Source organism: Coturnix japonica, chromosome 6, assembly GCF_001577835.2.
Source record: "Coturnix japonica isolate 7356 chromosome 6, Coturnix japonica 2.1, whole genome shotgun sequence".
Taxonomy (NCBI): domain Eukaryota; kingdom Metazoa; phylum Chordata; class Aves; order Galliformes; family Phasianidae; genus Coturnix; species Coturnix japonica.
The window spans coordinates 27,070,180-27,142,268 of NC_029521.1; the positions used below are offsets into that span (position 1 = coordinate 27,070,180).

Genomic DNA, 72,089 nt, shown 5'->3' on the forward strand with positions numbered 1-72,089 from the left:
CAGGGACATCATTCAGCGACGGGACCTGTAACAGAAAGCTCTTCCTCACCAGCTGCCATACAAGCATTAAGTACCACCATGAAGTCAGCAAAAAAAAGAAACCAACAAACCACATTGCAAACAGCTGCCACCGCCCTTCTCTTATCATCCTGTATATCCTACTGCTAACTCGCTTGGCTCCAACCCTGCAGCACTGTTGTTTTTAATCCAAATAACAGTGCTCCACGATGCCATTGTTGCCAGCCTTTTAGGCTAAGGCATCATTTGAACTCAGGTGTGGATGTTTTATTTTTAAATCTAAAGCATGGTTTTTCCTTGCTGGACTTCCAGAAGTTTTAGCAGAGGCTATTTTTCCCTCAAATACAAACATCCAAGCAGCTATTTCTACAATCCAGCTGAATTTCGCAGCATTACGATAGAAGGATGTGAAAGAAGAACAGTCTGAACACTTGCTGTGTGTATTTATTGCAGACAGACAGGGCTGGCCTCCAGATATGACAGTGTTTGTCAGCTCCTGCCACCTACTGGATCCCAGCACCAGCAGGCAGCGCTCAGCAGGTGGGGCCCAAAGCAAACCAGCACATTGAATCCAAGGACAGGAGCTGCTGCAGTATCAGTGAGGAATTTGCATCTTGGTTTTACATACAGATTAGAGCAACTGAAATGTAAATGTACACCACAAAGGCCTAACGTTCAGAAGCGCATATCAACAAATGGGAAGAGCTTCTTAAAAGGGAATCGCTGCAATGATTAGGAGGTACAAGAATGTAACCTAAGAATTGCGAAACTCTAAGAGAATAACAGCCTTACCCAATTAGTAGCGTTGTTTTCCTTTAATTTCTCTCTGAAGTAGTCAGTTACCTTCTTCTCCCAGTCGGAATTTGGAGTATTTTGGGCTACAAAACAAGGCAGGTTTCCATGAACATTTGCATCACATAACAGCCTCCCATTCAGCACCACGCTAACACAGTAAGCAATTCAAACGTTTATCCCTATTCTGGGCAAACAGCGGAGTCCTGGACGACTTTATGAATGTCACATTGTGCCGGGTTCCCATCCCACGCCCCACAGGCGAAATGAGACAACAACAGACCAGCTGGGCAGCGCAGAAGGGCTCTGAAACACAGCAGCACCCTCGGGTAGGAGGCACCGCTTTCTGCTTCCCTGAGGAAGTGTTCTTTATTTCGGTGAGCTTTTAGCTCACATCAAGCCTAGCACTGAGCCTCAGCTATAGCACCGGCAGCGTCCATAGGGTACAGCGAGCAGCAAGGCTATAAGAAGAGCCCTAGTTCTACGGGCTGCCTCCAGCTCCAAACACATGTGCTCGCGGCTCGGCTGCCACCTCCTGTACTTACTGCCAGCGGACCGACGGCAGCAGCACCGGCACCCCGACAAATATACGTGGGTTCACAGAATCACAGAATGACCTGGGATGGAAGGGACCTCAAGGATCATGTAGTTCCAACCCCCCTGCCTGGCAGGGCCACCAAACATACACCTTTACTAGATCAGGTTGCCCAGGGCCCCGTCCAACCTGGCCTTGAACACCTCCAAGGACGGGGCATCCACAACCTCCCTGTGCAGCCTGTTCCAGGGCCTCACCACTCTCCTAGTGAAGAACTTCCCCCTAACATCCAACCTAAATCTTCCCTCTTTTAACTTAAAACCATTTCCCCATGTCCTGCTAACTTCCCCTAGCCCTGCTAAAGGGTTCGTCCTATATAAGTTCACAAGCGGATCGCCCAGCACAGCCCCGCAGCACACGGCAGCGCCCCGCAGCCCGGCAAGGGCAGGAGCCATCGCCCCGCATGGCCCCGCATCGCCCCTCGGCCCTCCCGCCGCCCGCTGCCGGCCCCGCCCGGCCCCACGCTCACCGAAGATGCCCTGCACGATGCTGAAGGGGCTGTTGAGCCAGTCGGCCACACACGGCATGGCGAAGGCGGCTAATGCTGCTCTACCACCGCCACCGCAGCCACCCCAGCGCCCTACAGCCGCCAACTCCCGCTCTCCAGCCCAGCACTGGGGCCGCGGACTTCCGCCCTCCACCTTCTCCTCCTCCTCCTCTTCCTCTCAGCAATGGCGGCTCGATCCGGACCCGCCTTTTCCTCCCGCCCCTCCCTTCTCCTCCCCTCATCGCTCCCGACCGCGGGGCCGCCATGTTAAAGGCGGGCGGGATGAGGGCGGAAGGGGCTGGGCCATCGCGGGGAAGGGACGTGGACGGGCCGCAGCCATGGCGGCGGGGAAGCCGGGTGGGGGCACCAACCTTCTGTTCGCTTCCTCCGCCACCGAATTCAACTTCACCGTGCCCTTCATCCCGGTCAGCCAGGAGCCGGCTGCTACACCGAGCCCTGCTCTGCTCACTGCGGGTACGGGGTGCCGTGAGGGGCTCTGATGGGGGCTATGGCGTGTGGGAGCCATATGGGGGCTTAACTCAGTGCTCAGTTCAAAATGAAAGCTTGATTTCAGTGCTGACATGTTTTAGCTAGGGAAATAAACGCAGTGTATCTCTGAGGGCTTAAAAGCGTGCTTGCATAGTGCGACTTCAGGATGTTATTTAGGTGTTATGTGTTTTCAGGGGGAGAGAGGGAATAAGAGCATTACAGTATCATCCTTACTTATCTAAGATACGTAACTGAAGTATTTACTGACTTGAGTTTGTGTAATCCTTACAGTTTTTAAGTGCAGGTCTGGAAAGTAGCCTTGTGTATTTGGCTCTCATGTGGCAGCTTCCTGGCTAGGGGGGAAATCTGTTGATGGGATTTCAGTGATGAGATGTGATTAGTTGTGTGCTCTTCTTTTCACTTAATTTTAGATAGGATGAAGGTTCATAGTTTTGCAGCTGGAGTGAAATTAATTGCTTTGAAGAGTAAGAGTTTTGTGCCTTGTGGTTTGAAGATGATGTGTTCTCTGGTTCAGATGAAATAAATAACACTGTTACTGTAAGTAGAGTGTTCCCAATGAGGACTCTTGTCACTTGGGATTGTCAGGTGTCCTTCTGTAAGTGACCTGGTATTATCTGTGAGGGATGAACAAAAGGCTGTCACACAGTCATTGTGTGTGAGAGGAATACTGTACAAAGTGCTTCATTTCCTGCCAGTCTGTGCAAGTGTTTCAATGGAGTTTGTTCAAATTAGAAAAGAGATAACGTAGGAATTGTGTCTGCAAACTACATGCACGTATGGATAGATAAAAGTCTGTACGTCTGTTCTTTTAGGAGACACACAGATAGACTGAGCTTCCCAAATATACTTGAAGTAGTTTGATTAATTAATTAGAACAGCAGCTTCCTGGGGGGATCTCTCTATGGATTCCCCATTGCTCCCTTGTTATGCTGTATTCCTGTGATATTGCCTACAGATAAAGATGTAAAGATGTTTGTTATCAGCCACTTAGACCAAACACCCCTGCAGCTCCCTCTTTCCCTGGGGACTGAGGAGCAGAGAAGCAGTAGTGGTGGTTTCATCCTTACACTTTCAGTTTCTGTTGCTTCATCTATGTACACTGAATGAGTTTTGTGGTCTGTTTTAGATGTTCTTGAAGGCTTGGTGTCCTTTGTTTATGGCATGTTTAATCTTCAAGGATATGTAAGGTTTATAATGCTTTCGTCCTATAGAGTGAGTCCAATGGAGTTTTGGAAATAGCTCATAACATTACAGAAAGTTTTGTCTACATATGCTGATTTGTTTGAACCTCTGAGGACATCCCTTTGTTTGTCTTTGCAGATGATTCTGCAGATGTTGGAGAAGAGGACAGCTTCTTGGGTCAGACTTCTGCCAGCCCTAATCCTCCACAGACTTTCAACTATTTCTCTCAAGTGCCCAGTAGCAGCGATCCATTTGGAAGCATTGGGCAGCCGCCCTTAACATCTTCTGCACCACCTGTTGGAGCAGCAGCCTTCTCCAGGCCTCCAAATTCACTTCCACTTGTGGCTGGGTCACAGGATGGGCAGAATGCCTTTTCTCCACAGCTTCCCAAGTCACAGTCCACTTCTGGTCCTCCACCTACTTCACAGATGGGTATCGCAGGTTATCAGACTCCTCAGCAGAGCTGTCCCCCACCTGCAAATGCTTCTGCTCTTCCATCTCAGCAGGGCTATAACCCTTATCGCCACACCACCCTGAGCAGCAGAGCCAACCCCTACCTTACTCCACCACAACTGCAGCAGAGTCAGGCACCAACCCCACCTGTTCACCCACCATCCTCTGTCCCACCTGTCCAGATGTATCAGACACCTCCAGGGCCATTGACACAGGTAATTAAGTTGTTCCTGATGCGATGCTATCAGAATTTAACAATTTAAGACTCTCTTCCTTTTTGAATTGTATATTTTACCTTGAAGATCTATCTTGTAATTGGAAACGTGCAAGTTTTCAAAAACATAAGCAATGGGCAACTTGTCTATACTATTTTATGATTGAAAGAGAATGTCCATGGAAAACTGAAATAAAAGCTCAGAATTATCTTTATTTTCAGTTTCCTCCGTCTCAGTCACAGCTCCGAGCTCCCAGGCCTGCAGGTCCACTGGTCCAAGCACCTCCTGTTCTGCTGCAGAACCAATATGAGCCAGTTCAGCCGCACTGGTTCTATTGTAAGGAGGTGGAGGACAAGCAAATATGGATGCCGTTCAGCATTCTGGATTCTGCAAAACTAGAGGAAGTCTATAATTCTGGTAAGTTATAAAGATTTTAATCATATCTTCTTCAGAGATGAGCAGAAGAAACTAGATGGAAGGTATTAAACTTCCATGATACAAATATTATCTGTCTTAATTGGCTTAGTGTCAATCACAGTAGTGACTGGGGCCTTGGAATGAGACAGGAAAAAAGAATGCATATGTTTGTATTGTAATTGAGGGTAACTTTTATGTCACAGTCCAGCCTGATCCTGAGAGTGTGGTTCTGAGCACTGATGGTGGTCGCTATGATGTGTACCTGTATGACAGAATGAGGAAAGCTGTTTACTGGGAAGAAGAGCCTTCAGAAGTGAGACGATGTATGTGGTTCTATAAAGGAGAGAAGGATAGCCGCTTTATTCCTTACACTGAGGATTTTAGTGATAAGCTAGAGGTAGGTATTTCTTCTTACATAAGTTTCATGAATAACTTGTACTTTTTATTTATGATTGTAGAATTACTTTAGTTTCATTTAAAATGATTCTCAGTAGTAATTTCTGGAACAATAAGTAAGCAAGTTCTGGAAAGTTGAATGGCCAGAATAGTTAATTGCTCATGCAGTGGGCCTACACTGCTGTGGTCTTAAATCAACTTGTGTAGTACTTCATCTGTGTTGCTTTTAGAATCATAGAATCACTAAGGTTGGAAGAGACCACTAATATCATCTAGTCCGACCTTCAAACCATCCCCACTGTGTGTACTGAGCCATGTCATTCATAGCATAGGTAAAACTATATAACTTCTAACCTTAACATTACAGATAATCTACATAGCCAAAAAAGGCTTGAAATAAGAATACCTCCTCAATTTAACTTGTTTGCTGTTTCAGGCAGAATATAAAAGAGCTGTAACTACAAATCAATGGCATCGTCGACTTGAATTCCCAAATGGGGAGACAATTGTTATGCATAATCCAAAGGTAACAGATTTTGGCAACCGGTTCTTGCAGAACTCAATGGGGTGAAAGAGTATAAAAATAATGCAGGGTTAGTTTTGCTTGAAATTGACTTATTGTTTTGTGTGTGTGTGCATTTAGGATGATAATGCTTATAGAAACTAAACTCATCTCAATGTGCTGTCACCTAAAATACAGGGCATCCTGGTACTTAGAAAGAATAAGGGTTTAGATGGCTGAAATATTTGCCAAGTGTAACTGGCAGCAAACAGGAGGCAATTTTAATTAACCTCAGTCAGTCTCTACCAGCTGGAAGGTAATTTAAACTAAGCTTTCATGTGAAGAAGAGCATTAATCAAACTGTAAGGAAATTAGTTTGACTATTTAAGCCATATTTAAGTCTTCCACTGCAACTATTTCTAGGCCAGAAGAAGTAGAATAGCCACATCTTTTTTTGTACTGTAAATGCTTTGCTAGCAGTGTCTTGTGACTTAACTGTGGACTTCAGACTTACTGATCGGTGTTGTTAACTGTTCTCTTATCGCAGATGCAGTAATGCATAAAATTTATATATATTTGTGTGTGTGTATATGTGCATATATATATGTATGTATGTGTCAGAATCGCAATTACTCCTCCTTTAACCACGTGATAATGTAGGTTAAGAACTTTTATCCAGGAGAAACCCTAGAGAAGAGGCACTTAAAACTCTTAGTGTCCTAAATATGACATAACAGTATTGTACTAGTAACTATGAACAGCCATGCTAGTGAATAAATTGTTTTTTAAGGTTTTTATGCTCCTTCAAATGTTTTCCTTCTCTGAGCACTGATCAATTTTTTTTTGCCTTAAATTAGAATAATTGTAAGTAGGGGAAACAGTCATTTTATTCACAAAAAAATAGCTGGCTGATAAGAGAGAGTGGGCGCTGGGGTCGAGGAGAAAGGCACTTGAATAATGCTTATCTGAGGGATTAATCAGAGTCTAATTTAAGGAAAACTGTGGAGAAGCTTATAGGGTTTTAAAAGGTTTTTTGTTTGTGTTTGCAATTGGTAAATGTATTCTTTTTCAGGTTATAGTTCAGTTCCAGCCTTCTGCCCCATCAGACGAATGGGGCACCTCTCAAGATGGTCAAGCAAGACCAAGGGTAGTAAAACGTGGAATTGATGATGACCATGATGAAATACCTGATGGTATGTGATTAGTGTATGTGGGCCTGCATCTTGAGCGGTAGGTTTGGTTTGGTGCAAAAGTTGGATGATAGTGAGTGGAGCTGCAAAATGTTGTTTGTGTTTAGAGTCTAAAGATTAAAGTTGCTCCGTAATCTAAGCTGCAGTTCTTTGGTGTTGCTTTCTAATCAAAAGCAGTCATGTGGCTGTGTGATATCTTGAACCATGGTACGTAATAGGCTATATGAAGCAGTTAAGATTGCATAACAGTGTATTTCACTAGTGTAGTAAATATTGGTACTCTGAATTTTTCCTTTTCTTTTTTTACAGGAGAAATGTCCCAAATTGACCATTTGGTGTTTATGGTTCATGGCATCGGTCCTGTATGTGACTTGAGATTTAGAAGCATTGTTGAATGTGGTAAGTTTTTCCTTGTTTAATTGCAGTTTTATTTTTAACTGTTAAGTGTGGATAGCTTATCTTTTAGGTAAGTGTGTTGTTAAAAACCTTTTTTTTTTTGTGGGTTTTGGGGTGTGTGATTTTCTTTGGGTTTATTTATTTAAGACAGTTGAGTGAGTTAAGAAGGCTGTGTGTGGTCTGCTCTTAGAGTAAAAATGCACTGTTGGGAGATAAAGAGGAAGGGTACAAAAAGGTGCTTAAAAAACAAAAAAAAACCAAACCATTTGATTAATTCTTGAAAAGGTTTTTTTCACTTTGCAATTTCCTTAGTTTGTATTTGTTTATGCCTGTTGTAACTGAGGGGAAAAAAGAATGTTTGTAACTGTGTGCTACTTGAATACCTTTACTATCAGATTTTCATTACTCTGCTTTTCTGCAGTTGATGATTTTAGATCCGTTTCTCTGAAGCTGCTGCAGACTCACTTTAAGAAACCTTTAGAGGAAGGTAAAGTGAGCAGGGTGGAGTTCCTTCCAGTTCACTGGCATAGTTCTCTGCATGGAGATGCAACAGGTGTAGACAGGTGAGTATAGTGTTCATCTTATTCTGTAGAAACAACTAGAGAAATTAATATGCTTCTTAGGCTATATGAATGACTCAGTGTGCAACAAAAACTCTGCTATTTTTTTTTATAGTTGTCACTTTGTTGTACAGTGTAAGGAAAGTTGGAAAGATGTGGGATGTTTTCTGTTATTTTTCATGACTGAGTAACAGGATTTGTATCTATACGTACATGCTGTACATTTAGTACAGCATTTTTATGGAAGTGGCTAATGCAATTGATACATGAAACACTTAGGAGAGTGGGAGTGCAGTACAGCAACAGGTGTGTTTCATTCACAGTGGATAGTCGTCTCTCTTGTGCCTTCCTGCAGTCTTAAGTCTTACTCTAGGAGATATCAATGTCCTCTTTGAGGAAGGCATTAAGCCCTTTGTCCATTCCTTGAGTGCTAATTGTATGAATATACAACAAGACCAGAAAACTGTGCTTTTCAATGTCTCTAAAGACCCTATCCATAGTATCCCTATCCCACTGCAGTTCTGCCACCTGTTGTTTCACAAGTTCACAAACTTGTCTACTACTACTAACGATTCTCTGTTCTGACCAGGAACATAAAAAAAATCACTTTGCCATCGATTGGACGCCTGCGCCACTTCACCAATGAAACCCTCCTTGACATCCTGTTTTACAACAGCCCCACCTACTGTCAGACGATTGTGGATAAAGTGGGGATGGAAATGAACCGTTTGTATGCACTTTTCATGAGTCGCAATCCAGACTTCAAAGGAGGAGTCTCTGTGGCTGGACACAGTTTAGGTAATTATTTAGGGCACTGATTTAAAGTAAAACCAGCATTTGTACATGAAGGAAAGTTTAACCTTTATGAAGCAGAAGGCTGAGCTTAGATGATAGGCTCTGCTCTATCATAAAGCCCTTCTCAGTGGCTGCATTCATAAAGCCTTGCAAGAAAGTTTGTAAGTCTGGGATACATGCATGTGTGACCTGTCTTAATTTTCTTCATGAAGACTTAATGTCTAACTTGAGTTTAAAAGTTAGTTTGTTATTAGTGTCATCTTAGGCAGGTAATTCATTTAGTGAAACTGATATCATTTTTTGAAACACAACATACAACTTTATAGAACTTATATTGGTTTGGGCTGGGCTTTTTCCTACTTTGGGAAGCAGTCTAAGATGGTTAAAATGTAGTTTAATATTGGCAACTGCATTCCCCTTGAATAGAAAAAGACTAAAAAGATACTGTTTTGCTTTTTACTGAGATTGAATGTGTTGATACGTGTGTTTAAGTTCATTGTTTTGTTTTTTAATCAATTTATATGTTGCAATAACCACTGTATCTAATTCTTGCTTATCACTTTGGGACAGGAATATCTAAAACTTTTCTTAAAGCAACTTTAAATTCTGTTTCCAGGTTCTTTAATTCTGTTTGACATATTATCTAACCAGAAAGACTTGGCTTCATCAGTAAGTACTGAACCTTTCTCTGGCGTTAATGGGACTGAAAAGGATATGTCTGTTCAAGATAAACAGGTAACTTGCATACTAATCTTCCCAAACAAGTAGATTGATAATTTCAACGACTTCTCTAGTAGACAGAGTTTACTGACTGAAACAGTGTTGCATGTTCTCATAGCATGTTTGACGTGTTAATGGTAATGTGTCATTTTGTAAACATTATCAAATCTCTGTACAAACTATATCCCTTTCTCTGAAGATCCAAGTAGAGCAGTCCTGGTATTTAGTCATGTGCATTATTTTTGGCCTTGTGGACACATAACTTGCCTTTGCGGAATCTGAGTGATAGGGAGATTTTTAAGAGGGAAAGAATGAATTTGTTGTCAAGCTTGATGCAGTGTCCAGCTGTTTGATTGTTAATGGAAATACATTTTTAAGTGTTTGAAAGCTATTTGCTACATATGCACTTCTTACTGACTGATGTGACTCTCTGTGCTGTCCTTTTAAGATGACTGAAGATACCAGTTCCTTGGGCTCCTCAATTACTACTTCTGGTGATGACCTTTGTGAGCCTGAAGTAGATGATGATGTTCCTACTTTGCAGAAGACTCTGGAGATGCTGAGTTTATCAGAGTATGCAAACACATTTGAAAAGGAGCGAATTGACATGGAATCTCTGGTAATAATACTAATAATAATGTTCAGTTGGCTCATGGGGGTTATACCAGGGTATAGGTGTTGGATTTTTGTTGTTGTCTGTTTTCTTCTGTTGCTTCAGTATACTGTCAGGCATGAAAGTAGTCATAAAAGTAACATAATTAGTGCTTGACATGAAGGCTATGACATGAAGTTATATGACTTGTTTTGTTTTTTTCAGTTATCTCACTATGTGTTATGTATTCTTATTTCTTTGTAATTTCTGTAACTTTGTAAAATGTCTTTCAACTATTTCATTTCCCAAAAGAAATGATATATGCTCCTTGAGAAGTTATTAAGCGTACTTTGTGTATATTTGTGGTTTTGTTTTAAAGCTGATGTGTACAATTGATGACCTGAAGGAAATGGGGATACCCCTTGGACCAAGAAAGAAAATAGCCAATTTTGTAAAAGACAGAGCAGCCAAGCAGGTAAATACATTTTTCAGGAGTGAGAAAGAGTTGTTAAGCAAGTGACTTCCTTGCTGTTGAGTAACTTCTGTTCTTAAACACACTTGTTAACAACGTGAATGTATTAGAAGAATTCTGATAGATGTGGAAAAAATATTTATTTTATTTCTGGTCTTGAAACCTGTCTCAAAAGGAACAAAAGAAAGCAGCAGCAGAGAAGAAAGCAGCACTGGCTGCCATGCTCCAAACACAAGAAGTTTCCCAGAAAGCCAAAGAAACGGTTACTTCTGTCTCACCTTCAGAGTCTGGTCAGCAGCACGCAAAGAGGAAGCTTCCAGTTGGTGCATCTGTTTCTTCTGTGAATGTTGACTATGAGTATTTTGAAGTTGGAACTGGTCAGGTGAGACCACATAAATTTAATCAAACCATCTGGAACTACTCTATCCTTTTGCTTGTTTCTGTGTGTGATTTCATTCATTCGACATTGACTTTGAGCTACATCCCATGAGTGCTGTGCAGATGTTTATGGAAAGCTTCACCTTTTGGTTTGAGAGTGCTGGGAGAATGGGATCAGATTACTGAAAAACAGTATTATTATGAGGATACCAGGACAATTAGCTTTTTTTTACTTTCACTAACGAGTGAGTTATAAAAAGTGTTCTGTTCCAAAATCAGAATGGTAAGAACACGGTGGTACTGAATGGCCTAAATTGGCCCGTATGTGCTGTTACATTTAAGTTGTACCTCAGCCTTAACTTGAACCACACCTTGAGTGCTTCCTGTTCAAATAAATGAATATTAACTTCTAATTTTTCTGAATCTATCTGTAGAGTGAAGTTTTAAAAATAATATTACGTTGTAATAGTGTGTGTATATAATATACAGTACTATAGAATTAGTATGGAATGGAACGAAGTAGCTGAGATGTCTTGGAGGTACTTGTGTTTAATACATACTGACGTGTCTTGTTTTTTCTTCTTAGTTAAGCATTATATTAATTAGCTGGCAGTGCTGAGAGTTTTTGTCTGACTTTTGTCTGATAGGTTTCAGTAGTTTACAGTGCATTGGACTTTGAACCGGATACGTTCTTTGCTCTTGGTTCTCCTATTGGTGTGTTCTTAACTGTACGAGGACTGGAAAAGATTGATGAGAACTACAGACTTCCTACTTGCAAGGGTTTCTTCAACATCTATCATCCAGTGAGTAACCAGTACTTCTGGGTTTTGATTTTAGCTGATGCAAACCTCTATGCAGAACACTAAGTTACTAAGTTTTAATCTCAGAGCATTGCACCTCCTTTCCCTTTAAGTATACTTTCATAAAACAAAATAACCCATCTAGGATATATATTCCAGATACCTGTGATATTTACTCCAAAAAAAAAAAAAGAGTTGGCCTTACAGGTTCTATGCCTGTATATTGCTTGATAATATTTGTCATGTTCATTTTTAGAGCTTAACCAAAGTGTTTGGCTTTTTTTTTTCTTAACAGCTTGATCCAGTAGCTTACAGGATAGAGCCAATGATCATTGAAGACTTGAATTTAAAACCAGTTCTTATTCCACACCACAAAGGCAGAAAAAGACTTCATCTAGGTAAAAAGAAAACTTATGTAAATTATGGATCTAACTCTGAACTTACTTGTTTGATGCAGTAGAATATCACACAGTTTGAGGAGACCATGTGTCCAAATACCAGTCTTGTGTTGTTAGATAGTTTTTATTATATTTTTTACCTTGTCCCAGATGACCTCCATTAGATTTTTTTTTTAATCAGTCTTTTCAGTATGGAAAATGTTCAGGAAAAAATTGCAAATATTTTTTTCCCCAATGCATGGGTTGGAATTTTATTGCTTAGGAGTACAAATTGGACTAAGGTGGCTTAAATTTTGTGTACATCAATAAAGATTGTCAGTTTTCCTGTTTAGTTGTCAGTGCGACAGTTCAGGGCCCTTTTGAAAGTCCGTCTTCATTCAGAGTCTTGGATAAAGAAATTCAGTAGCATCTGTGCTTTCCAATGGTATGTTAGAATCAGTCTGTTTTCCTGGGCTAGACAAGGTACTTGCTTAGGAATGTTTTAGGTTGCAACTCTTAAAGTGTATGTAATAAAATAAGAAAATGGTCTGTATCTCTTTACAAGCAAAGCTGATTTTTCTTAGATCTAGATGAATGTTTCATGGGAAGCTCTGATTTTTTTTTTTATGTAACGGCAATGTGAATCTAACCATTAAGCCATCAAACAACTGAGCACTACAGAAGCTTTTGGGGAGAGCCCTCTTTTGTCCACTCTTTGCCCCCAGTACTGAATAGCAGCTTAGTTGCTTTTAACACATTTGCTGTTAGCTCATTGCAGTGAGAAATATTGTGCATTAATTATTTTTCATTTAATCTTTTTAAATAGAGATGCAGGAAATGCATGTTTATGACATTACAGACCTGTTCCTCCTAACAGTTGGGACATTTGTTGAATAGTGCTTAACTCTGGTTTTAGCTCCATTTTAACTATGTTTGCTGTGGTCTGGTTTTAGCTACATTTTAAACTATGTTTGCTGTGGTGTTCTTTCTAGAGTTGAAAGACTCTCTGTCTCGAATGGGATCTGATCTGAAACAGGGTTTTATCAGCTCTTTGAAGAGTGCATGGCAGACGCTTAACGAATTTGCACGAGCTCATACATCTTCAACTCAGCTACAAGCAGAACTGGAGAAAGTTGCTAACCAAATTAAAGAGGAAGAGGAAAAGCAAGTGGTAGAAGGTACGTGGACACATTTTTTTTGTTGTTTTATTATTTATTGATCTCAAGTTCATAGAAACTTGAGTATCTGAGCACTTGCTATTGATTTTCTGGTTTATGCAATGCCATCCTAGTCAGTTGAGACTGCTATAATTGTCTAACTGCAAGTACTTTGTAATTGTAGCAGGGAAATTGAGTAATAATACTTAATTATAGTATATAGCTTGAAATTATATAAAATCTTAAAATCTTTAATTGTAGCTGAAAAGATCACTGAAACTCCAGAGCTTCCAAAAGATGAGGATTTTACAGTGAAGGTTGGAATGCTGAATGGAGGACGACGTATTGATTATGTTCTACAAGAAAAACCAATAGAAAGCTTCAACGAATACCTTTTTGCTTTACAGAGTCATTTGTGCTACTGGTAAGAGTTTGTCATGGCTAAATTCTGAAATGGTCTCCCATTTGGAAAGGTGTTTTCTTCCCACTCAGGCTACACTGCAAAGTTAAATCTATTATATTCTAGATGGTGAAGTAGTTGAGACAAGTCAAATGTGAAGGCAGACAGTATATATGATTACTCAGGAATTTCATTCTTAGGATGCCTGACTTAGATTTCCCTGTTAGGTAGTTTCATTTCAAAGCAGTGTGCGTTTGCACAGTGTAAACAAATCTATAGTCCTGTTTGCCCTCAAGATGTTGCGTATTGGTCTATTGAACTCAGAAAGTCAAAGCACATACCTTTAGTACCATCTATTTTTAAAAGGAGAGCTTAATGAGCATTTTGCCATCTGTAGCTTTTCAAACAGAACTATTTGTGGAGAGACTGTATTAGACTTCAATATATGGTTAAACTTAATTACCTCTTTGTGTCGAAGTGAAAGATATTGATGCTGTGCTGCTAAAGCTCAACAAAGGAAAGGAAGAAAAAGGCATGGCAGACTTTTCCTGTACACTTGGATGTTTGTGATTTACCACATGTAGACAGTGGTTGCTCATATGCAGAACAGCTACTAGAAAAGATTTTGGCATCATATAGACCTGCCTATGCTGTTGCCGTGTCAGCATTCTTTAAGTAATAGTGTTTCAAAAGGGGGACACAATAATTAAGCACATGTGAGAATTCACAGATTGTGGAATGCTAGAACAGAGGGTATGTAAGCTGCATCTGGTGGTGCTACAACAACTTCATAGGTAACAAACAAGCTGGGTTATCAGTTGCTGACTTATACAAAATGCTGTTGGGTGAGGGGTGTGACTTTTCTCTTTGAGTAACCAAAATACTTGTCTCTCTTTCTGAGTTCAGCAGGAATGGAGCAAGCACTTCTCTATGTTCTTGTGTTTTCATCTTTAAAGATTTTATTATTGATGTCTAATAAGTTTTAGAAGTAGGCATTTTTTCAGAGGGTGAAGTACAGAATGTGGAAGCATTACTTGCAGGATCTTAGGAAAGCTGATGTCACTTGCATAAGGAGAGATCAGTAACTGCCTGTGGAAAGGTTTATCAAAGCTGCAGTGCAGCCAAGCTCTGGTTTGCTCCGACAGAGCTCCCAGGCAGTCAGTGACCCAGCGGTGGCACTGCTGTTTTGCAGGTAGAGCTGAAGGAAAGGAGCTTTATTCCACAAGGTGGCAGCCAGTCATTGCCGAATTTTAAAAACATATCTCCCCCTGTCTGGGTTTTTTGGTCATTAATGACCCAAATTTGTGAGGTTTTTTGTTTCTTCCTTGGGAGGTGGTGAGGAAATGCCTTAAAAAACAGTTTGTGTTGCAGGGAGGAGAGCTTCCATGCTGATCCCTCTGCTTGCTTGCTTGCTTGTTCAATAGCAGAGAACACGGAGAAATATGGTTGCCATCTCCATACTAGACTGCTGAAAATGTCTGTAGATCAGACAGATCCTTGTGCGTGTTTAGCACTGCACAGGTATTATGTAAAGGAGTTCTCATTTAGATGGTTGCCGTTCTGACAGTCTAAGTCATCTTTGCTACCTCCATGTATAACTTCTTTTAAAGCACGGAGTGTTGTCATTATTTAACTATTCCTGCAGCTTTAGAACTTCATTTAAGTTTGTTTAAATTTAAGTTTAACACCTGGTGAACAGTGTTGTTTTTTATTTTACAGTGGATCTTACTCTCTTACATTGGTATCAGGATTTTGTGCTTATATAACACTTTACAGATGTAACTTAAACACTTCTTTTTCCTTAATTTAACTTAAGATGGCCTGAAGCTTTCATTATAAGAAGAGCTGATAAAACAACTTTGAAACACAACACTTGAATTCTATTAGTCTTGAAAGTATTTTTCACATTATTTAATTTCTATGGAGGTAAGGTGCAACAGATGTCCATGGATTGTTGTTACAACCTATCTACAAGAAAGCATGAACCAATTAGCAAGCAAGATAAAATATTGTTGATGGAACTAGGAAGGCTTTGTTCTGATGCTTGGCTAATAGATGCGGTGGACTAAGTACAGTAGGAAAGCTGGTGGAATATATTCAGGAGCCCACATCAGACAGAAAGTGATAGGCTATTTGAGAAGATTTAAGCCAAATGAATAACATCAAAGAAGTGGATGGAGAAGGGGATTTCAAACTGCAGAATAGTAAGAGTTAGGGAGAACACAGAAAGGAAAATGTCATAGTAAAAGGTTAGCACGTTGGCCAGGGCTTATTGCAAAGGGAATGAAAAGCCGATGCAGAGTTGTGACTCAAGGAGGTTGATAGAAGAAAGACCACATTCCCGAAAGATAGAGATTAGGGTGATAACTCTCTGAACAGTCTGCATAAACTGAGATGGGTTAGAATGTGATCCATGCCTAATTAATTTTTTTCTCCAATACTTCATAGGGAATCGGAAGACACTGCCTTGCTGTTTCTCAAAGAAATATACAGGACTATGAATATCAACCCTGAGCAGCCACAACATTGATGCATAGATACATGATTTGTAAGTTTACTCAAGCATAACACATTCATAACAAACTCAGCTGCAGTTTAGATCTCTTTACTTTCTCTTTTCCTTCTGAAGTTTAAATTATGAAGGAGGTAGCTGCAAAGTGTCATTTTTGATCTGAAAAAACAATTTCTAGATGTTTAAATGCAGAGGAAATATTTAAGTGCTCTCTTTTCCCTTCTGAAAAGATATTTTATGTCAGAGTTCTTGATATGAGGTGGTAATTGCCAGCAACTCTGAAATGTGGTCTCTATTATTTCTTCATAGTGTAGCTGTTCAGTGAATGGTTTAGTAAAGCATTGGAAAACTTGGTGATATTGGATATGATGTTCCATCTACAGTGCAGTGCTGTACAGTATGTTTTGTGTAGTGTTCTGATGATGTTTTTGTTGGTAACATACTATTTACCATATCAGTAGTGATAACTGTCTGAGCTAAAATCACATACAAGAAGAATCAATTGCACTAGCAATTAGTGAGTAGCTACTAGGATTTGTTTGCTTCTACTCACTGATGAAATAATACTAATAGTATTAAAAAAATCTGTTCTTTTGTATGAGTGACTTGATTTACTTCTAGGTCATCTTTAAGCTGTTCTTCATGTAACAGTAATAAAAGGCTTCATATAAGAATTGTAAATAAATGCTTGATATAACTCTAATGTGTGACCTGAAGGCATTTTCTGTGGAAGTGTTTTCATTTCCTATATCTGTTTTGGTTACTTGGTTGAAAATGCTGAGATGCTTTTAAAGTTCTCTTGCAATTGAGAACGCTGTCCTTTAGTAAAGTATAGATACAACTAGAAGTTTATTCTTCTGTTCAGGGGAGTATCTTTCACTGTGTAATTTGGAAGATTCAAGTCACCGTGCTCTTTTCCTTTTTAGTAAGTAATAACTCCTTCTGGAGATCCCACTTTTGGGGGAATGCATTAACATACTAAAAGCTCAGATACAAACGAAGTGTCTTCTAGTATCTCTGAATACAGTAGGTAACTTATAAGCATAAGGATCTAGTAGCTAATTAGGATGTCATATATTATACATGTTATGAGCAGTTGCAAGCTTTTTCTTTGTAATTGCCTGTATGCCTTCAAAACAACTACCTTTCAAGAGGTTGTGATTAGAAACTGGTCAGATAGGAGGATGGATTTTTATAGATCTTTTTGAGTCCTCTTGGAATTGGATGTTGGCATATCTCATTTTCTTTGTACTGCTGCAGGAATGCCAAACTTGATCTATTTCACATTTCCCTTATATACATGTTCTGCTTTCTCTGCACAGCCATCCCTGTTCTGACAGACCTGGTGAAAGCTGCTTCAAAGAACACCTGTTATTTGCATAGTTAGAGCTGACAGGATAAGTATCAGACTTTTCCTGCAGTCTGGAGCTCTCTCGGATTCTGCCTTCCTGTGTCGCTTCAAGCAAACTTAGTTCTGAAAAGATCAGCCCCATCATTCAAGAGATGAATGGAATGACACAATTTTGGTCTTTATAAATCAGTTAAATTGCACAGTTGCCAAATATAAAGTGATCGCTGAGGAGTTCTCTGGCGTGCAAGTCATTACTTCTCCCTCTCCTAACTCAGCTGACTGTCCAACATGCTTTGTCTACTAAGGCAGCACATCCTTGTTTAAGAAGGACTTGTTGAGAAACAGCAATAACCCGCATTTCTTGATGTGTTCATTGGTCCCCCTTTTAGTAATAAAGTATAAACTGCAGCTATAACCACCTTTAATACAGATTACATGAAGCTGTTCCTATTTACAAAAAAAAACTAGCAACAAAAATAATTTTCCTTACTATTGTAAGTGTGATGGAGATTTTATAAAGATCTTTTTAAGTTTCTGCTATGAGTTTGGGTTATTTTGTTGTGGGTTTTTTTATTAATAGAAATGTGACTTTGATTTCACAGAAGTTAGAAGTTGGTTACAGGTTGTTCAGTGTTCGCATCTCTTGAAAAGAGCAGTTTAAAACCTTTTGGTTGAAGGATTGATGCAGTTTAGTGAAACTAGGCTGTATGTGTGAGAACTGAAATACTTACCTTGACATTGCAGTTTAATCTCTCAAAATGCTTAATGGAAATATAGGAATCTGAAGCACGTGGGCATTAGATAATAATCTTGGTCCAGGTCAGCAGCCCAGTCTGTGTATCTCTTAATGAGGTTGAGATAAGAAGGGTTGCATGAAATCATAAATTTGGGTCTGTGAATACTGAGCTTCTGTAGCTTTTTCCTAGCTTCAACTTACATGCAAGTTGTGGCTTAAGAACTTTACTACTGATTGTTTGCTTCAGCTATTGCAGTAAATGCATTTTGAAATGCAGTACTTTTTTTTTTTTCTAAGTAGATGTAAAATACACATTCTTGTGTATATACTTTAATTATTATAAATACTTCCTATGGGTCTTTACAGCAAAAATCTGTATTTCATCACAGAGTAGGTTGGAGAGGTTTAGTGCAACTCCCCTGCTCCAAGCAGGGTCAGCTTAAATTATGTGGCTTAGGGTCTTATTGAAGGATGATGATGATGATCCATCACCTGTCTGGGCTCTATTCTTAAGGTTTGACTACTATTACTAAGATTTTTTTGTAATATATTATTGTCATTTCCCAGGCAGAGCTTGTCTGATGTGATGCTTTTTGTCCTTCCTATCTCCAAGTACAGTCTGTCCCTGTCCTCTTTGCACCCTTTTACAAGGTAGTTGAGGACAACAATGGGATTTTCCTTTTGGCTGAACACTTCCTTCTAGACATTTCCTTTCATGCAGTGTGCTGTAAATCCAATATATATTTTAAAAGCACAAAACTACAGCAAGCCAATAAATGAAAAACCAAAAGGTAGTACATAGTATGAAGAATAAGTTGAGATAAATAACCAGAAAGTAGAAAAAATATATATAACATCTCCTAAAGGATTGCAGCTTGATTGATTTTTCAGGTGCAAATGTTTATAAATGAAGCCTAAGGGGGAGAAAAATAATCAGAGCCTCTCTGAAATCCACTGCTTTTCCAACAGATTGCCATCTAAAAACAGAGTTATTTGGAAAATACTTCTGCCTAACTCAAGCAAAGAGGGCTGATTTCTGCCCCTCTGCTTCACGAGCTGCTGTCTGTGCTGGTGGAGTTTCCTCCCGCTGGAAACCTCTCCCAGCACTTCTGTTTGTAAAAGCAGTGTAGTCAGATTGTGCTTGTGCCACATGACATTTTGTGTAGTATTGAATTTATTCAGTCTCTGCTTCTGGAGTTGTCCTGATCTTGGTTTTTCTTTCCTTTTTCCAGTGGATGTTAAATTAATATTTATAACTTTATGTCTGCAGTGTGACAAACGTGCTACCAAATTCTGTCTACAATGCTACTTTCCTAACAGTGTTTTCCCCAGTTCCTCTGTATGTCATCTTGTTTCTTGTCATGAATAATAAAATCTTGCATTTCATTTTTCCTTAATAAGTCTCAGCAGTTGGTGCCAGTGACGCAGTGTTAATCTATGGAGAGCTGGGGTTCAAACCTAACAGGAGCGAGCACTCAGGAGCCACCCTTTGGAGTGCTGCATTGCTCTGACCAAGCAAGTGTTCTTAGATTGCATTTATGTTTTTTATCAGCACTTTGAATTAGGGTGTGTTCCCCAAATGTTAAACATAAAGGGTTGGGGTATTCCATGGATTCTTGATGAATAATGAGAAATATTGCTCCAGCTGTGCGGTCTGATTTCAGTACTCAACATGTTCTTGGCATATCTGCTTTTAATTGAAATCATGTAAGATTATTGACAGTTTGCTTTGATGTAGTGAGAGCAGCCTGCTGGTTGTTTCCTGACTCTTGTAACAGCAACTGTTAGCATAAAATACAAGCTTGGCTCTAGATTGCTATCTGATTTTTCGTAACTGTAAATCAGGATTAGCTTCCTAAAGGCTGGTGGATCCACTCCAGTGTAAATAAAACTGCACACACACCTGCTGAGGCTCTTCATTTCTGCAGAGGTAGGGAGGGTTTTGTTTGCTTTGATTGCTAGCAGTCTGCTTTAAAGAAAGGACAAAGAGCTGCTCTCAGTTCGCTGTGGTGAAAGGAAGGAGAGGAATAAAAGCAGGAGCCGGGCTGTGGGTACCACTGAGCTCCTGGCTGCCTCCCAGCTGGAGCAGGGAATGAGGCTGAAGAGCTGAGCATCCTAATGCTCCTTGGGATCTGTTGGATCAAACCCAGGAGCTGTTTAGACCATCCCTGACCCTGTGCAAAGGGTTATGACCAGTAAACCTGGAATTATGTGAGCACTGTGCTCTCGCTGCATTGTAAGCTGCAGTGAAGCCCAAGAATCCCTCTGACTGTCAGTAACTCCCAGTCTTGTATCACATGTTTCTTTTCACAGCTTGTAACTCTAAAAGCAACCTGTGCACAGGAAAGTATAAACTTCTATTTCCTTTGTTGCAAAGCCCAAAGCTGTGAGAATGTTCAATAACCTGCACTGAGGTGTTCATCAGTACAATTCTGCTTGCAGCATCACTTCAGCTAAGCTGTGTGGGGGGTGTGAGAGCCCCATATAATGCACCTTGAAGCTAAAGTGCAGCTCTCCGCATGCATGAGGAATGCTGCTTTCTGCCTGATGACTTTCAAAACTTGGAGCCCTCCAGGCTTCTTTGATGTATGAAGGCTATAAAAGCAGCATCTTTCGTATGTCAATAAAATAGCTTCAGATTCAGGCAATCAAATGTGAAGTGTATCTGTTTAAGGATGATAACAGAACAAAGATCTGAAAGAAGGGGAATAAAAAGCAGTTGACCTTGTATTTCTCCTTTTGCCACAAAAGTATTCAAATAATTTGGAATTTCATCTTGTTAAAATGGCCTCATCAATACAAGCAGAGCAGTAATTTTGCCCCAGAACTGCTCTGAGTGCATGAGTAGGGAAAGGGTTGATTCAGATACTGGTTGTGAGCTTCTCCAGCAGGAGCCTGTTTGCCAGTAGTCCCATTTCCTGAGCTAAGGCTTGTTCTGGGCATAGCAAAGCATTTGGTTATTCATCTCTTTTCTCTGCTTGTGTTTGGATATGTTTGTCCTTTCCCCACCTCTTCCATCTTCGTGAAGGGCTAAGAATACAGCCTTGAATTTCCCGTAAGCCTCCAGAGATGTTCTCACCAGTGAGATGGGTTGCAGGTTGTAGAAGGGAATTAAGGGAGAAACAGATCTCGGATTTCTGCAGCCTCAGGGAAAAGGGAGCACAGCCACATCATGACAAATACATTCTCTCTTTTTTTCCCCCTTAGCATCTCTGTGGAGCAACACGTGGAGAAAATAATGATGGTTCTGCTGACTGCAAAGCTAAAGTCGCAGCCATAGCCTAAAAGAAAATAACTTAAAGTAATCCTTAATGAGGCTGGCGCTGTCTGGAAGGTGTTTTGGCTAAATGATTTCTTAGGGGACTTTGGTGTTTTTAAGTATTGCACCCTGTCAATAATGAGTTTCAGACCATCCTTTGTACGTGTTTATGTGGTTTAAGCCGCTGGAAGATCCTTTGCTAATGGGATCGCAGTGCAGGTTTCAGTATTGATTGAAATATAATGGCATCTAATGAATGATTTGGGCAATTCTCTAAGGAGATAACCTGCTTAGAGAGCACTGCAAAGAGAAAGCTGTGAACAGAAACCAGTCGCTGAACAGAGACAGAGACTGTATGAACTAACAGGTACAGATGCATGCATAGATACTTATGTATGATGTGTATATAGATACACATGTATGTGTGTACCTGTGCCATTTATATGTTATTGTTCTATAAGAAAATTAGAGCCAGTTCTATGCTGCACCCTAACTACCCATTAGTCTAGATCTGCAGGTTTAATACTGAGATTAAAGGATAGAACAGCACTTGAGCTCCTGCAGGCATCAGGCAACCATAGTATGCTTTTTTTCTTTATTATTCTCTAAGAAATACACCAAGATATGGAAAAAGATTCAGTCCTTTGCAGTGTGTGTTTATTGAGCTTTGTAAGATTATATGCATAAAAGATGCAGTCCCCATGTAAACCAGGTACAGGTAAACCAGTCATGAAGAATTGTACAAGCCAGGCCAGATAAATTCATTCACACAGAATAGCTTTTCCATCTTCTTTATCAGCACTTATCAAAGCATGCAGTATCTGTCTGTGTACACCCAGCACTGAGAAAACACTTTGTCCTCTTTTGATGATGTGGATAGAGAGTGTGAGGTGTTCTCAGTCTGTGGCATCTACATGGGAAAACTCACAGCGGTTATCACACCTCCAGCCACGCTGCTCGTATTTGAAATGATGCAGATGTTGGCAGAGCAGTAGGAAGTTGTGTCAGCTTGTACAAAATACATATGGAAATAAATGGTGGTGGTGACAGTTTAAATTGAAATGAACCAAATGAAACTTCTGAAACTACTTATGAGACACAGCATGAAATTGTTTCTTAAACTTCCTTAAAGTGAGGGGACCCCAGGACGCATCTAATGGAAGGGTGAGAAACCAAATCAATGCATCAGCAAATCCAAGCATCACTTGAGAAGCATCAGCGTTGAATGGGGTACGTACCAAAAAGCCCCTTTCATTCTTTAATTGGATTTATTTGTTATACAATATAAGGGATTTTTGTATGCTGGAGTGTATGGGAGATCTGAGCCAGACAGTATCCTGTTACCCAGCAGCAGATATCCTTAGCAAAACAACAGGTATCGTTAGCAAATGAGTAAAATCCTTTGGACTGTATGTATGTGCTGAGAGCATAACGTGCTTAATTTGCTGATAAATGCATCTTGTTGGACAGCATTTTCTTTATATGTGCATTGACCTTTCCTTGGTTTTCAGCAGGAGGCTCATAGTTAAAGTACAAGATAATTAATGGTGTAGCTAATCATATCAGATGCTGTAGTGGAAGCAATGAGGGTAAAGCAATTATGGCTCAGCTAAGTACAAGTTAAAATAATCTGTAGGCTAACAACGCTGCAGGAATGTGCTTGGCCAACTGTGAAGCTTTGAATGTTGGTAGGAAGGACAAATGTGTTTCAAAACCAGCATAAATTCAATGAGTCTATGCTTATATGTTCAGTTCGTTGAGCCTATATATGTGTGTATGGCAATGAATTATGTCATACATCTGATATGACGATGGAGTTACATCAGCCAGAGCCCCAAGGAGAAGCATGAAAGATCCAATGCTTCAGCCTGCCAAGATGTCAGAAATACGATGTTCACCAAATTCATTTCAAATTGAAGCTGATGGGGAAAATAATAAAGATCTTATATAACTTTAACCACTGCAAATTGGTAGGAAGACCCATGTGTAGAATAGATTTTGGGGTATAATTTTTAAACCCTTCAGAGAAAGGCAGTCCCTGCAGCCAGATGGACCTTCTTCATCCTCACCCTGTGCCTGAGCAGCTCTTGGATGGATGAACATCGATAGATGAGTTTTTGGGCCTTCCTTTGAGGACACCTTTGGTGGGAGTGCTGGGCAGCCAGCTAATGGCACCATGTTGTGCCTCCATCCACTGCAGCCATGAGGACCCCATCTCCACAGGTATTTCTGCTGTCATGATATGTGTTAACTCCTCAGGGTGCCAGAAGTACAAGTCAGACTGTATGCTTTGGCCCCTCGTTCTGCCAAATGTGTCCAACAATTCCTGTATGCTCTGCAGTGCAAAGTGCCTTATTCACAGAGCTTGCCCTGCCTGGTGTGGAGCTGCAGCATCTCATCCGAGCTCATTTCTTCTTGGTCACAGAGTCAGGCAGCAATGTGGCCTTGGCTCTGCCCACAAGCAGTGTGTCTGCAGAGAAATGAAATAATGTTTTTGTTTTACTGCTATTCACTGCTGCTGCCTGCACATATAACAGACTCTCCAGTGCATTCCTGCACCACTTTGCTAATCAAAGCAATATTTTGCAGCATTTTGTTTACGCTGCCCACATTTATCTTGTTTATTGTAATAGAAATTTCCCTGAGAGTGAGAGGCCAATGCAGCTGAACGGCTCTTGGAAGTGATAGCAGATCTGGCAGAGAAAAACCAGAGTCCAGATCTGAGAGCTGGTGGTGGTAAAATACACCATATACTGCAAGTGCCAGAGCAGCGACATGCAAGTCATTAACCACATGAAGGAGGAATTCCTATCAGCAGTGAGGGGAAAAAAAAGCATCGCTGTTTGGCTTAAACTAGGCTTGATCATTACAAATCTAAAGTTTACAAACCAAATTAGGCTTTTGAATTGGAAACATTATTTCTACTTGAAAATATGGATGAGGAAAGAGAAAAAGCAGCAGAAGCAGGGACAGATGGCTTGCCTTCTTTGAGAGCAGCTCCTTTGGGAACACACCAGGTTTCGAATGCAATGAACACATACCTGTTGCCAAGACTTGTTAGAGAGCTCCTGCCTCCCGAGCTGTGAAGATGATGTGGATGTTTGAGGTCTCTGTGAGGGGGTGAATTTGGATGAAGTTGTTTTGAGGCACCTAAGGGAGAGACTGAAAAATCCCATTAGATTGTAGGGGGGAAAGAAAACTGTGCTCTAAATGTCTGTTAAACCACAGAAGCCATGTACACAACTTCCTAGGACAAACACAAATAGTACAGTCTGTAAAGTCTCTAAGCAATGAATTTCCAGATTCAGTTAGTGTGTCGGTATTAATATAGGCAAGAGACTGATGGTGTAATGCACTGGGGTATACTGTCCAAAATACACAACAGACAGGCTGTTGTAGCTCTGTCTATTTTGAGTGGCTGTTAATCATGCCCAGCACTGTAGTACACAAAGTGATGATTAGTGGTATCAGAAATGGAAGGACAATTGGACGGGAGTTATTTTTTCCTGGCAGACAAAGTGCTTGAGGAGTTCATCAGTGCTTGGGCAGAACTTCAGGTCTGACCAGCCATGCTGCTGGACAGCCAGTTCTGTCCAAAAGCTCCTATCCTTCTTCTCTTAGAACAGTCAGTTTACAAAAGAAAGAACTGGATGTCCCAAAGTCCTGCCTGGGTGTGAGAACAACTGTCCTTCTCTACAGAATCCAGTGTGGCTCAAAGCCAGCCCAGGCCTGTCAGAGAATCCTAATGTGAGAGAGCAATAGTGAAACTCTAATATAAAGTCATTTGTTTTTCACTTTCCCAGTGCCTGCATCAGGGACTGCATAGGATCATCCTGGATGCTATCTCCTCCTGCACGGAGAAATATACTCCAATATATATAATAATATATATACTATATATATAAGACTATATATATATATATATATATATATAATATATAAAATAATATATAATCCAATGTTGACCTCGTAGTGAGATCATTTGTGTATGAGATGCAAAGCCAAGAATGGACATATTTTTCTCCTGTAGCTTTAATTCCATATGGATCAACCAGCAGAGAGTCAAGCAGCCTACTTGAAAGCCATGCAGTCCCTCCTCTGAGCACACAGAATAACAGCACTCATAATTTATAGTAGATTCATATTTCATGCCACCACGGTGTTTCAAGCTTTAGGTATTAAAGCTCTCCCTGTCTTCTGCACGTATCTTACCATGTTGGGCTGCAGCCTGCAGCAGGGAGGTGACTGCTGTCCTATACATCCACTGTGCCACCCATGGCATTGCCCAACACTTCCTAAAGCCTAAGCCTATCCCATGGGTTTTTTGCTGCCCAGAGACCTACTAGGAGTTCACATGGGCTGGGCCTGAGGTTGAATTTCCATTTCCATTGACAGCTTGTGCTGGATGCCCTTACATTACACTTGGAAGAACTAAGATAGTTTTTCTGTTACGTCTGCCACTGAAAGCTGATTTCAGAGATTTTTCTCTTCCAAGCACCTCAGCTGCATCTATTAATTTCAGATAATTTAGGGATTTTGGGGAGGGAAGGTAGAGCACATTTTCACAGGCTCTAATATTGACTAAATTCTTTTACTGTTTTTTTTCATTTTGTTGAAATGAAATGAATTAAACTTTTGTTTTCAGACCTCTCCCAGCACCTCTTGTGTAACAAAACCACATTAAAACGTAACATAACACCCCAGGTAACCACAGACAGTCTTATTCTCCAGTACATCTATAGTATGAGGGGCAAATTACCAAAGAGTAAATGAGATTCTAAACAATTCTTTCAGATTTAATAGTGTGTAACATTATCAGCAGCTCAGGTAGGCTTTGTTTTCATGAGATTTTGCACTTGCCCATTAAAAAATAAATAAAAATCCGTAATTTATAGTCAGGAAAGCTGCCACAAAATAAGATGCCAAGAAAAACAACATTCTGTTTGAAATGAGAATGGTTATCCTTTTTTCTTCATTTCCATGCTTAGCAGCATTTAATTCCTAGAACGACACCAGCCATAATTGCAATTTACATCTCATCATAAAATCATTCCCTTTGGTAGCTCTGTCTTTTGGCACATCGTGTGACTAACGTTATTCGTGGCAATCTGAGCTCAGCTGTGTTGCCCATCAGTAACCACTTTGGGTTCTTTGCATTGTTTTCTTTCTTCTTGGTCTGTTCTTTTGTATGTTGGGCTTCTTTTTAGTCAGAAATGGAGTATTACATGACAGCTCTATTTGTACCTGATGCAGAACATGAAAGTGTGGCGTTTCTGTTATTTAATGAGACTTAGGATGTAGTAGTTAGAATGTATTCTTGAAAAAAGTATGAAGTTAAATCCAAAGCTTTTATATGAAATTAATGCAATTGGTCTAATTAAGATAGCAAGCTTAAAGCACATTAAAGCTGAACTTCATTCAGAATACCTCATTAGAGCATAACTAACACATTAGGATGAAATTCTCAAACCATCTTGAAAAAATTGTGACTGAAATACATTAACATTGATGAGTAAAGCACGGTTTCTACTATTACCACTCAGCACAGCTTATTGTCTCCCCAGCACAGCTGAATCATAAAGCTCATAAAGGCTGTGACAGAACTGACAATCTAATCTTTTGAAATCCAGTCTTTGTATGCAAGAAAGAATTAGATAACTTTATGCTGTCATCGAGCTCCTCTAGAAATGGAGCTCTGAGAAGTTTAGCCAAAGTTTATTTTTCAGTCATGTTGGTTAAATAGGAGCAAGAATTCCACTGTCAGAGAATATCTTGGTCGGTCAGGGGAAATCAATACATGGAGAGACCCACAGAACATAAGCATGTTTATGGCTGTATTAGAAAGACACCCACTGGTGTCTGGATACTGAAGGGTTGTTAAAGACACAACTATTGAGAGCATGTGGCCACTGAGAACTTGCCTTTATGAGCAGCAATAAAGGCCATAACTGATTCTTAGAATCTACTGATATTTTTTCCTATTTCCACAGTGAGGCAGAAAATTGAAATCCTGTTCCTTGCACCTTTTTCTTCTCACAGCAGGTGAGGTTTAAGAGTTCCCTGGTCATGAAGGAAGAAGCTCTTGCAGAACATGGGGCTAATTCAACACCACTCCTAAGAAGAACCAAGTCTCTGATTTGCAAGAACCTACCTAAAAACAAGTTTGTTTCCGCATGTTGTCTGTATAGGATAAACCCTGTGAACAGAATCCAGCACTATATTGCAAAGCTTGATGATGAAGGAGGATGAGAATATTTGGCCTGTTGGAGTCAAAGCCAGGCTGAAGTCAGAGGCATGGTATTATCATGTTGTTTTTGAACACTGGAATGATATTTTAAATATTGATGGAGATTTTTCACTGAGCTCAGCCTGAAAATCCAGATCAGGTGTTCTCTGTAGAGGAAAGGTGTTGTTAAAACTGGAGAAGTCCTACAGCTTACACCAAAGCCATGATGATCCTTTCTGGCTTTACAGACTATGGCTCTATGAATCCCAAGGACAATCAGAGCTCACGTTAACTATCATGCTCCTCCATTGATCACTGTGTGTCAGGCTGCTATCACTGCATGTAAGAGCCACATGTGTCCCTCTAACTGCCACCCTGAGTTCAGTGATCTATAACTTGCAAGAAAACACAAGAAATCCCTATTCTAGTGCATAATCTATGTTTGGTTTGGGTGTTATAATATTCCCTGGGTCAAATTGTCTATATTAAGAAGGCATTCTCTAGCCCCCAGACATGAACAAGTATGAAGCCACCACAAATTCAGGCAATATGCTACAAGATGAGCCTAAAATGAAGCAATTATAGCAAAATATCCTGGATGATTATGATGATGTACCCACGTGTCATTAAAGTTGGAGGGGGAGGTATTTAGGGATCTGGTGATTTGCTATAATGAATGTTTGTCACACTCGGAGCAATGCACACACCACCCGCGATGGCTCATTTTACTTTACTCTAAAATTCTCTCTAAACTCATCATATATTACGTGTTCTGCTGCTGACATTTAAACCAGAGCAGCATACTAATGAATCCGGGAGCGGAGAGAAGTTTTCAGGGGTAGATTTGCAGCTGCAGTGGTCTTAGCAAGGGAAGCAGAACTGAATTAGCAGCCTGCTGCTCTGCCAGCCTGGATTCATAGGTGACTTTGGCAATTTGCGTCTTGACATGGAGGGTTTGGGATTCAGTTTGAAAATTACAGAGTAATGGCTCACTCCCAAAATAGTTTTGATTTGTTTCCTGCTACCACTCACTTTATTGCAATTGCATGGGTTATTATACAAATAGCACAGTTAAAGCAGACAGGGATGGCTTCTCATCTGGAACCAGTCTTCAGTTTATTGCTATAAAGTCAATAAAGGAACATCACTACATGCCAGCTTCTTAGTGTTCAAATAGATCTATTTTCTCATCACCGTGACTTATTTAGGTGCAATTCTGTGTGCGTGAGTCCAGTTGCTGTCCCACATGGATGCTCCAACCTGGGGTCAGTATTTCCTTCAGTGTCACAAGGGGAAGTTATTTGCAGTGAGTATCTAAGAGCAGATCCAGCACAGGAATGAAGTGAACAGAAGGAAAATAAAGCAACATATATATATATATGTACATAAAATAATCTCACTATTCTTATGCAGCCTGATTGCTCTTTAATTTTGTTGGTAAATGATACCACTTGTCTCAAAGTGTCTCACGTAGCAAAATCCAATATTTCCATTTCCTCCGGTGGCAGCAGCTAATTAATTTTGTTGCAGTGCTCATGAATGCACTATGTTATGTAGATTTTATTATTTCTACCAATCTGTAAGACACTTAGTGTTATGCTTCCCTTTACTTTTTAGCCCAAACATTGGTTCATTCAGAATGCAAAACTCTGTCCTAGAAGGCCAGTTACAGTCGCACTGTTGGGTTTAGGGCTCAAGTTGTGATACTGCATTTCCAAGAAGTCCAATATCTTATGTAAACATCAACAAAATTCCAAGCAAGCTGATTTTAGCACTGCTGTGCTAAATACTGATGTGTTTATTGTATGGTTTTGGTCTTCTGGTGCAACTCAGTAGGTATCACTGCATCCCTCTTGATTTACACTGGCATGAATGAATAGATTTACACTGACACAAATGCATTTTTGTTCCAAATAGATACCAAATAAGTACAATTTCAGTAAACCTTCAGCTATGTATTCCATCCTCTGGATGTATTTCTTCAGGCAAAATTTTGACATATAGTTAACACAGGGCTTTGTTTAAGACCCATGCCATGCACAGAGATTAGAGACCCATCAGTTGCTATTCTTCAGCAGAACTATTTGAGCAGTGTTTTTCTTCCACCAGCTAATGATAACAGATAGGATGCCAGTAGCAATCCTGCCACCTGTTGAGCTTCATTTCTCATACTCTGCCACTGACAGCATGAACAGATCTAAACAACTGCAGCAAGCGGCTGAAGAAAGAAAAAAGGAAACAAGAAAGCCTGTGTACAACCCCGCTGTGACTGAAATAAGAACAGAGGCTGCTTGGGTCACTGGGATGCTCTGTACCAAATATCACCATGGACCAAACATGCTCAGGTAAGAGGTGACCCTGGAACACAAAAACAAGACCTGCTCCAATTTTCCCTATTAAGACAACTGACCAAAACAAAAACCAATCTGCTTTTATCACTATAGCAGAACTGAGTATATTTAATAAAGTGAATAAAGCCACATTAAATCCTAGTGTCTTTGCTGAAAATCAATTACAAAAATAAAGGCCATCTACTTCTTTGCAATTTGGTAACAGTGATATCTACAGCTCTACATCTGACTCTTACAGTGAGCTATCATGACAATACTCCCCACAGACTTTGTTCTTTCATCCTGTTTCATCCTATCTTTCTCTGTCATGCTGCTTCTAGTGCCACAGAGGGCTCAGCTGACCCTTACTGCAGGAGGAAGGATCTCCATAGTGTTGTGGTGGAATAAAGGAATAATTCTTTTCCCTCAGCTGAAAGAATCAGCCCCACACATCAGTGAAGGTGACACTTTATCTTCCATCAAATCTGGGATACTGTTACTATGTACTGCTTAATTTAGTGACCCATAAAAAGTCCAGGAGTAAAAAATTTCAACCAAGGGAATACAAATTGTGATTAAACTTAAGCAGAACATTCCTTCTAAGTTGTTAGATAATACAGGGATTAAACCGACAGGATCATTAGTAGAGCTCAGCAATGGAGTATATAGCTAATAAGGAAAGGAGAATCAAAGAGAAACTGCTCATTCTGGAGAAATGTTTCAAATAATTTTTTCTTCAGAGATTTCTTGAGTCATGTGGATAAGGAATGGAGCACGTTAAAGGATCTGTTCCACTGATGCAAATGAAGATGGATTAAGTACACTGCCCTGGAATTAAAGCTTTCTACTTCAGCTTGTTTACTCCAAAGACTTTTACCTAACATTGTCTTTTGTAAGAACGAATGAGTTCCATACAATTGATTGATACTGGCTTTTATTTGTTTCAGATATGCTACATTTGGAAGTTAGGGGAGGAGGGGTATAAAGAGGTGAAGGGGGAGGCTATACATGCCCATAGAATGGAAAAAGTCAAAGATCCAATTACATACAAACAGTTCTATAGATGTTCCTAGATGCCATTTGTGCAGACTGAAAACAATATCCAGAGACATGTCCATTTGGGAACACCGAGCTAGCCTTATTCTGTCCCCTGCTGGAGCTTCTAAGGAGACCGGATCAGAAGTAGATGACTAATATTTAATGGTTCCATGCTGTCTATTAATGTTGACAATCATCTGTTCTTTGATATACTTTAAACAAGATCTAATTAAAAGCTCTGAAGTCAAGAGTGATGTTCACAGAAGCTTTGATTCATTTAAAGTGCCATTTAATAATCAGGACTTTTGTAATTGCTGTCATTTTTTTCTTCTCCTGTTTGCTCACATTCTTTAAGCAATTGATTCAAGTGTCCTGAAAGTGGAGTGTATTTTGAGAAGTTTAAGGCAATCCTTATGCTTTTGAGTGAGGGAATCACTTAGTATTGTTAGAAAAGAATCAGGTTTCTTCCAATCTAGACACTGATTCTTTTATGTGGTACATGGGTGTTGATATTGTACTTTCTTATACAGACAGTTTGCATTGCTAGAGAAGGATGCAATTCATCAAAGCTACGTCAGTTTGTGTAGAGCCTCTTGTCTAAAGCATGGATTTGGGGCTTTCATCAACTTTGCATGCTGCTGTGCTAGAAAAGAAATCAGAATAACAGCTGTTTAACCTTCATATTCTCCCATGAACAACTGCTCCTCTGTTGGGTTTTTTTTTCTCAGTAAATTTGGTTTAGGCCACTTTATTTTTAACCAGTTTCTTGAGTTTACAGATGATTATCTTCTGTAAATTCCCATGATGTGAAGTAGGATATGGACTAAATTGTCTCTTGAGCTCTCTTATAAACTTGTTTTGTATGATTTACTGTTGTTTTATGATTGCCTTTAATTCTCTGAATGCACTGGTAGGAACCCTTACCTTGCAGATTCAGCATATCACTGCCTGAGAGGAATGAGATTAGGGTTGCAACATAAAACTACCATCAACTCTTTCTCAGCTGCTGGACTAATAGGAAAGAGAAGTAAGAAAAGAGAATGTTGCGTTTTGGTGACAGAAAAATGAGAAACCCCACAGGTAAGTGAAGAGAACTGCTGGCTGTGACGAAGGCTGGGAGAGGGCAAATGGAGGAAGAAAGGGAGTGTGGAAAAAAACTCTACTAGATTCAGCCTTCAGCCACTGGCCTTTCATAGCTGATGATGGCCCAGAATTAGGTGTAGCCTGTGTAAAGCCTTATAGATTACAGCTTTTTTTGTTGCCATGGCAATTTTTTTCACTTCCCCCCCCCCCTTACTGGGAAACTACGAACATTAGTTTGTGGTTTTGTGAAGCAAGGTTCCCTCTGCAGCAGCAGCAGCAGCTTTAAATTGCCTGGTTAGGCAAGATAGAGGAATTGGTAACGCCAATTCTTAGTTCTGTGTGATAGCAATTTCTTGGAATTCAAATAGTTTCTAAAAGCTGATGTTATCTTTTTCAGTATCCTTAGAGCTCTAAAGGACACTGCTATTATCAAAAGCATTTTTTTGGCACACCAAGATAGCGTTGGCCTCTTCTGCTGGGTTGGAAATTCACACTGAAAACTACTTGGTATTTATTGCATGGATGAGCTTAATCCAAATATTAAAGCTTATTCCCCCATCTAACTTTGAAGAGGCACTTCCTTATTCTTATGATACTTTTCTTCCGGAGCAGTCAGAAGTATTTTGAGCTCTACAGAAATTATTTGACACTCACTGTCAAAACCCACTAGTTCTGTGTCAAGTTTGTACTTAGAAGCCATTCATTTCTATCACACTCACTTCAAATTCACTTTTGTGACCTTCTGAACATGAAAGGCAGTCAGATTTTTTCTCAGACATCAAGGTTTTAATTGCTTTCATGCAGCATCCATCTCTAAATTCAGCTGTCATTGACTACATTATAATTGTTTTTAAGATATTTGGATTCACAGAAACATGTAAAAAAGAAATATTTTCTATAGAAAGGGAATTAAAAAAACACAATTTAAATTTTTTATAATACACGCCTTTCAAGGGATCCCTTTTACCCCATTAAAATCAATGACAATCCATCCCACGGCTTCAGTGAATGCCAGAGCAGGCTGTTGGCTCCTCAGCACTTTCTAAGGGAGCTAGACATAATAAACAAAAGCAAATTAACTAAGTAAAATTACACTGTTTAATATTTATTACTTGGCAGAGATACTTTCAATCTAAATACGATGTTATCTTCTGAAAAGTCACTCTAAGACTGACAATGTGAAATAGCGTATTTATATATTACTGTCATTTTCACAGATGAAACCACTCAATTCATGACATCAACCAACTCCTTTTGCCTTGCCTCTTGTCTTACAGACAGCACAAGTGACAAGCCACATTCTTCACTGCTTAGGACCCATCACCACTGAACATGGTAAAGGTCAGAACACAAATGAAAGGTACCCATTTTAGCCCTGATTTAAAGGTACACCCATAGTTTGCAATGTACTTTTGAGTACATTTGTACTTTTGTACTTTTCTACTTTTGAGTCTGTTTAAGGTAATTAATCATCCAATTACACCAGCTCAGCAGCTAGAGAATTGTTGGGATATAAACCAAGACATAACAAATATCTGAGATAACTTTAATTATCCATCACCCATTTGCACATCTGAGCCCTCCAAAAAGCATTTTTTTGTCCTGGCAGCTGTTTTTGCCTTTCCACTAAGTGAAACATTCCCATGTGACCACAGCAGCTTTTGGGGTCACTTCAGGGCTGCTCAAATTATGTAATGAAATAATTCATTCAGGAAATTTAAGGGCCCTGTCCTTCACCAGCACTACACAGCAATGCAGTAACTTAGAAATGATTGTCTGAACTTAAGATTAAATAGACAAATACAGGGAGGAGAGAGAAACTGAAAGGCATTCGGCAGCTATTACCTGCAAGCAAAGCACTAAATCACTGGGCCTGCTAACCATCATCCAGGTTCTCCATAGCTCAGAAACCACTCCAGGACTCCCCAGGCAGCACAAGAAGCCCCATCCTGCCCAGAAGGTTAATGAATCCTCATGATAGAAATTAAACCACTATGTCTGTCGGAACTGATTGCTCATCTGTACACAAATTCCTCCAGATTCTTCCTCAAAAACTGCCAAATTGATGTTTGCTGCTTGGTAGCACTCGACTGCATTTGTGTGCTCTGTGGAGCAAGATTTAAGGTAAAACAGTTGTAAAACTCACAGGGCTTACAATCCAGCTGTGCACACTGAGATTAATGAATAGCATTTAGAGTACTTTGTAAAAGAAGGACAAAATTATGTTTCATGTAGACATCTGTGCAGAAAGGGAAAATAAGACAGATGAAGTCGCCCTCTAAACTCTCATGAAAAGATGATTTAGAAGGTGACAACATCTGTACTAACTGCCCAGGAACATAGCTCTAGCAAATATGAAATGATTTGAAATGGATCTCTTTTTATTGAAGACCAACACACGCTAGCTCACATCAGCTGCCATTTGCTTTAGGTTAATAGCACGCACCCCATATTAATAGCAACTAGCTGAACTAAGGGCTGGATGCAGATTAATTTGCTGATCATCTTAGGTGATAAGATGAGGAGACAAGTGAGATGGCCTTAAGTTGAGCTGGGGGAGGTTCAGGTTGGACATCAGGAAAAATTTCTTTTCAGAAACAGCAGTGATGTAGTGGCAGAGGATACCCAGGGACTGGTAGGGTCACTGCCTCTGGAGGTGTTGCAGAGCTATGGGGATGTGGCACTGAGGGATGTGGGCATGGTGGGGTGGGCTGGGGTTGGGCTTGGGGATCTGAGAGGGCTTTTCCAGCCTTAATCGTGGCTTGGAATGTCCCAAGCATTAACAATGTGCATGGAGAGCATCTGTAGAATGCTAGGGGCTTTCCTTCAAGTTCTGGAAGAGATGTGCTGCTGTGCATCAAAGATCTGCAAAGCAGCAGGTAGAGAAAGGGCAGGAACTGGTAATGAGAATGGCAGTGTCTGGTCTGTGAGAAGCTGAGAAAAGTTACTGAGACTTCAGTTACAACTGCTTCTGTGTCTGTTTTGTAAACGAACACAGTGCAGCACAGCTCAGATCACATGGAACCTTCAGTTGACTGCAGAAGTGTGATGACTCTGGCACACAGCTATTTTTGGACTCAAACCTATTTTTTTTTTTCCCCCACAAGTTCTGCCATATCCAAATTCTAGTCACGTGGTGAAATATTACACTCTCAGTTGGATCCTATTTTGCTCTGAGCAGGCATATTGCTTTATAATTCACTTTTTCCTTCTCTGAGGAAAGAGAAAGTAGAGCAAGGCAAGCGTACTGAGTGGCAGCAGAGTGCTCTGGGGGAGCTGGAGATAACTGCAAGGCATCATCTGCTCGCTGGCAGCACTGCAATGAAAGCATATGAGGAAAACCAACTCTTCAGTCATATTTCCTAATCTGGAGGGACAGGTGGGTGTGGAAAGTAATGGCAGTCTGTAATAGCCTTGGCCAGCCATCTGGTAGGGTTTTTATTTGCTCTGTAAAATACAGTGACTTTAGTACTGAGTTTAGAATAAATAGTGCTGCCTGGAAATTCAGTCAGGAAAACAGACTTCCAGGAGAGAGTGAATTTCTTTCATCCCAGAGATACACAAACTTGTACACTCATATGCACACATGTATGTAAATTCTTTAGAAAACTAGCACAGACCTCAATAGTGTGATTAGCAATGTTAGGCTTTAATGGTTAACAAGCCAGTCACTGAAAAACAGTAAACTTCTGATATATAAAAGCGTTATGCATAGAACAATTTAAAAGATATACAGGTGAGGAATTAAACACAATCTTCAATCAGCAGCTTGAGAAGTTGCAGAGAGAAACATTTGAGGTTTCAGCTATGGCCAGGGTGCAGTTCTCAGCCAGAACAACACAGTCAGCAATGAAGAACATTCAGGACTTCATTGACCTGCCATTCCATCATTGTTAGCTCAAAGCTAGAATTAGTCCAAGGGATCTTCATGGAACTGCTTTCATTTGGAAGTGAAACATCCAGTGAGTTATGATTTCCCAGTTCGTTGTGCTGAACAACAAACTGCAGTTTGCCAGCTCTTCTATATTTCATGATGCAATTTTAGCTCCAAGCCAGGATTTAAATACAATTTCTGGGGAATCAGAGCGAGGATGGATGAGTGAGAAATAGAATTGCTCTGATTAGTGGTGTCCTGTGTGATTTCTGCTCCCTAGAAAGTGCTGGGACAGGATGGCTGGTGGGGTGATCACATGGCAGAGTGGGGTTGGATCACTGGAGAGACTCTGAGAAGTCAGTCATTGTCAATCAGCAGAAATGTGTGTGAAATGGAGATCTGCACTGGAACTGGCTGTCGGTTATCTGGGTCTGTGTCTGTCTGTGGTTGTACTTGCCTCCTTCAGGTCAGATCCATATTAGAAACAGCACTATCAGATTTAGTGATATTTTGAGTGTGCCTTGGTTTGGAAAAAGCCAATGAATGAACACATGGTTCAAGAAAATAGCATAAATGGTCTTAAAATTTCAGGTAGTACTAAAGCTGGTTTTACTTCTATTGTATTCAAGTTGGAAGTTAAAGGACAGCTACTGCTTCCAAATTATTATTATTATTATTTCCAGTATAGACATGATACACAATGAATTATAAACAAGAGTAATAGTTTGGGAGGAAGATGTTGCATATAGTTTCTTTAAGCCACATAAATCAGTCTCAACCTAAAAGTTAGAGCAAAACCTTTCTGATAGCAGTTAGATCCACTGAGATCAAGCACTCAAAAAGAAAAAATCCCAAAGATTAAGATGAGTGCTCGGGTTTCTTACCTATTTAGTATTCACAGGACTGTGAGTGGGCACTACCAAGTTAGCCTCTAAATGTAAAAATGTTGTTATCTGGGAGAACAAATCCTCATCTGAAGGACAGACAACTCACATTTTCACATCCACTGCAGGGCTAAACTAGAAGATGAACTTAGGCTTGACAGGAACTGCTGGATGTTGACATTAGCTTGGGGTATTGACTGCCTCAAGAAATATAAAGTACTTGTGCCAAGTGACTTATGTTTTAAATGTGGGCAAATAGTTTTAGGCTGATATTGAGAAGAATGAGAAAGAATTTGAAAATAAGAATTGCATTAGAATGCTCAAGTACTTCCTTCTTGCATATTAAGCACGGATCTCAAATTGCAGCACTGAACTATTCAAAACACAGAAATAATTTCCCCAAGGCTAGAAAAATACATTACCAACATAGATTACACTAAAAACTTTCTGAGCCACTGACGTGTAAAATAGACCAATGGAAGGGTGGAAAAAAGGTCTCCTTAGTAGCTTAGTTATTTACTACAAGCTCATCATAATTGTTCCACGAAGATTTCAGCAGAGTAATAGCTAAGATCAAAGCACTAATGGCAGATTCACACACAATGGTTTTTGTCCATTCTGTTCATCCAGAGATCTCTATGACCACCTCCTGGAAGGCTGTTAGAGCACAGTTTACCCAACAGACTGACACAGCTCCTGGTCGCCTAAGCTGTATTGCTTGTGGATGCAAAACCTCCCTGACTCTGAATTGGGGGCTCTTATACCTCAGTGTAAATATCTGCCAACGTGTTTTCTCATGATATATTGAGACTTTAAGCATAACTTTGTGAATTGCTCTTAGAAACTCAAGCAACATTTTGTTTCTGTAAGAGATCAGTGCACTCGTTTGACTTCCATGAATAAATGTCAGCAGGTGAACACTTTAAACACAGAATAATCCCTCGTAAATTCAATATTTATTTTAAAGCAGTTCTCAGTGTGCTCAGTCACAATAAACACCCAAGTTCCTTAACAGGAAACACCATTTTCAGAACATTTTTTAATCATTAAAAAGATGAATATTGAACCTTACTTTTGTTCTCACAGTATGGGACCTAGTAGAATTCAACTGTTTGCTCATTAACGCTTCAAGAACAAAAAGAGGTTAAAATAGAAAGCTGGTTTCTCAATGCTGTGCTTTTTATTTGTGGTGTTTGTGGCACAAGACCTTGTAAACTCAACCTTAAGCCGTCTTGATGTTTGATACTACACCGATACATGGCTTTTATTCTTTCTTTCCACAATCTATCCTGTGCCTATTAACCTGCTGCTGCATTCTCTCTCTTACTCCTGGAAAAACTTAAGATAAATTTGGTGCTACATTTCAGTAACGATTTGCCGAACTCCCTTCCCTTTATTATAGGACAGGAGCTTGTTTTTATTTAATTCTTGTTGCATTTCATTTCTTTAAAAATAAATCTCATATATTTGACTGCAACTCTTTTATGCCTGCATATTTCAGCTCTCTTTGATGATCTTCCCTGTATTCAACTCCGTGCTTTTCAAATTCAGTGCACTAATTGGCTTTTCAAAGCCAGACTTTTCAACTCTGCATGATAGATCTTAGTGCATTAAAGCCATTTTTACCCTTGTTTCCTTTCCCACTGATCAACTCAGTACTGTTTTCCTTTCCAATAGTTCTCTGCTCCCCTCCTCCTGTCAGAAATACATACACATATAGATCAAAACTGCTTCAAATTAACATCTAGCCCAACTCTGTTTCGCGAAAGCTTGTTTAAACACTAATTGGCCAAACCTTTTAGCGTCTCTGAGTTTTCTCTCTAGGCTCCTCTGCAGCTGAGCAGATTTACAGCATCACTTTGACTGAATATGTGGGCCCAAACTGGAATTTGGGCAGTAGGCATGGAGTCATCCATTGCTTACCATGTGATGGCTGTTGGTGCCTATGGTGTCACATAGATCAATTGTCACAGGAGAAAAGGTTTGCATTTGAAATAAATCAACTGCTGGTCTACAAGTAGGTTACTCAAAGATTTAGACACAATCTTCTGCTAGGGAGCGGTTTTGTGTTTGTTTGCAGAGTGGGCCTTTGAGCTTCAGGGGTTTCTGAGCCTTCTCTGCACAGGGCAGAGCCCTGTCTGGGTGTGCTCAGGCAGTAATCCATTACACGCTGCCTCCTCACACATCTTTACTGAGCAGATTCCCCTGCAGTCCAAAGCAAACATTTCACAGCCGGAAAGTGCTGCTAAAAGAGAAAGGAAATACTAATGGTGTATAAACAAGTGCCTATCCTCTCATGACAATAACAAAATTGAAAGCATCTATATTTCATGCAGTATTTACTTCTCCCATCTTGACATTTACCATCCTTTTGCTCTTAAGCCTCTTCATTTATTTATTATTATTTTTTAAAATATATATTTCCCAAAGCCCTTATTCTGAAAGCAATACCTCTTTCTTGAAAAATCATCTCCCTTTTGTTTATCTGATATAATTTTCCCTTGGCAAGAAGCAGATGAGGAATAGAGATCGTAAAAGAGGACATGTGTGCCAAATGGAATTCCTCTGGGATAGCTGGCGGTAATCTTAACAATAAAGCTGCTACTGGTTGATGGCTGTTGATGGCATAAACCAGGAGAGCACCTGCCAACAGCTCAGCACCAGCTGCCTGGTTGCTTTTGGACATGGCCAAAGAGGTGGTCTGGCCATGAGGAGCATCCTTATGCAGAGAGTATCTGTGCCATTGTTCCACCATGGCCTTGTAGCACCGTACTGCATAGAGTGGAAAGGACATACTTCATTTCTATACAAGCATTGGAAAGTTTAACACTCATTTTATTCCTTCTTCTTTACTTTTATCCATCATTCAAAAAGAAAATCTAGAAACACTGTAAAGAGAAAAGTCAGTAAAGCGAAGCTTCATACATTGTTCCTGATGGAATTTGGAAGAAATGAAAGAAAACTTGAAAAGGAAAGAAACAAAATTTATTAACACTGCATTGAGAGACCCTGGTAGGTTAGAAGACAAAACTAGAGGAGGCAAGAGGAAGAAAAATAATTTTGCAAACCAGACAAAATTGTCTTTATACCTCACTTGAAAGTCTTTGAAGAGTAGAGAGTAAAAAGCATTTTGTTGTTGCTGTTGTCTGGAATGTCTCGTTCATGTGCCATGACACCTCCTCCAAAACCACACACACATCTTCCTCCCCCAGACCTGCACTTATCTCTGCTCCCAGCTCCAGTTCCTGCTCAGGGCAATCCTGCTGCCTGCAGGCACCCAGCCCTGCTCTGGGCTTAGTTGGCTACAACCAAAGCAAAGCTACTGTCCCCAAGGAGTTAGTCATGGATTTACTGCTGGATTTGCTGGGGTTTGCAGCTCATACTCAGCATACAGCTCATCCTGGTACTGCAAACACCTTCGATGGGGAAAGATTTTCATCATAGCAGCCTGTCCCAAGAACAGGGTTTGCAGATGAGGGGGAAGAAGGTGGAATCTGCTTCTGTCGTATCTCCCTGTTTTCTGTGTGTGTAATTAAAGATCAACATTGCTTAAATTGCACAGCAGCGCATCCAAAGTGCTGCACAGCCGAGCAGCCTGCACAGCGGAGGTGCTCATTTAGCTCTGGCTGGCTCCAGATGGTGCAGGCTCCAGCCTGTGACTTCAGCGGGGCTAATGGGATTAAAGAGCAAAAAACTTTCTCCGTTGAAGTAAAGAGAAATGACAGGGTGAATAATACACAGCTTTTAAGGTTCCATTTGAGATGGTTCAGCCTCCAGAAACGTTGCCCTCTTTGTCTGAAGTCAGAATCTTTTCCCCTTAAATTAAAAAGGCTGTTGATTTATGCAATCAAGGCAAAAGTCAAAAATGAGTTACGTGGTTTTAAAAAGTAATCACTTAAAAATATCTAACAAACATAAATGTAACTGCTTGCTTAAAATAGGCCAAATGTAATATGCTCAGTAACAATATTTTCTAATTTAACGATCAGTATGCAATTACAAAGCAAGCTGTGTTTTCCATGGCACCTTCCATCAATTTAAATGCAATATGACACATGAAATACTTTCAGGAACGTTATTGCACTAAATTCATTTGGTTTGCCTTTATGTATTCACCGCAGCACTGCACACAATCATTACTGCAGTTTCTTGGAAACCTTTATGCCTTGCATTCTTTGCTACTTTATCCAATGCTGAAAGCAAGGTAGTCTGAATGACAAATCTAGAGATCTAAAAAGGGTTGGGAAGCTTGTCTTTGATTCTAATGGGCTTGGATTTTGCCAGGCACTCTGTTATGGCCAAGAAAATGCTCTGCTCGCCATATCTTCTTCTGGAGAAACTAATTGAAACCAGAACTACAGACACGATTGGTCGGAGTTCACTTTCAATGACATGAAAAAGATGCATTTTTAAAAGATGAAGCCTACAAAACGTCTCTAGTTTCCCTTTTCAGCCCCCAGAACAGTGTTAGATTTTGAGGAAAGAAACTGAAGCAAGAAACCATTTGTAGCAATTCCGGTTGTGTGACAAAAGAACCGAAAGCTAAATACTACCTTTGTGATGTGTTTCTATTCGTGAAAGCTCAACCTCTTTTTAGACCTGATTCATTTTCTTTTTTCCTTAAAAGACTTGTTTGGAGTGTGTGCAAAAACCAAAGCCTCAGTGTGTTGCTGCAGTGGGACAGGTGGGCCCATTCTGCACCCAGGTGGCAGCTTGATTGCTGCTAAGGTGGAAGCTGGGAATGGGTAGTTAGTCCTAATCCTCAACACCTGGTACAAAGATCATTTAAGAAGCTGGAGAAGCACGTGGGTGTCTGAAAGGAGCAGGAAGATCACTGTGCTGTGTTTGAAAGAGGTTAGTGGTGATTTTACTTGCTTGTATCTGCACTTTGTTCGTGAGGAAGAAAAGCTCTGATGTTGCTTGTAAGTTGGTGTGGTGCTTGCTACCCTCTGGAGTGGTGACTTCTGTTCCCTGCTGGGTTGGTTGCTCTGTATGTTATGTCTATTGGCTGCACTCAAGGCTTGAGTAGAGGAGGGATTAGGCTGTGGATCACCGCTGGGCCAAGAGCAAGTGCAGATACTACACACACGTAGTGCATGAAAATAAGGTAGCTTTATAGTATGTTATGATACGAAGAGAGGCATAATACTTGCAGATGAGCTCCTTTCTATTCTGAAGCTTTTGAGTAACTGCTCTGTCCTCTGGAAGGTGCAGCTGGATGTGGTTGGTTAAAAGGCAGGGTGCTGAGCTCCAGACATTCACGTAGAAAGAGCAGTCAGATCGATATCAATCTCTGCAGCCTGCTGCTGTTACAAAGGCTCACAAGTGCATCTTGTTCTGCTGTATTTGTGCTCACAGGAGAAATTTAGCTGGCTGGATGATGCTGTAGCCCCTGGGGTGTTGCAATAGAGATGCAGAGGACAGTCAGGACATTAGACTAATGAAAATGGGAATGAATGGGCTCTGGTATTTGCTGTAATGTGTTAACTTAGGGGTGAAGAAAAGAATAGAGAAGAAGTGTTTCTAAAGCTGTTTGTACTAATATAGTGCTCATAACCTTGTTGAGGTGTGCACTGTCTCCTTTTGAAAGATAAGCTGTTTGTGGTAGGAGTAGGGCAGATTTCTCGGCTGCATGTCAGCAATTGGGAAGGAAGCTTTTCATTCTCTGAATAAGAGGATCTAGCACAAAACCAAAACAGAGCTCCTTGCTTTCGTATAACTGGAGTAATAGAATTCTGAGAAGTTTTAGTGCAATGGGTTCTCCTTGGTGTAGTGTATAGGCACTATAAAACAAGAATACTGGAAGAAAGAGAATTAAGTTAGTCCAAGCTGTCATTCACAGATTATTAAACCTATGTTCTGAGATTCCTTCTGGGGAGCTGTATACTGTCTTTGCTTTATTTTCTTGTTTCCCTAAGTGTATTAGTATCTCATTGGGAAGTGTCTGCAGTCACTTCCTTTATCCCTTTTCTGGGTCAGCTAGAGCTATTGGTGCATGGCAGAAAGCAGCTGTAACCCTGCTATGGGGGTTACAGCATGGCAGAAAGCTGCCTGGCTCCTGCAAGCTCATTGCAGGCACATCTGGACCACAGCTGTTCCACAGCTTCATCCCTGGAGGAGCAGCACAGGGAGGTGAGCTCTGGGCTCATGTTTGTGGGAGAAAATAGAGTAAATCCTTATTGTGTTGTCTGTAACAGTGTTTAATGCTGTCTGAGCCTTGTTCAAGTTCACATGAATCCACAGCAGCTGATAAAATGGGGATATTCCACAGGTGCTGACTGGATTGTAAAATGGGGCTCAGTGGGTCTGTACTTGCTCTCTTTGTGTGAGTGCACTGGCACACAAAAATGCTCCCATGAGGAAGTGTGGTCCTACAGCTTTATCTGCATTCAGATGCATGAGGAGATTCAAAGTTGTTTTTGCAGTGGAAGACCCTAAACCTGGCCAGCTTGTAATGTGTGTGCATCAATGTTTTGGGCAATGAATGGTTCCAGAGTACACTGGAAATAAATACTTATGGCTTGATGATCAGTGGATTTAAATTAGAAATATATTTGGTTGTGAATGCCACTTGAGGTGTGGGTGGCTATTTCTGCTGGTTAAGCTTGTAGGTATTCAGCAGTTAATTACAGTTGGGTGCTGAGGACAACAGAAGAAATAGGGTTTTAGTCAAAGCTGGCCTTAAACAGAGTTCAAAGTTCTTAGAAGGTGTGGGTCTGATGGTCCTCCTTGGCTGTAAGTCTGTTTGTATTCCAGCACTAATTGCCTGCTGGAGTTCAGAGAGTTTGTTATCAGCTTCATAAGCAATTTTAGGCTGCAGAAGACTTTCATTGTTCATAGCTTAGTAAAGCTATGGCAGTGGCATCAACACTTTAATTTCACACATTTCATACTTTATTCACCGTTTAATGTATTTTTGTTATGAATTTACCATCTACTTCTTAAGAAATCTCTAGTCATGGAAAAACTCTGAAAGAATGAATTCCCTCATCTTCTTGGTGTGTGTGATGTTTTGCTCTTTCAAGTTAGAGGTTTAGAGTATGTCTTTGGCAAGGCAGAATTCACAGAGGTTTAACATTTAATAACTTCTGGAGTTATTATAAATCTTGCCTGTGATTCAGCCCTACATGAAAATAATTTTCAGGGATGTTCTTTAGATTGTATTCTGGTCATGTAGGAATGCTTGGATGGCTTCCTATTTATTATTATTTTTAGCTGCCATGTTTGACACAGAGTTAACAAAATCAATGTGTATTAAGGCATATTTCATAATGTTAAATTCAAATGAAACCAGTTGGGGTGCTATTTTAGTCTCAGTGTATTACATCAAAAAAGACACAGACCCATTAAAAAAGACTATAAATAGCATACATGATCTACATAGTCCCAAATAGTAAGAGTTGAGGGCTGTAATATGTTCGTTCTGTAATATTTATTTAGGCATCCATTTAAGGCATGGGTGGCATTGAGTGAAGAGCAAATGTCTTAGGCTGCACGTAGGTAGGTTGCTCTGAAAGTGATGCCTCCTATTTATTTTCATGGAAACTGCAACAGATAAGAGCATAATAACAACAGCTTCCTGGAGTTGTGATGGGGAGGGCTTTGGCCTCTTCTCCCAGGCAACAAACAGGACCTGAGAAAATGGATGCAAGTTGTACTAGAAGAGGTTTAGACTGGACGTAAGAAGGAACTTTTTCATTCAGAGAGTGGTCAGGCACTGGAATGGCTGCCCAGGGAGGTGGTGGAGTTGCTGTCCCTGGCAGTGTTCAAGAGGTGTCTGGGCGAGATATGGTTTAGTGGCTTGTGGTAGCAATGGTAATGGGTGGATGGTTGGACTAGGTGATCTTGTAGGTCCTTTTCAACCCTGTGATTCTATGATGTGGTGGGGCTCGAGGTGGATGCAATATGGTCTGGGCTGCATGCAGCCTACTGGCCATGTGTTGGACATGGCTGCTATAAAGGGTTGGGGATGAACTTTTTCACTTTAATCAAATATGGAAACAAAAAAAGAGAGCCTCCAACCACCCTTCTTCCGACCTTAGTGGATGTTCTGCCTTTGCAAGGTAGTGTATATGTGGGTTTAGGGAGAATTCAGCTTTGGAATTCTAAAAGCATTTCCAAATAATTCCCTGCTGTCTCCAGTGTTGGAAAGCAAAGCAAATGTGCTTCTTACAGCTGTTCTGTCTTCCTAGGGGACACATTACAAGAAGAACTGTGGAATTAGTAGATTGTTATAATTATGTCTATATATATTCTGAGATTAGATTTATTTTTTTTTTAAAGACCTATTGAAATCTGTTTAGCCATGTTTATTTGGTGTTTGTGAGTTCCTAGTGAAAGATGAGACAACTTGCTATCAAATTGCTTTTCACAAACTGTATTACTGTTAAAAAGAACCAGATTTTGGGATGCTTGTTGTAATCAGTGAGTGTGCTTTTTAGGAAGAAGAAATTATGTAATGGCAAAATACATAACCTAAGTTCTGTAGAAGATGTGGGGTGATTTGTGTATGAAATGAGGTCATAATGAACCTAGTCCCTGTGATCATAGGTTTTTATGGCAGCTGATGGATAACTGCTGCCAATTAACTGCACTTCAGGATTTCTTTGCTGCTTGTGAATGGCTCCTGGAGAACTGAAAACCACTTCCAAAGAATCTCATCCTTCATGAGAGTGCCAACTTTCCAAATGACCATCTTTACCAGTCATGGCCCTGGTTCAGGCAGGATTTGATTGTTGAGGCTTGGGTTTGATTATGTTCCAAATGATTGCTCTTGCTTACATACTGATCAGTTCTGCTGCACAGCCTGATGAGTTCAGGGGACTTGGTCCCTGGAAAAGAATGGTGGAAAGAGATACTTATGCAAATAAGACTACCATCTGTGCTTACATTAGCTGGGAAGAAAAATACCCTATGAAGGCTATTAATGTTTCAAATCACTGACTGAAATTAAAAGAAGAAATTACTTTAGCATGTTATGGTATAATTATCCTTTCTTTGGTTAGATGCAATGAAAACTTATGTATTAAATAAACAAAAGATCCCCAAACCACAACCAACAAGAAAACCCACACCTGTATCTGGCTTACAGAATATTCAAGCCATGCTCTGCCATTCATAACCAAACCATAGACTATGGGACAATTAGTAGGTCTGTGTGGTTTCTCTATGCTTTGTTTGGGGGGTATTGGTAATTGCAGCCTTTAAAATGTTTGCTGTAAATGAGTGAAGTGGATTTCAAGGACTTATGTACATTTGTGTTTCTGGCAATGCATGTAGGAGATGCTTGTGTTGCCTTTGTGATAGTGTATTCACTGTACCTGCACAACAAAGTTCAGTGGCATGGCAGTTTTGCCACCTGGGTGACCTTGTTGGGTTCTGAAATCTGATTTGGAACTCCTCGTTAAGGAGGGGAAAAGTACTTTGTCTCCTTTCTCTGTATCAAGTTCACTGATCAAAAAGCTTTTCCTCCTTTATTATGCTGCCAACTTGGCATTTTTATGTATTAGTACACTGGGTATTGTTAGATATTACTTTGCCTTTAATCTTTCAAATTGTCATTAAGTGGATGAATGACAAGCTTCTGAACATGAAACAAATGAGCTTTCTCTTAAATTAATTACCAGGAGAATACATAAACATTGGAAACAAATTTAATAAAGAAGGTATCCAGATGGTTGAAGGTAGACTTGCACATCCAGACTATTTCTCATTGTAATTGCAATACCATGCACAGAGATTTATGCTGATGCTTTGGGGAATTCACAGATGAGATGTACTACACTCTGCTAGGAGACATAATATTCACAGGGTTTTAGTGTCACAGAAAATTATAATGTCTATTGAAGAAAAATAATTGCTGACAGTTTTGAGCTGTCTTTAGTGTGCAATGCATTTGTGCTGCCCTGTAGATCCTTGCTTCAAAACATCTTTGAAATACATACAAGTAGAAACACACTGCTCTAATCTCCATGGCATATATGTATAGTTGTTTAAGTGACTTCCTTTGTCTATACAGGTGCTTAGTTGGCAATGTGACCCTTCCAAAGGTTTAATTTAAATGAAGATCTTGCAAGATCGTGCAGTATAGGTTCTGAATAAAACAAAGTGGGGGATGATGCAATTAACATGCTTCACTGCATCTTCTCTGCTTTCAGATGGCAGGAATAGGTTCTTGTTTTCTTCAGGAGAAGCAGCTCTGTACTGCTGCTCCCATCTTGGAGCAAAGGAAGAGCTATAGCTTGGGACTATAACTCAAACATCTGTAGAAGAGAGGGAGTTCCCACGTATCAGTGCTTCTGATCTCTTGTGGCTGCCACAGTGTGGCTTTATTCATGATATTTTTCTGATCCTCATTTTGTCCTCATCCTCTTGCTGGGATAGTCCACCAGGCATGGCTGTTAACTTGTCCATATGATATTCAAAACTTCAATCATCCTCTTCCAACTGACTTAAAACAGCAACCAAATACCATCATAGTTGCAATGGATTCATCTCTCTGCCAAGTATGACGGACTTTTTTTTTGTACCACAGACTGGCTCTCACCATTCAAGGTGCTGTCTGAGTTTAGGACATCCACACACAGAGGTATGCTGAATAGCTGCTAGCAGATGACTGATCTTTTTTTTTCCTGCAGCTATAAATGGTTTACTAAAATTTGTACAAGTCTAAAATACCTTCTCAGAGAAACAAAGGAATTCTGTAAGTTCAGTCAGGTGATTTTTTTTGTAGGTGTGCTTCAGAGGCATTTATAGACTCTTAATGTGTTTACTTGTATTGTTGCCTCATTTGTTCCTTGCGCTGTGACATAGTATTGCACACCATTTATTTGTTCCATGTGTAGTGACATGGCATTAGACATAGTCATTTATCAAACTTCCAGCTGCAGCCTTGGAGGAACACTACAGTGATCTGCAAAGCATGCCTGGTGAGAGAAGGTCAGCCTGTAAGTCATAGCAATTGAGAGATCTTCAGCGTTGGAAGTGTTGTGATGATTGAGTTTTTAAAAGATAATTAAGCAGGTAGGCTAGGAGGTATGACTCTGTACTAGTAATTTAATTAGCTCTGTCTGCTGTTATTTTTTTCGCATGTGAGATGTGGGCACGTTTCTGGTCTTTACTCGCTCTGATTTGATTGTATTGAGTACTAAGGAAGTCAGTATTCTACTGGATAGCTTCATCAGACTGAGTAAGAAATTCAATTATGTTACAGATGCAATTAAGCCCAAAATTATGGGAAAAGAGCCTAAGCAGTGCAGCCTGGGATTCACAGAGCCCTGCATGCACTGAGAAACACAAGATTTTGGTCCAGCTGCATTGGGAAGGGATAAGTATTCAAGGGTGGGAGGCAGTAAAGGTGTGATGACTGATTGGATTAGAAAGCTGTCCAGTTCAGTGAACTGAACTCCTTACAGCATAACTATGTATATCTACTTCTCTAAATAAAGCAAGAATTGTAGTACACAGAGTCTGGACCACGGAGAAATTCTTTTTCCAGTATTAGTGAAAAGACTGGGGAATGTATAAATTTAACTAAAGAGTGAATGTGGGTTACAGGAATAGAACTACTCAGTCTCCTCTTGTCACCTGCTCTAATCCATCAGAGCTCTGGGATATTCATATGTATAAGCAAGTCCCGAACCAAAACAATCAGCATTGCTTTCAATCCCTAATTTACAATTGTGTGTTCCCAGTTTTGGGGAAAAAAATACAACAAAAGGTCTGAAAAGTATTATAGGTTTACATACTGCCTTATTTAAGCAGCTCACCTCTGAGATGAGAGCATTTTTACTGCTGAAAATTGATTTCTAGACAAAACAGGGATCAGAGAGGCAGAAATTGGAACTCAAACCATGTTTTCTTCAGATGACTGTACAGAGGGAAGGCTTAGCAGCAGGTTGAGTGATGGTTTGATGATACGATAAACCTGGCTTTTGGCTCAGTGATGGAGGATCAAGAATGCTGTGACTGTATGGCGCAAAGCTTTGATAGGAGAGAATCTCTATGAAGGCTGAAATGTTGCTTAAAGAAGTATTTATGGATTAGATTTGCAGCAGGAAGGCTTTATACCATGTCAGAAGCTTTTGTCAGTGGGCATGAAACCAATAGGAATTAGCATAAGATTGATACTGTGCACTCTAGTTAACCAGTGGTGCGATTAGGTGCCTATGTTTGTGCAGTTGGTGACTCAATAGTACACTGTATGTGGTGGGATCCTTTATGGACAAGTGTTCTGAATCCAGTTTCTGATTCCTTCGTGATGCCAGGAAGTCATTGTTCACTATTTTTGGTGGTGGCAGTCCTATCTGAACCGAAAGTATATGTTATATTGAAGCTAAATGTAACTTTGAGAAATGAAGTGATTGGTTATTAATTAAATGGCACCTATAATTGCCAGAGAGGCAATGACCCTTGTGAGGGTCTCTCTAGGTTTTGTGTACTCATCCTGTTGCAAATGATTTTCCAAGAAAGAATTGATGTACTATAATAGCATAAACTCAAGTCCCATGATTGAAAAGTTACAGAGAGCATCCAGTAGTTACTTTATCTCAGAGGTGGGCACTTGTGCCTGGTCACTACATCCTCAGTTTGGGGTTTTCTGACTTTGGATCAGCTCATGTAGAATTACAAAGCAGTCGTAATTCTAATTTGTATTCTTTGAAACAGAAATATGTTATTGTAAAGGTTGTACTTGAGTAATGAGTTGAAACTCAACTGATTTCATTTAAAGGCAGCTAAAGGAAAATGATGTACTTCTGTCAAGAATAACAGAATGTTTTGGTGTAATTTGCCCTTGCATAAGTCTTGTTTGGAGAGTGATTGCAATTAGTTTGTGCTATTCAAAGTGCCAGCCAGAAGTCAGCATGCTTCAGGGAAATAAGTCCAATGTTTATGACTTCAGCTCAGAGTGATGACCTGCCTCAGCAAACTGCAGCATGCTAAATAGTTTATGATGAAATGAAAACACAAATTTTATTACTTCAGAAGGTCATATCGTATATTTGTGATACATATAATAAACAGCCATAAAATGCAAATTCCCTTCCTCCATTAAGCAGAATTTCCTATAACTTTTTTTTTTTTTAGCTTGGCTTCTGCTAAAAGCAGATCCCTTCTTAGAGAGAAAGTGTTTTGGTATCATAAAGGGGAGGTTATGGGGGGAAGGTGAGTTGAGAAAGGGCATAGATGACTGTCTTCAGATGCACAGAACCAAGAGCAAGAGCTCTTTAAGGTAAGCATCTGCAGACTCTTGACTTCAGTGTAATTTCCTTCTGTATGTGTCACTCAAATTTGATATGCAGGTGTGTTATAACACTAAGCATGTAGTGACTGGAATCATAATGTTTTCCTGGTTTTTCAGTGTGTTTGCATTACTGAATCTTTCTACCTCTTTCTGACGGCTGTCAGGGGAGCAGCTTGCTGTGATTGATGACAGCTTTTCCCTTAGCTGAGTCCTTTCAATTTCATACCCTTGGCGTGTCTACATCAAATTTTATTATGAAAGATTATTTGTGGTGGGTTTTTTTTCTTATACAACTACTGCAAGAGGAAGGAATGGAAGCACAAATGTATTTGTAAGAAAGTAATATGTAGATTTCCAGACTCATGTTCTGGAACATTTTTTTTTTTTGTCTGAGAAGAAAATACAATGCTTCAAGCAGGAAAAAAAAATGCAGTTGGAGTTATAAGTTATGGCCCTGGAGGACTTGGCTGAGATCTCTGCCAGTGCGAATGGGCATTAAGAAAAATATCTGCCCCAAAGGACTTTAGATTTAGAGTCGTGACAGCTAAACTGTACTTTAGGCTGTGTGTGTGAGGGGGTGGAAAACAACTTTAGAGGGGCTGGGATGTGCCAGTGACAGAGTGATGAGCAGTATTGTCTTGTGTGGTCCCTTATTACTCTTTGAGTCTTATTTAAAGGGAAGCATGTGGCGCAGACTAGGCATTTCCATGCATTGCTCTGTGTATGAGTGCATTCCAAGCCCTGCTGTGCATCCACAGCTGCAGACCCCACGTTTCATGTTGGGCTGTTTCCACCATGCCTTTCCACCAGCCCCATGCAGGAGGTTGTGTGAGGTCAGAGCCCAGCAGAGGATGGTCCAGTTCTGCTGAACAAAGTGGAGACATAGAGACAAAGTAAAATGAAGTGCAGCCTGGGATTTCTAAGGGGTTGTAACAGGCAGGGCTACCCAACCAGCTGTGGCATCTGATAGAGCTTTAAAGCTGCAGCTCCTGAAAGCTCTTTTGGAAGTCAGAATCTAAAAGGAAAAGAGAAAATATTTGTGCTAAGAGTCAATTTCACAGGTGGCCTGACATATGGGGTGCAAATCTGACCCTGTCAACCTGCCTGGCCTCTTGCCACAGGCTGTAGGATTGCTGGGACTCAGCCATGACCTGGCTGTGGTTATCAGCAAAGCAGGAGGGCTGTCAGTGCCTTGTGCTTTAACGTGTCATCTGCTCAGCTCTGAGCTATCAACCTTATAAAACCTGCTGTGCAAATAACACCTGGAGTGTGTTCAGCATGTATTCTCTTAGGCCTTGGATGTCAGGAGGGCAAGGCTGTAGTCTGCCAGCTTGCAAAAGGAAAACTTGTGTAAAGAGAGCAGCCTGGAATGGAAGATGGAGCCTTGAGGTGATCAGAAAGACTAATATGATTTTTGTTGACCTTGAATTCAATTATAGCTTTTTCCTTTTTTAAACTGTTAGTCAACAACATACTTGTTGAAGAGAAGTGACTGAAATTCAACTGACTGTGTGCTGTATTGTAAATAACATACAGTGAGGAGAGGTAAGATTCCGAATACATTTCATTGGCAATTTAACACCTAATAATGATGATTTTAACACCATGAGGATTAAATCACATAGGGAAATGATGTAGTGGTACAGATAAATAAGCTCTAAAGCACTATTTCAGTAATGAAGCTGAGGGAATGTATTCTGGTACCTATGAAACTGCCTCAGACTTGCAAGCTACAGCAATTAAACTGACAGTTGCACAGTGGATGGTAAAGATATTGCTAATGTGAACCGAAGCAGTCATTTCTGCAGAAGCTCAGTATATACTTTTTTTTGCTTATGTTTGCTGGTTTTGTGGCATTTTGTTTTATTTTGTGGCTTTCATATTTCTAATTTTTTTTTCCTGCATGACCAGACTGCAACTTTTGATTGCAGTTTTAAGAGTAAAATAATTTGATTTTACCCACTCTTTCATTATGTTGTTTGACCAGGTGGAATATCACAGATAATTGGAATAAGGTTATTTTCCTCAGCTACTAATAAGCACTTTGTGCAAAACAGTGTGGAGCATCTTCCTGGTAAAACAGCACAATTTTTGATTTAGAGAAAGATTACTAGACTTTAGAAATATATGGCTTTACATTATGTATCTCTTAGCTCTGCGTCCTGCTGAGAGGCTCTGGAGTGCTTATGGTATGTTTGCTGAAGGATCTATCATTCTGAAAGATGACCTGATCCTGGAGGGACCCACAAACTCTCCACTAAGGCCAAATGATGGATGTCTTTAGCTATGAACTGCATGCCTTGTTTCACCAAAGGTGAGCAAATGTGTGAGCTCTGCTGTGCTCTCAATAAACTAGCATGCTCTCAAGACATAATTGCAGATATGAGCTCATCCTGCTGAATGTCTGGTGGCTGGAAAGGCTCTCCTTTGCTTTGCTTCTATAACTGCAGTTAAGGCCATCTGCAGTGATTATGATAACTCCCTGCATTTAAGTATGTCACGATTTAAAGTGTGGGTTTTTTTATACATAAGACCTTAGACTTATTTTACTCGGCTCTGAAGACCTTAGGAATTGTATTTGCAAGCTTTTGTTAAAGCTACAAGGCTGAATTTCTCATTCTTTAAAGAGAGTAGACATCTTATACAGCAATCTGGTTTAAATTGGGGCTTGAAATATTTTGTTCCTTTATCTTGCAATACAGCTATCGTGGCCTCTGTAAACAGACCTTTAATGACCCATTATCTCTCTGTAACACTCAATAAGAAAGGGAATCAAAACCACAATCTGGAGTGGTTGTATGCTTACAACTGAAGATATCAAACTAGATGACATACATTTGCAGGATGTTTTTTCTGGGGCTCAATTCACACTTCATTTGCTTACTGCACAAGGAAAAGTGGAAATAATCTAGTTTTTCTTCCTTTTTTAAAGGAATTTTTGCTTGATGACCAAGATGCACATGTATTTCTTTGCAGGTGATAGTACTTCAGCACTGAGTTGTAACTGCCAGCATAAGTGTTCATTTGAAGAAACCACTATGCTTCTTTTCTATTTTATGAAGATAAAATACTCATATTAATTCATGTAGTTTCAATTAGTGTAAGTTACTGTCTCCTCCACTGCCAATCAGCAAACTTTCAAATAATATCAGCACTTGAAATTAGCCCTAGCCAAGAACAGTGCACAGTCTGTTATCTAAATAGACTGATTCCTTCCTTCCTATTTTTTCTGTTCCCTTTAAAATGAAATTCTGTGAAGTATTAAACACACAGGGCTTATTCACTTGTTTGTGTTGGATAAGTGAATTAGATGCTTGTGGAAAATGCCAGATGGGCTGCATGGGAGCCAGGAAGTCTCTGTCTCTCCACTGATCAGTAACAGTGTTTACTTGCCAGATTGGGCTCTCAAAGTGCCCTAACCTGACCCATAGGTAAGAAGCTAATTTTGATATCCCTTCAGTTCATTCCTTGTGACATGTGGATAATGCTACTGCTCAACTTGCGTGCTTAGATACTCACTGTCATCCATCCTTGGAGATCTATGTTTTCTAGAGGGCAGAGTACAGTCATGACTGCTTGGGCTTTTGAAAGCAAATGACCCAATAAGGGGGGGAGAAAAAAGCTTCCTTTTCAGTTATGCATGGTTAAAAATAATGCACATGCCCCTCTGCCTGCTTGTTTTTCTATTAATAGTGCTTTTATTGGTAAGTAACGAGATTAATTTCATAATTTCATTCTGTTGTAAGCAGATGTGGTTGGAAGGCAAAAATCTATACTAATTTAAGACAGATACTTCACCTTAGTAAAATCTTTCCAACAGAAGAATATTCTTAAGGATATGCTTGCTGAAATAACTATTCCTTGTATGTCATAAAGGGCCACAGATACAGCTGATTTCATTTTTAAGCTCATGCTAGTTTAGTTTCTCCAGTTGACATCAATTGGGAGACCTTAATGAATGTAGATAAGACTGAGAGCTATGCTCTATTTTCACGAGTAATATATTTGTAAGTATTTGCAGTTATTCTGTTTTGTTTTATATTTTCTACAGTCTGTTACACGAAGCTTAGCAAAATAGATTCACTATTTTATGTTGAGATTTGTTAAATCCATCTTGAGAATGAGGTGCCAGCAGGAACATTTCTCAGGCTTTGCTTTGTGGCGTTCGTAGTATTTTTGAATTTATTTGAAGGAAAATGATTAATATGGATATTTCGGCAGGAAACAAAAGCTGCAAGGGAAACAAATTGGGTAGTATGGGGAGACCGGAGGGGGAGTTTTATTTTAGATAAACCTATGTATAATTACAGGTTTAGCTCTGTTGGTTTCACAGTGTAAGTCTGAACAATCACAGTAAGGCATTAATCATTGCAGGTATTACAGTCCAAACCAAAATAAACTGCTTTCCTTTTTGGTGTATGCCTTCTTTATTAGTAAGTCCTTACGTCAGATATACCACTGATTTCCAGAATACTGGAAAGGTTGGTCTATGTATGTGTAGGAAGCTCATTAAGTTTGCAGCAAGTTCTTTGTTAGTAGTTCCTACTAACGCTGATTTCTTTTTGGTACATATGAATCAAATAGGGTTCTCGAGCAGATTTTTTCTAATAGTAAAGAAGTGAATTGGATTTTTTTATGAAGGAAAAGTGTTTTTTTTTTTTTCCCTCTCATCTTGTTTTAATATCTTCAGCTTCCTGACATGTGCTGTACTTGTAATAAGTCTGGCATGTAGATTTCCCTACCGCTTTGCTGCAATTACTGCAGTGCCTAAAATGGGGCAAGGTGTGATGGCTGTATCAACCACTTGACAGAGATGGAGCTGCTGGTAAGATTTTGATCACAATATCCCTTTCCCCAGTAGGTTCTTGAAGTACACCCCAAGAAAATGATCCAAGCCTGAAGTGGGAGAGTTAAACAAGGAAAGGGTAAAAGCAGGTTTAATGGTGGGTGAGGAATTAGAGCAGTAGTTTGGTGGTGTTGCTCTGTTGAAGTGGTTAAGAAACGAGAACAAATATTTTGCATGCTTTTTTGTTGGACTTTAGTGGGAAGGTATGTTTTAAGGCAATTGTTGATGTTGATAAAAGGCTTTTTTTCTTCATAATTTAATACTCTCCAATTGGAGGGAAAAATAGAAAACTACAAGTTTTATCTCTTTCCTTTTTAAATTCTTTCTCCTGTGGTAAAGTAAATTTCTTATCAGCCTTGAACAGGCAGCTTTGGTGTCACAGATAAGACCTTGGAGTTACTGACAAAATATAGGACATGCGGAAAGTCGGTGGACAACAGAAATGCTTATTGCCAGTTTAATGAGAAAAGCCTTCCTTCACTGATGTGTTATTAAAGATCTAATTCCCCTGTGAACCTGTATCCAGCAAAAGTGTGAAACAGAAATCTGAGAAGAAAGCTGTTAACATAACCAATATCAATTTTTTCCTCTTGTATCATATCTTACACACCCTTTATCATACTGTCACTCAAACACATTCAGTTTCAATCAGCATATAAAGAATTTGATGTTAGCATTTCATGGCTTTATTTGTGCCACTGAAAGGCAATAAAGCTACAGGCGTGTGTAACTTCAGGAAAGGAAGGATGATACCCACCTGGCATGTTGTCTCCTGCAAAACATTTCCTGCCCATCAAGCATGAAAATAAGACTGGATTCAGAAGATCCACTGCAGCCCACTGACTCTTTCACATTTGAAATCTGTAATGAATGCATAACCATATGTGAGATTATAGAAGACCAACTTGTTGTTGTTATAGAAGTCAACTTGTTGACTGCCTTACAAATACAAATCTTTAACTCAAACTTTTACACTGGGGTGGCTCAGCCAGCTCAAGTGGCAGAAACATCTTTCCTGGGCAGATCCATGTGTCATCCTAATGAATGCACTTTGTTGCATGGCTGTGGTGTGATACTGTCACACTGTTGTGTTGCACCTCTGCAGCTGTAGATGAGGTCAGCACAGAGTCAGTCTGCACGTAGACCTGAAAAAAAAACCCTCCTTATACTCTTAGGGGGAGAAGTGGATGACTGTAATGATCTCTGCTCACAAGAGATCTGTGAAGATTAACTGCTTTAATGTGCATGAAGTGCTTTGAGGATGAAAATGACTGTGTAAATCCCATGGTTCTCAAGGACAATAACAGTTCAGATGTTTTCTTGTTTACCTGCTATTTTTCAGAATTGAAGGAAAACCTGGGAGAAGTTAGAGGCTTCTTTCTGATGGTAATGGATTTGTTTTGCTTTATTGTCCCATTAGGCTTTACCCTTCAACGTAACTGCTTTATAACTCTTAACCAGAGGTATCAGAACATGTGCAGCAAGAGCTCTTATTCACTCAGCTCCCATGAGATGTCTCTAATAACTTCTGAGGATAATGTTTCTGTGAAATTGGGTCCTCTGTACTGTGGAGCTTTGTTCCTGGTAGCGCTACTCCTTTTGAATGCAGTGAGTCTGCAGAGTAGGAATTTAACAGCAGGGAACTTCTAGATCTTTCTTTTTTTTTTTTCTCCTTAATATGGTATTAATTGACTCAGCTGATAAAATGCCAGATTCTAAAAGGAAGAAGAGTCACTTAATTACTCTTATCAGACTGTTAAGCACATCCTTTCTGTGTTTGTTTTGCAGTCTTGCTGTCTTGAAGGTCTAAGAACTGTATATCAGATCTGGGGAAGATGAAGCAGGATATATACATATATATATACATATGTGTGTGTGTGTATATATATATATATATATAAACATTGTTCTTTGCAAAAAGAATTGAGAGAATAAGCACAGGGAGAGCATGTTAACTGTTCTGCATCCCCTTATGCATGTCCTACTGATTTCCTAGGGGAGCAAAGGACACAGTTATGCAAAGGACCTTTTGCGATCACTTGAGAAAGATAAAACAAAGTTTAGTACTATTTGAATAGACTACTAAACTCCATGGGAATTCTGTTGGCTTTTCCAACTGATGTGGACTGCATGAAAAGAGTGTTTTTGTGGCTTTTTGTATGTGGAAATTGTTTTCAGCTTGTTTTTTTTTTTCTTCTCTTTTTTTGACCTGGAATCAAAGGCTTTGTTAAAAATCTCTTGGGCAAAATATTTCTGTCCACATCTTCTGTTCCCTCTTTCTTTATGAAGAGGAAGTGTGAGTGCTTGATATTGTACTAATCAAGTAAGCAGCACATCTACTCAAGTCAGAACTGAAAAAATCCAGTAAAACTAAAGTGATGCTTTCAGATATTCCTGCTGGAATATAGGTAGGTATCTGTAGATGATAGATATCCCACATTGTTTTCCACAGGCTGATGCCCCAGTGTTGTAATGTACATTAAAACAAGTACAGCAGCTCTTGTTGCAATAGTGTTCATGGAGCTTGAATGTCGAACGTCTCAATAGTCTAAGCTTGGCTGAACGAGACTTAATTATTAATGAAGAGAAAGATGTTCCACAACTGTAAGCCCACCATGTGCATGGATAGATTGCAGGTTTTATTTGTTACTAGTTCTGCTTAGCATTCCAGTGTTTAAAGGCTGATGATGAGAGTGATCCCATTATGTGTGGTGTAAAAAAATAAGTTAATTAATGAAGCAGTTATCTCCTGTCAGAGATTAAAAGGAAGTGCTGCACTTTGCAACCTCAGTTGCTAGATGTAGAAGAGTATTGGCAAGACCAAGCTTGAATTTGTCAATCTCTAATGCTATATTGAACTTGAACTCCCTGGCGATACTTGTATCTGGTTTATTGGATGTGATTGAGTTCTGCCAAGTTGGTTGTGTATGCTTATAAAATATACAGAGAAGCACACAAGGATGGTTATCAGGATTCATGATTCAACCTGTCTGCTCATGGCTTCTGACTTTGCAAAGGACTGTGGTAGTAATATTCTACAATGAAGTAAATATATCCACAAAGAGAATCTTTTTTGGGATCAGAGGAAGAAAAATGTTCTACAGATGGAGTCAAACAAGTATAATCACCACTTTTTTCTATGACTTGTATAGTAGTTCCTCAGTTTTTCTTGGTGTTACTTCCAGGAATGCATGAAATGGATTTAATAACAAAACATGTTAGTGTAGCTTTTCAGAAGGAAGCTCTTTTTGTATGTGAATAGGAAACACAGAGAACAAGATGGTTTGATGCAGAAGTGTGCATTAATATTATACAGTTTTTCATATAGTGTATTAAATTGTGACATAATTGTTAATGTTTTCCAAAGCTTGCAGTCATGAAGAAGCCAGTGACAAGCATTAAACTGAGGTAATGTACTACCATGAACCTGGGCTGGTGGTCAGCTGAGCTGTGATAATTCTTGCTGGCCTTCTTAGGGTGTAGCTCTTCGTATTTGTGCTGCAAAGTAGATCAATTTCACTTATTTAATGTAGTGAATGATATATAGAAAAAACATTTTTAAGTTTATTTTAAATAATTTCAGTAGGTAAGGACTCAGCTGCTGTGACTTATAGTGCTTATCTTGCTTAAATCATTTTAAACAGACTTTCCATGAGTATCACAAGATTTTTTTTTTAATCTGGTCTGTAATTCCATCCTTAATTATTTATACCACACAAGCTCAGGCAAAACATCTTTATACGCATTTCCTGGGCTTCATCATTTTTCAGAGTCCTTGTAAGAATGCTCACTTAGCTTACTGTGCTGTTTAAGATCTCCCTTCAAATCTCTCCTTCCCTTTATTGCCTATGAAGTAACATGATGAAATTTCAAGTGTTAGTAAACAGGTGATTGCTTGTTGTGTGCGGCTACAGAGATCTTGTAGGTAGATTAAAAAATGAAACGTTTATTTATGCTTTTTAATAACATCTTATGGTAGTTAGCTTTGGGGCTTATACTGTGGGCGGGAGGGTGGAGGGAGGGGAAGACCCAATAAGATAGCTTTTGTTTTCAGCATTAAATCTCTAAGCTTAGTATAGGTGATTAGCTCTCTGGATGACAGAATTATTGCCTGGACTAAGGATGGCCATAGTTTGAAGTCCAGGGCTACTGTGCTACTGCAGCTGGGAAGGTGGTTGATGGTGGAGGTGGTTGCATGTTCTTTTGTTGCTTTGAACTTGGGCTTAAGATTTTGTTTTGTTTTTGTTGAGTATCATGGCTCTCTGTGTCTGTTTTCATAGCTGTGCAGATCTAGTGTGCCTAAGGGCAGCAATTCTCCAAGACTTCTCTGAATCAGAGAAAACTTAAATGAGATGATAAATGAAAATATTGATTAGTCAGTCAGGAGAAAGTGTAGGTCTTCTGTTACATAATGTCTAGCTACCTGTATTTATAAAAATAAAGCCATTTCAAATCATTTCAGGTTCCCTAAGGGAGGAAGATAAATGGTTTTGGGAAAGACAGATGTATTGAGAGGAAGTATTATCCCATACAGTTATCTAAGTCATAACTTACAGTGGTGACTGTAAGTAATAACTTAAAGCTAATTACTTTTAAAAGTTCTATAGATCAAGTACTGTGATAAAAACATGACAACAGCCATTAAGATTGCTTCTTGTCAGGATTTGGCAGGATGTGGTCTTCAGAAGTACTTGAACTCATGTTCCTGCTGTATTTTAGTGCTAATGCAGTAATGCAAAAGCCTGAAAACTGGTGGAAGTCCAGAAACTTGGATGCTTAAAAAGCTCAGCTGCCAAGCTGCAGGAAAATAGGTAGGATATGCAGTCTAGTAGCATTAATCATCTCTGCAGGTATCCGGGAGAGAAAATAGAAGTATTCGAGTGGGCTATTAGGCATGATGGCTGTGCATCTGCCGCATAAGCGTGCCCTGAGGAGAGCAGGGCATGTATGCAGTGCTCCAACTGGCTCTGAGTTTTAGGACTTGGCAGCTGAGGGCCCCCCAGGGCAGACAATTTTCTGCATGTTTAGTCATCCTCAGCTGATGTGCTCCCGTGGATGTGTCCAGCTTTCACTTGAGTCAACATGCAACCTGTAACACGTACAAGCTCCTGAAGCGTGGCAATGGCTAGAAAAGATGCAATTTTTTATCAAGAACTACCTCTTAATTTGTTTGGAAGCCGCCAGCATCACCTCATGCCCCAGTTCTTATACTGGAGAGGTTGTATGCAAACAAATCCTGTTTTCTGCCTCCACGAAACACCAGATTTTGCATTATTTTACTATACCTCCTCTAAGCATTTCTGTTCTGGGCTAAAGAGCCCTGGCTATTCCTTGTACAGAAGCCTTTCCATGTGTTTCCTTCCTTGTATTTCACACAGGTGTAACAGTTGACTTGTAATAGGGCCATGCAAAAAGATGTAATCATCTTTGAGATTACCTTTCTTGGAAAGAGAAGAATTCTTCTCATGCTTGGGAACTCCAGCTGCAAGTGACACTCACAGGTGCTCATCAGCCTCTTATGTATGCAGCTCCTGCAATGCTCTTGTAAGCAACAACTCATTTCAAGGCAGGATATTTTTGTCTCCATATGACAACATGGCATGTTGTTATTTCAGGGACTTGATGGGCACTTTTCATCTGGCTGTTTTTTGTGGATGACTGTTCATAAGGATTTGCATTAGGAGTGTAAACATAGAACACTTTGTAACCCTGTATTTGCAAAAAGAGAAACAAACCAGTGTTGGAACCTGAGGGCACGTTTCTGAAAATGCCTGGAAAAACAGAATGCTTTTCTTAAATACCAAGTATTTTCAATGATATTCAATGAAGATGTGGGTAAGGGGTGTGTGCATTAAATGTAGTCTCAGTTGTTCTTAAAACTGCTGATATCATCTCACTTTCATTTTTGGAACGCATTTCCATTAAAGAAAAGTGGGGGAAAAATTGCAAATACTCATTACAGAACTTATTAAAAAACTTAGTTCTAAAATTTCTAGAAAGGATGTGATAGTCTTGTCTTTACTTCATGTTTTTCATCATGTTCAGCCCTCTTCAGTCTTGCTACTGAAAAAATGCTCTGGAGAGAAAAGGGGGTTTAACATCAGAATGTCTCTTCAATGTTGTTATTGCTCTGATGAAGAAGGAACTTGAATTTTTAAAAGCAGCCTCTTCTCATTGCAGTGTTTTGATGGGCTTTTGTTTATCTTTAGTAAAGAACTGAAAATAATTGCAATCAGCCTTTGAATGCCTGGACTGACCCAGGCACTTTATCTCAGGAGACAGAAGAGGCTGAAAGATGTGATTGAAGGGGAATATTTCATTTGTGTCTCACTCCTCACTGTACTGGCTGACCCTTACAGCCTGGGAAGGAGCAGCACTATACTTTTGGCCACTCTCTATTCAGTTCATAGCAATTGTTCTCACTATTCTTCTTGATAGTGCCCGCAGGGAGCCTGAGCAGTGATTGAGCAGCGAGCTGCCTGGGGTGGAGTGAGGCACTGCTGTGGGGAGAAGCTGCTTTCAGCTGGGCTGAGCTCACTCTGCTGCTGATCAGGTCCTTTCACTGCACTCTGCTTATTTTGAATTGTGGGGCCAGGGCATTTGCTTTAGATTTGTGTGATTTGTGCATCTGAAGTGAGATTTTAAACTTTTTTTTTCCTTCATCCTCTTCCCTTCACATCTCCTACAAAAGATTGTTTATATTCTGCTGTAGAAATATGAATATGAAAATTAATTAGGCAAGTTAAAAAGGCAGGAAAAGTTCTGTGTTACTCTCCTGCAGTACCAACATGTAATGAATGAGGGTCAGTTCTTAGGCTGAAGCATCTTGGAAAATGGTGCTTAGTGTTAAGGACAGCTGTGATCACTGCAATGATTGTAGAGAGGAAAGCAAGTTCTGGCTTATAATAGAACTTACTAACACTGTCCAGTGATTTCAAAAAACTCTTTAAGCAGAATGTTTAGCAATGAACATTATCTGAGTGCTACTCCTAGAGAAGAGTTGTGCTCTCTGAGCAGAGCAAATAATACTAGGCTTTACTGTTGAAACTCCATGCTGTTCACTGCTGTATCTCCATAGAAGAATAAAGAGGAGTTCATTGTGTGTTCTGCCAGATAGTGCTGACCTAAATTTCTAGCTAGCTAAACATACTAGAATTACTATATTTAACAATTTCTCTCCTAAACAGTTGAGCAGATCATGCAGTTGCTTGGTCTCTGAAGTACATCTCTTGTAGAACACTGTAGTTTGGCCTTACAATCTGAGGAACAGCCCGGTTTCCATAATTAGTGAGTGACCATTCACCAGCTATAAGGAACGAAGAGCCCTTTGAAGCAACTTGCTTTCAGCTTCATTGTGTGTGAGGCTGCCTGCTGCTCACATTTTCTGTCCTGACAGACATGAACTTTGTAGCCAGAATGTAAACCTCAGTGGTAAGCAAAGATGAAGAATGAAGTTTGAGAGCTGTAATCACCTTGAATAATGGTGCTTCATAGAAAACACAGTTGGCATTGCTTTTACCATAATAGAGTTGCATGCGGGGTTTGGGCTGTAATGAAGTTTTGTGCTGTAGACCAGGGAATCTGATGTAATCAGATTGATGGCACAAAATCAGATATTCAGGGGGGAGAGGCAATTAATCCTTCATTTAAGGACATTCAAATCAGCAAGGCATCTAGTGTTAAGGATATAAATGAGGGTTTAATGTGGGCTTCATGATAGGTAACTCCTGCAGAGGCATCTATCAGCTTTTATATAATGGTAATTTCTAACTCCCTGAGGCGTTAGAAACAACATCTGACAGTTTCTTGAGCATTTACAGCTCATATTCGCAGCAGGGTTAAGGGCCTACTCAAGGAACAGGCCAGCCTTTTAGATAATTGACATCACACAAATTTTCTTCTCTTCCAAAGATGATAAAAGGGTTGGTTGAAGGAAAAAATACTGGCTCTGGTCTGGGAGCTGAGCCAATGGGTGAAGCTCAAGAAAATCTGGCATCTTTACTTGGAATCACTGTGCTGTTCAAAAACTGTAGGTCAAGACTTAGCTCAATAGCAGCTTCTTATCAGATTTCTGTTCTCGAGTGAAATGAGATGCTTAACTTATCCACAGTCAGTTACTGGGCAGGCAGGAGGGCACCTTTACACAAGCAGGTGCATTGCCTAGTTTAGGAGGGTCTTTCAGTCTCCATTTCCTTCCCCTCACCTCCATCTTCAGTGAGAGGTAGCAATTAAGGTCGATGCATGAACAGTTTTGATACTTTTACTTGAACTTGCTGCTAGATAAATTCTATAGCTAAATTCCAAGTGCTGAACTATTTTCATTCTGCTGCTTTCCCCACAGCAATTTGACTGAAGAGGTTGTCCAGTAAAATGTATTGACATGGTCTGTCATCTTCAGGCAAGCATTGTGCTGACCCAGGCTTCAGAGCTGCCTTTGAGGCAGGGAAGTAATAGGAATTTCTCTCATCCATCTTCATATCTCCACTGGGAAATTCCTAGAGGGGATTCTGTGGAGACTGATTGCCAAAAGCCTAATTTGGATAGAAGGTGTGAGTTACTCTTTGATACTGCTTAGCATGAAAAAGATTTTGCTAATCTTTCTTTTCATGCACTGTATGTATCCAGTGGTAAATTAATCCTTGAAGGTCATTAGTTGTAGTGCTAAGACTCTAATTGAACTTATCAATTTCCCAACAAATAGAGCTGACAGCTGTCTCCCTTGCTCTCTGCCTGACTTTTTGACTCTTCCCAGGAGGGCAGGTGCCTGATGCGCATGCATATGGCCATAGTGTTGTGGATACTAGCTCATGAGTAATCCCACTGAATCTGTGAACTTGAGCACTTGGATAGATTATTTCCGTAAATGAAGTCCCCTTGAGATCCCAGGACAGGCTGGCAAAATTGAATCTCTTCCTTTGAAAGGAGTTGATGAAAGAGGTGGTTTTATTGCAGCCTACCTGGCTGAACTTTTTATTAGGAGACATACAGTGGTTTTCAGGTTGCTTAAACAGAAGAAGAGAATGGCCGAGGAGGGGAGGCATGACTGCATTGGGTACTTTCAGATGCTTTGAAACTTCTCTTAAGGAAAAAATACCTGATTAAAATGGTGTTTTATTATACGATTCACTACTGAATTGTTTTATTTTTCTTTTCTTTTATTTATTTTTATTTTTTTTTCTGTGTCCCCTATTTCTCCATTTTAGTTTTAATGAGGCTGGAATCTGTCACATAGTTACAAACTTAACCAACCTTTAAAAAGCTTGTTAAACTGAAGTGGGAAGAAAGTCAATACATGCTCTCAGCTATACATTTATTTTATAAACAAAACACCAAAATCTATTACCCTTGCTTATTTTACTTTGTCTTCCTGAGCTCAGTGCCTTATTCTGGGACAATGCTGCTATTTTGAGCTTCTAAGCCCTGATTCTGTTGTTTGAGTGCAATGTGGACTGTGAAACAGAGCTGGGTGGGTAGCTGCATTGGTTATAGGGTACCCTGTAATAGCTCATTGCCTCTGTGGTCAGGCTGAAGATTTCTTACTTCATTTTCCCCGTCCTTTCTAAGCACAGGGAAATTTCTAAGATCTCCAGACTCTTGACTAAGAAACAGCCTCAATAGTGACTATTGCACTAATAACAGGAACTGATATGGGATTTGGAGAAAAGGGCCTAGACTGTAGGAAGAAAATGCTGGAGGAGAAATGACTTAAGAACCTGTTTGTCTCTCTTTTAATGCGTAGGAGCTCCAGTCCAAGAGCTGAGCGGTGCTTTGGTTTTCTCACAGGGCAACTTTTATTTGCCTTCTGTGACAGCTTTTGGACTGTTTCATAGTCTCCTATGAAGTAACTTGTATCCTATTGATTGAGGTGAGAATGTATGATAATTACTAGTAACTAATTAGGAAATGTGAGTAATTATAATTCACAAGTTTGATCTTAACCCAGTGAAGAAATACAATGGGCTGAGATGAATGGTACAAGATATCAAAAGGTTAAAGCCAATGCAGTCACATTAGAAAAAAGGGGAAAAAAATAGTTTTGTGGTGATTTTGAACATTTTCTTGTCAACTCCATTCCATTTTCAGCAAATTAAAAGTTGATTATGAGAAAACAAGAAACTACATTTGCTTCTGAATGTTATTTAAGAGAAGACTTAAATTTCCTAGGGAAGAAATGAACCAAGCATCAAAGTGCAGCAGCATGACATTTCTTTTTATTTTTAATTCTTCATGTCACATTTTCTTTGGACACATCAGAGGAAGCAGCAGGCAAAGCTGTGCTTTAAAGTCTGAGAAATAGAAAGTGAGGATTTAGATAACTCAACTTCAACTAAAAGACTTTTATGCTGATAAAAGATGCTGTTTTAGGGAGCCAGTAATGTTAGATTATCAAGTGTAGAAGCCCCACATTTCTGTTTAACCGCTTTTTTTCTCCCTGCTAGGTCTCTTGAGGCTGCCAGAAGCAATCACTTTGTAAACCAGAAAACACAATGGTAATTGAAAATTCACTTAAAAATGCATCTTTCAGTATAAAGGCAGGTATTCACATCCCAGAAAAAGTAGTTAACCAAACCTAATGGATTACTTTAAAAGAATGAGTTAGCAGCTGAGACTAATCGAAATAAGAAGTTCTGAAGGACGTCCATTGAATGTTTAAAAATAAATGTGTTATTAATGCATACAAAAGCAAACCCCAAACCAAATAATGCAAAACAAAAACCCTAAATCAAACAGCAATGACTGAAAACACGAGCAGAGATCTAAAAGCTTTGAAACCTAAAGAAATGGGGACTAAGCACTGTAAATGGGTCATTGCTTGTAAGTGTTGCTGTGCAGGAGGCAGAAGGGGAGGAAAGACAAAACATGGCATGTCCATGTATGTAATTTAGTGGCTTTTTACTGTTACGAAACAAGTTCTTGTTTCAAATCATGAAGAAGATAAGCAAATTTTCTTGATGTTCAAAAACCAAGGGATTTTTTTCTTCAACTCCAAAACTGACTATTTAATTCCTACTTTAATTTTCTGGGATGACTTCACTTTTGTGTTGTGTTAATTGATGCTGAATGTGTGCTGCTGCCCACAGCACTGAAGAGAATGAACTCTGTGTGGACTGTGTCCCTGAAGATCAGTCCTAAGGATGGGATTTGGGAGGGATGAAAGCTTGGTTTTCCAACCTGGAAGTTTGATGTGACACCTCTAATAGTTTTTTCTTACTTCTGGAATTCATTGCTGCATCTGATAGAGGGCTCAAGGGCTGGAAGATCAATATCACAAGACTAAATCATTTTCTTTTGTGGTTCTATTATGCAGAACGATTTTGCTATCTTTTCTCTAGGCATGTATTGGGTGCATCTCCCAATAGATGCAGATTCCACTATATGATAGCATAAGCCATCCATTTAGCTGTTATGTTTGCAGTATCCTTAAGTACTAAATTCCCTTGACATGTTCTTGAAGCCTGAATGCAAAGAAACTCATTTTCAGAGTAGATTTTGATTTTGTTAATTAATTTTCAATGCAATTACATACTAATGCTCCAGGAGTAAGCAGTTTGGAAGTAACAAGATGCAAATAGGTTCTATAAACAACTAAAAGGCATAAATATGTTAAATTTCTAGTTATTAAAGCTAATTCTATAAACATACATATGTTTGAAATTCTAAGCAGATTTATTAAATTGTTCTTGCTTTGGAAAGTACATATAAAGCAAATGAAATGACTGTTTCTACAAACCAAAGGATGCTTTATTCTGTAGATCAGTAGACTCAAGTCCTTCTGTCATATTCACTATGGTAAATCAGGTGTAATTAGGCTACAGTTAATAGATTTGTCTAACATTGTGCTGTGTCTTGTAGACTCCAAGCTTCATTACAAAATGGTCAGTAGCAGATCAATCCTGTTTGGAGTTCATCATTTTTCTTGTGGATCTGATGTGAGCTGGGATGTTTTCCTGACTACTTAGCATGATGGAGTCATGTCACTGTTGGATCAATTATCCTGCTTACTTTTCTCTCTGAAACGTATTTGGGGTCAGTATAAATGTGAGCTTTTGCAGTGAAAAGCTGCAGGTGTTTTGATTGTTTTTATTTTAAGCCTTAATTGCAGCGGTTGCTTTCAATTTGCTGTATGACTGACATGGTATAAAGTTTATTTGTGTATAATTTTAATGATTGTGTGCTACAGACTTACTATCATATACACCACATTTAAACTATGGTGTAATCCTGTTCACAGTTTCATGGCCTTTGGAGTCATTCATGTTAATAAAGACAGAGACAAGGACAGACTGAAGTCTGCACAACAAATTCTAAAAGGAGGTGCTTATCCATGTGAACTCTAATTATGCTGGAATGAAAGATGAATTAAGCAGGGTTCAAAAGCATGCAAAGCTATTTCTTTTAACGTTTATACTTAACATTTATAAATACATTTCTGTAAATGTATCATCGTTATTTAGGGCATAATTTGATCAAAATATTTCTACTTTGCAGATATGGTAGAATAGGCTTTAGACAGGCTATTTGCTGAAGGCATTTTGTTGTGCTTCAGTAAGTTAAATTCATTTTTTTAACTTAAGAAAATTAGCTGACAATTATGTTTAGTGCATTCCAGATGCATGAAAATCAACTTGTTGCAGAGAGATTAGGCTGCATTGAAAGCAGTTCCTTGAGCTGTACAATGTTACCCTCCATAGTGATCATTAGGGAGCATATCTCTGGAATTTAAATCAACTTTGAGAAACAATGTCCAGTTTTAGTCTATGCGTAGAATGTTAATATGGGTTGGTACAGACTTTTCTGAATGTGTTTTGTTTGTGAAGGGGCATTTGGTTCCAATCTGTAAGCCATATGGATTCAAACGTACACTTGCATACATCTGTTGGTATAGAATTGTTTGTGATGGAAAGGACTTTTAAAGGTCATCTAGAATAGACTTAACTGTAGTCAGTCCCTGCACCCATTCTATCAGCATCTGTTTTTTGCAGGTGAGTTGGTAGCATCACCCGAATATTAATCTTTTTTGGGATGTTGTGTGTTGGGGATAGAAAGAATCCCTAGTATCATTCAGTCATTGTGGATGTGGGAAATCTCAGCCAATGGCTACAGCCTTCTGCCAGACTTATTCCCCTCTTGAGAAAGGTCAATGTTTAATGCACATGATTGAATGAGTAAAATTTTGTCATCTTCTATAAACCCTGTGGCAAATGTTAAATGTGTTGTTCAAGGAGATTAATGCCTTTAGGAACAGAAATTGAAACTTTTCTCATAACTTTTCATAAAGGTTTAGTGAGAGATTTCTCCTGTTTTCTTGCTGGGGTCCCTGTTCTAGCAAAGATGTTTTAAGATGTGGTGTCTGTATCTGTTTTCTGAAGAGAAATATGGATGAGTGAAATTACATATTTGTAAATAGAAAACTGTACTGGTTTTGAAGGAATTCAGAGAACTTTGTGCATTCACTTCTTAAAAGCCCCCAGAGTTCATGTGTTGGGAAATGGGTCTGATAAAGCTGCAGACTACCCTTTTTCACTCCAAAGTTTGTGTTTTTTATCAACAAGTTTAGAACTTTCATGTTAAGACAATGCTTCTATTGATCAATAAATATTTGAAGAAAATATTTGGCTTCCTAAACATCAGTGTGTTATGTATGGCTAAGATCTTAATCAGAGCACTGAAAAGATGGATTAAGAAAGACTTTCTATGCACTCATGCGTAACATATATTCCAGTATAGCCACAGGGACAGTCTGTATGTGTCTGTGGCAGCAGGTAAGATGTTCAAATATGTGAAGCTGAGGAAAATGAATCTGAACGCTTGGCAGTTTTTAATTGTTTCATATGACTCAACATGATTAGAGTTTTTTCCTACAGAGAAATGAATAGAAATTGAATGCACTTTAAATATCATGTTAAACATAACCAAATACTTAAAACTGGAGACCTTCCTGACATTCAGAAGTGTTGTACGGAGATATAAGGTTGAACATAAGAGCATGTGAATAGGTTATTATCTTTGAAGACAAAAGTTTAATGAACTAACACTTGATTTTTCACGTGGAGGCAATTAAAATGGAATGTGTTCCATGCTTTCACTCAATTTGGAGCAGCATTTTTTTTTTTTTTCTGTTGAAAACAAGGGGTTGCTCCAAATTTGTTCTCTCACATAAATTGCATCCTTTTCAGATCTGTGTAGTGTTCCATGAAGTGTTCTTCCAGTGTGACTGCTTTTTTATGTATTTAAAGCTTGGTGTAAGGAATGTAAAACTGACTATCAGTTGTATCCAAGAGGGAAATGAGGTGCACCTATTTTCCTACTCAGACCGAAAGTATTTCCTGGAATAAAACAAATTATGATTAACTAGGGGAAAACCTCAAGAAGAAAACCATTCCTCTGATGTCCATCAACATCTTGGGTGCACCTTATGAGCATGGTCCCGGTTGTGCCCCTGGGGTCTGCCTGTCGGGCAGTCATCTCTTTCCCTCTTAGAGCACACTTGTCTGGCAGGGTGTCTGCAGAGCACAGTGATTGCCTTGTGGAAAGCCAAAAGATTTTAGTTGGTCCTATAGCTAAAATTAACTTGAGTTCCCAACACAATACTTTAAGTGAATGATCTTGGTGTTTGATATTACAATGATGCAAGCTGTGGTGATACTTAATGTTGTGATGCACAGATGTAGATGATTATAGAAAAAGCTTCTGTAATTAAATCACCCAATTCCATTAGCTTATAAGCATCTACTGCTTAGCATAACTAATAGAAATTTTATGGGGGAACAGTTAGAATATAAAAGCATGTTCTATTTCTAGTCTGTAAAGATGAGTATTCAGGAATAGAAATTAAGGTTCTGACATTACAGACAATTCATCCATTTCAGTAAAGAGATTCAAACATTGGGCTTTCATAGAAAAGCTGCTTGAGCAAGAAAAATAATCCTAAGAAATTAATGAAATAACAGATCACAAAATGAAATGCCTTGGATAGCATGACCCATGGAAATTAAGTACTTTAGAATACTGTTGAGCTTATGGCAATGACTGAGAATAAGATGTTCCTGGAAAGCTTCTCATTTCTTGGATTAGTGTAATGGATGCTCTTTAATCAGACTGAATTGGTATTTAGTGTAAAAATTCAGGCTCCTAAATGTAAGAAAATAAGATTTACTTCTGTCAAATTATATAAATACATGTTTTATTTTATTGTTGAAGAAATTTCTGTGAGGCTAAGGACAGAAGAAAAGGAGAGTTTATGGGCATGAACTGGGAGGTGTACTCCCATAACAGGAGGGACTTTATATGCAAATTGATGGCCAACTTTTCACTTCCGTGACTATCTGAAGCCCACATCCTCTCAACAAAATGATTTAGTCCAGTAATGGATTCACTCCTGTTTTTGGTCCCAGTGAATTCTATGGAATGCTTCTGAGGTATAAGATCTCAAAACAAGCTAAAATCATGATGTTCAGAGTCTGAACGAACTTTCTGAGCTCAAACTCCAAAACAGAAGGGATCAGAGCATTTACCACCATCATAGTGAAATCGTGTGCTTTTAATTTCATGTGGAGCTTCTGGTAATTCAGAGAGCACTTTGCAGACTCGTTCAAGTTGCCCATCAGGGCCTCTCAGGTTCTTTCTGCAGAGCTGTTTTCCAAACTGCTTTTTGAAGTTTGCAGTGCTTCATGGGGTTATCTGTCTTTGGGTGAGGGAGGATATGATGGACAGAGTAATACATATGAATGTAGACACTGAACGAAAATGTTTTTTCTTTACTGTCTTCAGCTCCCAAATGGTACTTAACCTTTTAGTAAGAATCTGTCTTGTTTTCACATTTTTCAGCATGGTTCTTTTTTTGTATGCTTTTTCTGATCCTTCATTTTTCATCTCACACAGCAACACCTGACAATGTCATCTTCTCAGGCCCCCAACTATGAAATATGATTGATTATTGCTTTCTACCAGACATCTCATTTTAAATATTACTGCTTTTGTCCTTCTTCCTCTGTTGTCCTTTAAAGATTTCAGAGTGCTATCAATTTTTATATTTCTCCATTTCACGTTTACTGGCTGCTGTCACTTCTAATCTGGTGTTCGTGCTTAGAAACACTCATCTATTTTTGTCATAAACATTTTCTTTTCTGCAAGGTAGAGTTATTTCCATTGCCTGACACTTTTCTCATTGCTTTCTGTGACAACTCCTAAGAATTCTGTTGGGAGAGAGGTTGAGATTTCTGAACATAACATGGAGAAGCTAAGCTTATGCTTTGGGTTAGATTTTTTGGGGGGGCAAATCAGTAATAGAAATGAGTAATCAGAGTGATGAAATACAGTTGCTTTTTCAGGGGCTTTTCATATTTGGAGCATAGTACTCTGCCTTATACTGACTGGTAATGAGTTCTGTGTGCAAACAAGACAGCAGTTAAACCCGCATTGAACCTCTTTCTTGAGATTTCTTGATGCTTACTATCAGCCTTAAAATATTCAGTTTATATAGTAGCAGATCTTCACAGGTGTTTTCTTTCCAAGCCTTAGGAGCAGTAATAGCTTTTCAAAGGTGGTAGAACTTCGTGCATGCAGTGAGGCAGCATGTCACCTCCCTAATTTCTGAAGTTTTGACCTTGTTTAACAATGAGAAATGCAAGTCAGCAGCCTGAGATGGATTGTTATTAATTACTGCAAGGCAGTTAATAACAAAAAAAATACACACCATATGTCTGGTTTGCAAACCTGTGCATATACAATGTGCATTTTCCTGCAGCAAACTACTGTGGAAATGAAATATTGTCATCTTGAATTAAACTTGTTAATCAAAAGCTGTCCTTTATGATGAGTCCAAGAAAAAACCTTGAGAGTTCCTTGCAGTTCTGGCCACTGATCTTTTGTCTGCTATATGCTGCAGCACATCTACTGTCACGCAAGGGTTTTACTTTTGTTTGTGCTTCTTTTAAATGTTAAGGCTCTTGTATTGAACCATCAGACATTTTATAGTTCAGTAGGTGAAAAAAGGTGACTCACAGCTGAGCAGGAAGAAGCGTCTGTATGCATCACTAAACAGTTTCTATTTTAATATGTAGGCCCAGTGCCAACCTAACATAAAATAATGATTAAAAAAAGAATCTCCTACTGTTTTGATGGTGGGAGAAGATGGGGTGTTAGTATAATGTTTGACATTTGTATTGGATTGTTTTGCCAGTTAAGCATACCCAAAGGAAAATCAAAGTACAGTTGTGTTACTGAACTTTTATTCCTTGGGGGGAATCTCACTGTTAAGCTTTTATTTAAAATGATAGAGGTGTAATTCAATAAAGCCTTTA

At 39.5% G+C, this 72,089-nt stretch overlaps 1 protein-coding gene and 1 long non-coding RNA gene across 2 annotated transcripts in view; both read left to right on the forward strand.

The window, feature by feature from the left end:
* The first annotated feature begins 1,879 nt into the window (after positions 1-1,879).
* SEC23IP (SEC23 interacting protein) lies at positions 1,880-19,400 on the forward strand. The gene is given in 21 exon segments (XM_015867406.2): positions 1,880-1,951; positions 1,954-2,069; positions 2,071-2,366; positions 3,723-4,252; positions 4,474-4,669; positions 4,873-5,066; positions 5,502-5,591; positions 6,640-6,760; positions 7,067-7,156; positions 7,575-7,716; positions 8,303-8,511; positions 9,125-9,243; positions 9,677-9,847; positions 10,200-10,295; positions 10,468-10,674; positions 11,318-11,473; positions 11,766-11,868; positions 12,840-13,025; positions 13,266-13,428; positions 15,853-15,952; positions 17,239-19,400. Coding segments are annotated over 20 exon segments (3,339 nt in total). The 3' UTR covers positions 15,935-15,952; positions 17,239-19,400.
* A 45,177-nt stretch (positions 19,401-64,577) lies between these two features.
* Positions 64,578-72,089, forward strand: part of LOC107316164 — a 23,752-nt gene continuing 16,240 nt past the window's right edge. Inside the window, exons 1-2 of the long non-coding RNA XR_001556204.2 lie at positions 64,578-64,651; positions 65,226-65,276. This is a non-coding gene — a long non-coding RNA (uncharacterized LOC107316164). The remainder of the gene's footprint in view (positions 64,652-65,225; positions 65,277-72,089) is intronic.